Source organism: Cupressus sempervirens, chromosome 5, assembly GCF_028749045.1.
Source record: "Cupressus sempervirens isolate cs-2001-9-10 chromosome 5, ASM2874904v1, whole genome shotgun sequence".
Taxonomy (NCBI): Eukaryota; Viridiplantae; Streptophyta; class Pinopsida; order Cupressales; family Cupressaceae; genus Cupressus; species Cupressus sempervirens.
Genome location: NC_143122.1, coordinates 352,584,682 through 352,656,770, shown reverse-complemented (window position 1 = coordinate 352,656,770; position 72,089 = coordinate 352,584,682). Strand labels below are relative to the sequence as shown.

The following is a 72,089-nucleotide window of genomic DNA, read 5'->3' as shown; positions in this document are numbered from 1 at the left end:
TGAGGCAAGATTTTATCATTATTGCTTACCCTTACTGTAGTGTTGTCACAATATTCTCATCTTTTAAAACTGGATCAACATGAGATTGTAGTAAATCCATTTGGACTTCTTGGTCATTCATGACAAGGTGATTGAAGTACATGGGTGAAACTGAGATAGTCAAAACTTCATCATCATCCACCTCCAAATGTTTCTTCAATCAAGCCATTTTCTCCTCAAGCTCTTGCAAGTCTTTCAACTTGTGAAATCTTGTGCAGAGATTTTTCCATAGCTGCCAAGATAAGGCATCATCTTCAAGGTTTATATTATTCTAGGTACCACAAGAGATACTTTCTTTAAAGATGGATACAAATTCATGTAACACTTTATCATCAATTTGATAAAGTTCTAGGAGAGAAGGGTTTGGCCTTGATCTTCTCATGACTTTTGTATTCAACATAATCATTGCACTAGAGTCACCAATCTCCTACACATGGAGATAATCATAAAACTAAGGAAACAAAAATTAGACACTAAATCTTCATTTTAGGAATTTCCCCAGTAGAGTCACCAAAAATATGTTAGTGAACAAATTATCTTCCAAATAATTAAATACAAATTAACTCTAAATGCCCAGATAAGAAGATTGAATCAGCACCAATAGTTGGATAGGTTATCATTGGATTGATAACCTTCCTCTAAATTTTACTAGGTATAACTCCTCGTACATTATTTACAATGAATTAAATATGGATGCTTTTAACTAGAAAGCACAAAAGGTTTACAAACATCCACTTATAAACACAAAATAGATGAGAAAAGATTAACTCACTGAAAGGAATTGAACAACAAATAACACAAAGTTCATTTTCCAAAGTGTTGCATTACAAAATAGATGAAAATCTTGAGAAAGTGGAGAATCAAAACTTTAAAGATGTCTTGAAATCAAATATATTCAGGAAATAGTGATACTAAATGCATTTAGAGAAAACTGAAAGTTATACCAAGATAACAGTCAGTGGAAAGAAATCTACCCAAACGCGAAGTTTTGGTATACAATTTTCTCCCAAATCTCCATTCCCTAACATGTATAAAATTACATAGACCTCAATACATATTGCATCATAATCACTATCTGAAATAAAATAGAATATCCTTTAATTACACTTAAAATCAAAATTTCCTATTTTTACTAACACAAAGTTCAGAAAAGAAAATAAAGATCAGCTCTCCTACAATCCCTAAATCTGTTGTCTCTATTTTCTACTATAGCACCTTGTCTACCTCAGGGAAAGAAAGTGGAACCACTAAAATATTGCACTGAAGATTCTGACCATAACCTTGCACTTCTGATAACTATTCTTTGAACACATCTGTTATGTCACATTGAACCAACAAGTCTATAGAATCATTTGAACCTGTTCTAGGAAACTAAACCAATTCAAACCACTTCGAATTGCTTCAAACCTTAGTTCGAAGTAGTTCAAGACTCCGCACTGAAAGTTTTAAAACTATGTCCCTATGGGGTACCAACACACACTTAGGAACTCCAACTTTGATACCACTTGATGAAGGGTGCTACCCTAAATACCATAAATACATAACAAAAAAAAAGAAATAACAACAATTTGTGAGAACAAAATATGGGCTTCTTATTGTTGCCACAAATGTAGAATTATATAATTCAAAGTTACAATATTTTAACCCACATGGTTGCCTTCATTATAGTAATCTACAAGACAAAGCTGCAAACTATCACCTAGAGTTGTCCTAGACAATGTATGGGCATTTCTTAATAGGTAATTTTATGTCACCCAAGAAGATTCTAGACACCTAAACTTAATACCTGGGGCTAATAGATCCTAACAATACATATACAGTTGACCAAATACATTTTTGACATTTATTTTGGAAGTTTTGTTCAGCCCAACTTTGGAAGGCCATAACTCTTGAATTGTTGTTCTGTTTGGCTATTATAACCACTTTTTGGAATCCTTAGCTTCTGTCCATAGGCTCAGATTGATGCAAGCACCCATCCATTGAGTTTTTAGGCCTCATCTAGTTATGTTTAGTTCTTCAACAGTGATTCTAAAGTTTTTCTACCAAAATTATACACAAAAAATCAGCAATAAATCAATGAATACTCATGATATGGTACTAAGCCTCAATTGGTAGGCTAATATATCCAAGATGAATATCCACCTTTGAAATTAGGAAATTTAAAGCTCTTATGATTGACTTACTAAGTAACAAGCCTCCAGAAACAACAACTCTACATTGAGACAACCCTTATTCAAAAAAAAAAAAAAAGGAAATATTTTTGGGTGATGCAAGATTTCTCTTACACCCAAGATGTTGCTAAATTAATACCAAAATGTTATAACGACACATAGAAGAGGAAAGGTACAAATAGAAGAACATAGATGCCTTATTTGATTACTTTATTACCTTTTTCCTACTAAGAAACAACGATCATTTAAATAAATTTAGGCAAACCATATATCATAATACATGAGAAGTGCATTAAGACATGAAAACATATAAAGACCACTATTAAAGAGGATCTAGTCAAGTGTATTACTTGCCTCTTATCGTAATCTATACCATTTAGGAAAGGTGGTCAACTTGAAAGAGGAGAAACATCAAGCACACTAAAAGGAAAAATAGCTAGCTCGGAATAAGAACTATGTTGAGAAAAGAGGTCACTATGTTTGATATTTGGAGTGAATAATAAATATTGAGAAGGTATTTGTGGTAAATCATGATCAAGATAAATAGTTTTATATAAATCATCAGAATCACTAACATGCATATCAATTTTAGTATCAATATTATCATCAAGAGTATCTTCTTCATCTAGCTTTATCATAATAGAATCAAAGATACAAATTCTATCACTATTCATATCTTCCATAGCCTCAAACATAGGATGGTGAAAGGAAAGTGATACAAGAGAAGTATGAGATGATGAATAATTTTGACAAACATGAGTGTGGGTGATGGGGTCTAATATTAGTATATAGTTTTTATAGTTATTTGTAGGTTTTTATCCTTCAGTTCAGAAGACTTTTAATCATATTTTTTGTATAAGCCTATAAACTACTATGCATTGCTATGGTATCTTAAGACATATTATGGTTTCATAATTATAATACTCTAGTAGAAATTATGGTTGAAAAATGAAATCATGTGTGTGAATATTGATAAATATGTTTCTTTCTTCCTTAAAGCTTTCATGGGGTATGTTCTTGCAACCATGTGTTGTGAGCAAGGATTAGTTTGTTTATACATTTAATGCTTTATATGGATTATTTAAATGGACATATGTTTCGAAATAAGGCATTTCTACTAACCTTTTGCATGATCAAGTCAAATGACATTAAAGAAGCACTATCAAGAGAGTATTGGAAGATTAATGTGGTAACCACATCTATGCAGTTCAGAAGAAGAAAGGTCAACATAACTATAAAGTGCTCGTGCACAAATCTATATTCATAGTGTGCTACATTTGTGGAAGACTTATTCAATAGGATGAATATGTCCTATGTTGATGAAATTCATTTAAGTTTTCTGCTAAATCTTTGTTGTTGAAGGAACCTAGATTTAGGAAGTTTATTTTCCTTAGTTTTTATAAATAAGCTATTGTTCATACTTCTCTAATTAGTTTAGAAGTTGATTGTAATTCAAAACATTATTCAATATATAGCTATGTTATTCCAATTTATAAGCTTATGATAGTTTCAATATCAATAAAATGATATTATTAAATTTCAATTCTTTATCTTAAGCATTTTTCCCTTTGATCATCCAAGGGGTCCCACTTGGTGAGTGAATTCAATTAGTAGAAATAATTTTCCATTCCTCTTAGAATAGTAAGTACTTTGTTGCTCCTGCATCCATCTAATGAAAAAACCATTGGTTGTTCCTGTAGCATAGGAAAAGAGAGTAGTATCCTATTTTTATTTTTATTTATGTGCAATAGATTAACTATTATATTTTGTACTTAGATTTATCATCCTAATTTCATAGTTTAGTAATGAAAATTGGGTTGATTTAGATCATATACTTTGCAAATACCATTTCAAGTATACTTACCCAATTGATACAATAAATGGGTCAATAGGTCATTTGATCACTATCTAAGGATTTATAATCCATAAGTAATAGGTGTAAAGCTCTAATTTCTAAACAGATTATTTGGGCAAGTATTTTTGGCACCATTATTGGGGATGGTGTTAATCTAAACCTTTCCTAAGGGACATTTTTCCTATTTTCCGTAAAGTAGAAGTTTTGTTTTCATCCATTTTGCATGCATAGAAGAAGAGACCATCTTGGGATATTCCTTCCTTCGAATGACCCCCTTTGAAATAGAAGAAATTATATAACCTAAGTGAGAGATCCCTACGTTGAAAATCAACCTTTGGAAGAAGACCAATTATTAGAAAACCCATTTTTTGATTAGCAAGAAGAATTACTTTCACCACCATCTTTTGAAGGATCATTCCACTTGAATGACAATTTTGCTGAACCATAAAATCATCATAATCATCTAGCTCTTGTAATATACAAGACAAGAAAAAATGTACTACCACCACCAAGGATAGCTTAGCTTACTTTTTGTTGGAAGGTTAATTGGGAAACTAAGATATTGAGAGGGGGTAATCAAGATCTATAAACAAAATTATCCTTCAAATTTTTTTTACTGCATTCTCTTCTCATATCTAATTTGTGTAGAACATAACTTGTAAATCAAATGTTGTAATAAGTAGATATAACTATCAATCACATCCATGAAATGCAAACACATGACACAAAATATTTGGTTACCTAGAAAGCCTCCAAGGTGAAGTTAAAACTAGGGTGGGGATGACACCCACAAATCTTCACTACTATAGTAACAAAGTTAACCTATTAGGGTTATAATTTTGATCACTTATGATGGTCTACCCTATGAGGGGTTTTTCCTGCTAAAGACATTTAAAACTATTAGGTCTTACCTTGTTAAAGGATATTACAATTACAATGAAGTAAGGACTCTATTAGGATATTTACAAAGGTCTATTAAAACCACTCTATTAAGAGATTTTCCCTAATTCAATCTATTAAAACTGACTCAGTACACGATCCTTTAGTTTGCACTTTAATTTCTGATTATAGATCTCCTCCTTTCAATCTCTAATATGATCTCCAACCTGATATAGCTTTCCTTAGTCCTTCACTGCTTCATTAGATTGCTAACCTCTAATCTTCATAAATTTCACATGCAACATCCAAAATTTAACTTCTTCACTGCCTTTGCATACTTTGCAATTCCTTCTACAATAGCTCACTCTACTCTCTATTATAAAAATAGGGTTTGTGTCTTCCTATTTAAATACTTCTATGGAGTCTTCTAGACACTTCCCTTTTTGCCTCTTCATCTAATTGGTTGTTCATTCCTCGTAGGGATCAATGATCCACATCAAAACACACAACAACCTCTCTAAAAAACTCTAGGATCTTTAAATGTCATGGCCATGTCAGCTTGAAATGGTTTACCTCAAATTTTGTATCATTCTAGACTTTTATGTTCTCTTTGTGTTACTCAACACTCACTATTTTTGATGCCCAATTATAAATATTCTTTATTTTATTACTCAACCTTAATTGTAGTTGATGCCTTTTGTATAACTCGACATCTATGAGCTTTTTTTTTTTCAACATTTACTAGGCTCGACTTGTTCTGAAAACACATGGTGACCAAAGACTTGCTTGGATTCTTTAGAGCTTGACATATACATGATTATTTACAAGTCTTTAGTAGAGTAGCTTGGTCATAGTGATGACTGACTGACTCTGCCTTATATATGACTAAGCATTTGACACTACTAGACAACAAGACTTAGAGAATCAACAATCTACCCTTTGACATTAGTCGTAAAAACACTTTTTCATGATTACATCTTTACAATTTACAAAGAATAAGAGTACTCTCACTAAGCCTATGACTCAGTTCTTATAGAACTTCAAAAAAAAATTCTTAACAATATAATAATAATACTTTATATGACTCAAAATGGTCTGATTGTAAATTTTTCATACCTTGTCTACTCTTTATCCTCTAAACTCATCATTCCCTCATGATCATCTATCCCCCTTAATTCTTTCATCAATGATCATCAATCCCCCTTGTTTTTGTTACTTACGTTTGCTACTTTTGCTGCTAGGGTTGTGAGGGTAGAATCAAACCATATTTATCAATGAATAGTTTGTAAATTTGATTGATCATAGAAAGTGCATGATCCCATGTGGCTCTTTTTTATTCCAAAACATGAACTTTTAAATCCAAATTCACTATTAAGTCAATTAAGTTGTTAGCAATAATTATGATCTCTTTGCACTAGAACCTTTGCTAAAATTAGCTCTCATTGCATAATCTCCAAATGAGGCATCAACATTGACTGTATAGAGATAAATTAGGCCCTCATTCTTCTATCTTCTATATTTATTTCAGCCAACCTCCCTTGTGCAAACAATAGTTTGTTATAGTGCATTGAGCTTGATTTTGTTGGCTAAGAGATAGATTCTCCTAATTGCTTCATTTTAGCCTGAATCCTTTGTATGTTTGCCTGAAATGCATTAGTAAACCTTGGCATGTCACAAAGTATGTTGTATAGGTATTGTAATTTCTTTACAAGTTCTTCTATATTATATACAAGGGTCTACAACTCAACTTTTCTAACTACAATGCTTTCTTCAATACTTTCTTTTCAAATTTCTTCAATACTTTCTTTTCAAATTTCTTTTCAGACCAGGGTATTAGTTTCTCATATACCTCAATATCTTTAGTGTTGAAATTTTCAACAATTTGCACCAACTGAGAGATAATGGGGGCTTTCTCATCAATGGTTTGAATATCAAAAGCATTAACAAATATGTCTTTGATGTCATGCAACACTTGTTTATATTGTTGTTCTCGCCTTGTCTCTTCTTGCTTCTTCTTCTTCGCTAATATATCCTATAAGGTGACAATTTTCTCAAAATTGAGATTGGCTAGATCCCATTTTGGCATATCAATTACTTCATCTAGACTAACAGTATTATCTAGAGAACTATACTTTATCTCTTTCCCTTTACTTTTCTTGGGAGTGTTGTTTCTCGACCCTGCAGAGTAAGAGTAGGTGATGGGATGTCACCACTTGATCTTTCTTGAACTTCAGTGCTTGGAACAACAATAAAATAAAATAAGATAGAAACTTCCACCATTATGTACATTAGTTATAACACCAATCTTGGCTTAGCTACATGTAATTATCATCCTATTATGTTTTTTGATAAACTAGTTTTAAGTATGCATTGGCATGAATCATAGTGGAATGATCAACCATGTAGGTGCAATCATGAGTCAATTAAACTTAGATATGATACAATCCTCAAAAATAAAAGGAGTGGAATTGTAATTTTTTTGCAGCAAATGAATCAATAAAAAAATTTAAGTTTTGATTTAGTGTATTCTATTGTAGTAGCATGCAAGAATAATTGGTTTCAATTTATGTTTTTGGTTTTATCTCCTCTTTTTTCTAACAAAGTAGTATCAAATAATTTATTTTTTGTAAAGTCGAATTAGGTTAATTAAAGAAGGAATCTGAAGCTACAATTAGAGAATTCTATCTGCAGACATGGAAACAATCAACACGGCCTCAAATACCAATATTTAATGATAAGAATTAAAATGTGTGGTCCGTAAAAATGAAAACTTTATTTAATTCTCAAGATATTTTGGATTTAGTTGAGAAGGGTTTTTTAGAACCAAAAAATCATGCAACCTACCAGGCATTATCACATACATAGAAATATTCATTTTAAGGATAAAGAGAAAAAGGATTCAAGGCCTTATTTTTCATTCAACAAGCAATGGATGAGTCACTAGTTTCAAGAGGTTCTAGAGCAACCAAATCTAAACAAGCATGAAACACCTTAGAAATTTCTTATCAAGGTACAATGAAGGTGAAGATAGCAAGGTTATAAATATAAAGGAGAAAGTTTTAAAATTTTAATATGAATGTATTAGATAAGATATATAATTTCTTTACTAAAGTAATGAAAATTGTTAATCAATTGAGGACCCAAGGGGAAGATATTTCTGATCAAAAAGTGGTTGAAAAGGTGCTTAGAAGTTTACTTAGTATGTTTAATTCAATTTTATCTTCCATTGAAGAATAATTTTTTTTATTGCAGTTGTCTCTAGATGAACCAATGGGTTCTTTGTTATCTCACAATTCTAGAGTAAACATAAATAATAATTCACCTTCTAAGAATCGTTTTAGAGCTCAAACTTTATCAAGAGGAGTAGGAAGATCAAACTTTAGAGGAAGAGGAAGAGGCAGAGCTACACAAGTGAATACAAATTAAGGAGCAAGTACAAACTAGCCTAATCAGAGTTTTAGTAATAGAGGACATGGTAGAAACCAAAAATCATCAAGGTTTGATAAATCCAAAATCTAGTGCTATTATTGTTAGAGGTATGGTCATTTGGCTAATGAAAATAGGAAGAAACAAACAGATCTCGAAAATCCTAGAGAAAATTATTCGGTGTGTCTAATAATAACTCAACTAGTTTATTTATAACATGCACAATGTGACACAAGAGATATCTAAGAATGAATAGTTCTTAGATAGTGGTTTTAGTAACCACATTACTGGAAATAGGGAATTATTTTCTAATTTAAACAATTCAGTAAAATCTGAAGTAAAATTGGGAAATGATAATATGGTGCCTATAATGGGGAAATCCATGTATTGGCTAAGAATGAAGAAAAGATGTTTATTCTTGATGTTTACTATGTTCCTACATTAACACATAATCTAATGAGTGTTGGTAAATTAGCTGAAAAGGGGTATAAAGTTATTTTTGAGGATAATGCATGTACAATCTTGGATGAAAATTCTAGTGACAATATGATTGCTAAAGTTTAAATGAGCAAGAACATGATGTATCTTTATTCAAATGCATTGTATTCAAGCTTCAAGGAAGAAGCCCTATATCAAACATGGTTATGGAATTTGAGGTATGGACATCTTCATTTTGATGGCTTGAGTTTATTGCATAAGAAGAACATGGTAAAATGTTTGCCACCTATTACAGTCACTGCTATTTCTTGTGAAAGTTGTATAATGGAAAAACAACATAGATAAAGCTTTCTAGTAGGAAGTTCAACTAGAGAAAGTGATCTTTTGGAGTTGGTTCATACTGACATATGTGGTCCTATGAAAACTCCATCTTTGGGAGGTAGTTTATATTTTTTGACATTAATTGATGATTTAAGCAAGCACATTAATGCAAGATTTCATTTCATTAGAGAAATGGTTAGAAATGGATAAATTTACCTTGATTATTATAGATCTAAAAACCATCTTGGTGATATTTGAATCGCCATGCCTAAAGAAAGCTTTGAATATCTAAGAGAGAATTTGGGAGTGATTGGAGGTGAAACAATTTAGGAGGAATGAAAGAAAACAAATAATTTCTTCATGCATCATTTGAACTAAGAGTAAATTGCAATTACATCCATCTAATAAATCAATTCAAACTTAGGAATTTTAGATTTATTAATCATCACATGAAATAAGGAAGAGTTCATGGACGTGTAGATGTTATCATTTAGGCCATTTTGTGTTTGCCAGAATTAAGGAGAATCAAACTCCACTTCAATTTCTATAAAATAATCTTTAAAATAAAATAAAAACTTTTTTCATTATGTACGTCAGTTATAAAAACAATCTTGGTTTAATTGCATGTAATTCTCATCTTTTTATCTTATTAATAAAATAGTTTTAAGTATGTGTTGGCATGAATGATCGGCCATGTAGGTGCAATCATGAATATGTTAGACTTAGATATGATGTAGTCCTCAACAATAAAATGAGTGGAATTGTAATTTTTTTTGCAACAAAAAAAATCAATAAAAATTTATGAGTTTTGATTCAGTGTATTCTACTGTAGCAGCATGTAAGAATAATTGGTTTTAATTTATATGTTTTTGGTTTTACCTCCTCTCTTTTCTAGCAATGAGGACAATGAGATTTCTACACTACATCACAAATCATTAAGGGTGGAGAATGTATAAGGATGGAGTAGTGCAGGGGAACTTAAAAACTTTCAGTAACCTATAGAACTCCAAAGACTGGTGGCTACCTCCAAGCTCTGCCAAAATACTTCCAAATTGTGTAGATTATTGTTCTCAAATCCTCCTTCATCTATATGGAAACTAAGGGTCCATTTGTTTCTTCTGGTTCTTACTTAGGATTCTATTATATTTAGGTTCTTTTAGTTTCTTTTTGGTACATTTATAGCTCTTTAATGTATTTAAGATTATAGCAGTTATAGGTCTTTATTCACTTATCTGTAATGTCCCATTTTTTTGGAGGAGTTAATTATAAAGTTATCAATTTAAAAAAAAAATATTACAAGGTAACTTTATAAAATAAATAAATAAATAAATCTTCTAGAGGTTGCTGGAAGAAGCGAAGAAAAATTAAAAAGGAGGCCGACCTATCAAGGAAAAAAGAATAAATAGGCATTGAGGGCTCATTGCCTGTCGTCAAGTTTTATTATTGAATTTTTGCTGATGTGCATTGTGGAGCCTAGGGTTTCTACAAGTAGTCACAATTGGCCATAGAGAATGAAAACTCTCAATTGGTATGCAATTTTGAGGGTGTGAAAGATCACCTGAATTATTGCAACTGTGGGAAGGATATTTTAGTCCTTTCACTTGTGCTTAATTGCTGGTTTGGAGTTTCCAGTGGAGTTGCACTTTCACCATATCATCTTCAACATTCAGTCTCCACCATTTGATCAATCCAGGTTCTTCATTTCAATCTGTAGTTGCAACAAGTTCTCAATTGTATACAGCCAGTTAGGGTTTCTCTGTAATGTGCTATGTCATAATGTTTTGGTGCTGAAATTTGCCATATCATTTGGTTTTCATTGAATGAATACATTGGCACTATTATTTCTTTTATTTCAACAATATATTTTACCAATGTATTAAATTTAGGGTTTTGTTTAGTGGCCTATTGGTATGGGTCATTATAGTGGTATCAGAGCAGTTTCCTTCCAGCCTGATAGGGTTACCCAACCACCATTTAATTTAGTTTACAAAAGAACCAACATAACTGAGAATATGGCTGAGAGACATTCTCAAAGCCCATCCAAAAGTGTGCGAGATGATGAGACTTTACAGCAACAAGAGAGGATTCTACAATCAATAGAGGCAAGTACACAGGTAATGATGGTTATGATGCAACATTTGATTGGGAAAAATAGGAGGGATAACCATAATAATGACCAGGATGACAGGAGCATAGCAGGATCACAACATAGGACATGGTCTGGAACAGCTGACAGACCCACATGTCTTACATTCAGAGAAGAAAATCCAGCACGCACACCTAATGCTATGGTAACAGATATTGTAGATGAACTCTGACAAGAAAGGAATGAGTGGGATTCATTACCAGAATATCTATAGGATGGATGGACATTTGACATGTACCTGAACTATAGAGCTGCCAGGTTGAAGCAAGTAGATAAACACAGTGAGTTGCAACAGGTCACCAACAAGTTGGTATTACCCACATTTGATGGCAGTGGAAAAATGACTACTCGTGCTTGGATTCATAAGGTGGATACTTTCCTATCTTTGAAGACGATGACAGAATTTGAAGCACTCAAGTATGCCACTTTACACTTAGATGGGGCAACACATGATTGGTGGACACATGGCATGATCACATTGCAACACAATCAGGTAACCACTTATCAGGAGTTTGTGGATAGATTGATAGAAAGGTTTGATAAAAAAAATCCCACAATTTATTTTTGGGAGTTAGCCCAGTTGAGACAGTTAGGAGGCTTAGAACAATTTATCAATGACTTCCAGAAGCTTGCAGTGATAGTGCCTGACATTTCAGAAAGTAGGCTAGTCATTTTATTCATAGAAGGATTAACTGAACCACTCAAGGGGTGGGTAAAGGCCTTTGATCCTCCTACATTATAGGAAGCCATGAAGAAAGCCCGTAGTATGGAACTTGCAGCTCCAGCAAACCGGTTTAGTTCAAAGAGTTCATCATTTAGAGATAACAAAGGGGAATTCAGCAAGGGTAAAGAGAAGGTTAGTGACTCAAAAGAAAAGCTAACCTCACCTTGGGATAAGGAAACACTTAATGACCTACGTAGGAAGAATCTATGCTTCTTTTGCAAAGGTCCCTATGAGTTTGGTCATGATTGTCCTATGAAGCCTAAGGGGAAGGCTAACCGGGTGATGTGGGCTTATTACAAAGGTTCAGATTCAAACATCTCAGAGCACCATGATGAGGATCCTGATGAGGCAGAGGGTGAACAAGAGGTAGATAGTGCTAAGAAAAAAGAGGCTCCAGAGATACATTTATAGGAGGCATGTCTGTCTAGTATTCAAAGAGAGGGATCTTTTAGATTTCAGGGAGTCTTGGTAGGACAAAAGATTATTACGTTGTTGGATACAGGTGCCACGCATAATTTCATTGATGCACGATTTGTGGAGAGGCATGGACTCATTACTGAGGAGTTCGAGGGACTGAGAGTTAAGGTAGCTAATGGATATACTCTTCGTTGTGATAGGATGGTGCAAAATCTACCTTTGTGCCTAAACAACTATGAGTTTAAGGCGGACTATCATGTGGTCAACATGGGTGACATGGACATAGTACTTGGGATGCAATGGCTACATTCTTTGAAGGAGTTTACCTTGAGATTGAAGGATATGGAGATACGATTCATGGTGGATGGAAGGACTCATGTGCTGAAGGCTATCCGTAATGGTGATGTCAGGACTATCTCATTTAGGTGGTTGAAGAGATTAGCCAAACATAATAATATAGAGTGGGTGACAATATGCACTTTGATGCCTACCTAGGAGGGGCAACATAAGATTGAATATCATCCAAATATTCAAAAATTTGAGAATCAAGTATGGGAAGGTATTCAATGAGATTCCACCAGGCAGGCCACCAGATAGAGGTATTGAGCACATTATCGAGTTGGAGGAAGGTGCTAAGCCTGTCATGATCACACCATACCGACACCCAAAATGACTCAAAGATGAGATCGAGAGGACCATCAACGAGTTGCTAGCAATGGGACACATCAGACCAAGCTATCACCAGATTAGAGTTCGAGAGCAGGATATTGAAAAAACTACTTTTAGATGTCATTATGGGCATTTCGAGTTTGTAGTCATGCCTTTTGGTTTGACTAATGCACCTGCCACTTTTCAGTCCACTATGAACAAGGTCTTCCACCATCAGTTGAGGAAATTTGTGCTAGTGTTCTTTGATGATATTTTGACCTATAGCAGGACATGGCAGGAACATTTAGAGCACTTGGAGACAATATTAAGCATTTTAAAGAGTGAGTTCTTGTATGCCAAGGAGTCTAAATGGGATTTGGGGATGATAGAATTGTTGTATCTTGGACACATCATTAGTGCGGAAGGAGTGTGAATGGATCCTGAAAAGATCTGTACTATTGTTGATTGGCCACCAACAGAGAACGTTACATAGTTAAGAGGGTTCCTTGGTCTATGTGGATTCTATCACAGGTTTGTTAGTGGCTACTCATGACATGCAACACCCATGCCAAATTTGTTGAAGAAAGGGGCATTTGTGTGGACTCGGGAGGCACATGAGTGTTTTATGTGATTCAAGGAAATAATGACTACATGCCCAGTATTAGCATTACCTAATTTCACAAATCCATTTGAGCTTCAATGTGATGCTTTTGGAGAGGGAGTTGGTGTTATACTCATGCAGGACAAGCATCCTATAGCTTATGAGAGTAGGAAACTCAGAGGGGCTGAGAGATCATTCAGCATATATGATAAGGAGATGTTGGCCATCATGTATGCCTTGGCCAAATTCATATAGTATCTTGTGGGCAACAAATTTTGTATTAAAACTAATCATAATAGTTTGAAGCACTTTTGGGGCAGTGGGACCTGAATGATTGTCAGCAGAAGTGGGTGAGTAAGTTATAGGCATATGATTTTGATATCACATATGTTAAGGGGACACAAAATATTGTTGCAGATGCTTTATCCCATAGGCCACACCTCACTTCTATGATTCAGATATCAGAGGATTGGCGACACTTGATTATAGCCGAATATGCCAAAGACACATGGGCCTCTGCTATAGTGGAGGGGACAAAGACACTAGATACACTCTCATAGATGATTTGATCATTTACAAGAACAGGATTTACTTAGTCCCAGGATCAAAAGTGAAGCAGTTGATTTTGAGAGCATTCCATAATTCACCTACAGTAGGCCATCTTGGGTATTTCAAGACTTGCGGGTTAGTACGGGAACGGTTCACTTGGAAGGGACTTAAGGCTGATGTTTTGCAGTATGTGTGTGAGTGTCATGTTTGCCAGCAGAACAAACAAGAGCACACTTATCCAGTAGGGCTCCTACAGCCACTTCCTATTCCTGACAAGAAGTGGGAGTGCATCTCTATGGATTTTATTAAGGGCTTGCCCAAGGCCCAGGGGCACGATTGTATCTATGTGGTGGTGGATAGGCTGACAAAATATGCTCACTTCTTCCCTATCGCTACTACATACTTAGCAACTCAGGTGGCAGAGGTCTTCTTCAAGGAGATTTTTAGATTACATGGTTTGCCTCGGAGCATTGTGAGTGACAAGGACAACTGCTTCATGAGTCACTTTTGGCAGGAGATATTTCGGTTGTGTGGCACTGAGCTTACACCTAGTACCAGTTATCACCCACACACTAATGGTCAAATAGAGATTGTAAACAAATGGGTGGAAGGGTATTTGAGGAATTATGTGGTAGATCAACAACGAGCTTGGGTTAGATGGATATATCTCTATGAGTATTGTTACAATACTACATATCATATGACTATACAAATGACACCCTTCATGGCACTTTACAGTTATGAGGCACCTAGTTTCTTAGATTTGTTGTTGGGAGATAGTTGAGTACCTTGTGTAGGTGAATTATTACAGGAAAGTAAGGATATAGTTGCTAATCTTAGAGACAACATTGCTAGAGCTTAGAACTAGCAAAAATAGTATGCAAACAAGAAGAGGACTGAGCATAGTTTTGAGGTAAATGATATGGTTTACCTCATGTTGCAGCCATATAAGTAGTCCACTCTCAAGAAGAGTGGTACAAAGAAACTCAAGCCACGCTATTATGGACCATTCAAGATCATCAAACGAGTTGGTGAGGTGGCTTATGAGTTGGAGCTTCCTGCAGATAGTAGAGTGCACAATGTGTTTCATGTATCATGCCTCAAAAAGGCGTTGGGTCAAAATGTGATGCCTTCTGCAGTATTACCTCCCTTGGATGATGAGGGGAAATTGATCTTAGTGCCAGAATCCATTCTGGATAGTAGAGAGAAGCAGCTTCGCAGGAGAGTAATCAGAAAGTATCTAGTTAAGTGGAAAGATTTACCTATTGAAGATGCTACTTGGGAGGGAGAAGTAATTTTGCAGCATCCAGCATTAAGATTGCTTGAGGCCAAGCAATTTTAGGAGGGGCAGACCTGTAATGTCCCATTTTTTTGGAGGAGTTAATTATAAAGTTATCAATTAAAAAAACATATATTACAAGGTAACTTTATAAATTAAATAAATAAAAAAATCTTCTAGAGGTTGCTGGAAGAAGCGAAGAAAAATTAAAAAGGAGGCCGACCTATCAAGGAAAAAAGAATAAATAGGCATTGAGGACTCATTGCCTATCATCAAGTTTTATTATTGAATTTTTGCTTATGTGCGTTGTGGAGCCTAGGGTTTCTGCAAGTAGTCACAATTGGCCATAGAGAACGAAAACTCTCAATTGGTACGCAATTTTGAGGGTGTGAAAGATCACCTGAATTATTGCAACTGTGGGAAGGATATTTCAGTCCTTTCGCTTGTGCTTAATTGTTGGTTTGGACTTTCTAGTAGAGTTGCACTTTCACCATATCATCTTCAGCATTCAGTCTCCACCATTTGATCAATCCAGGTTCTTCATTTCAATCTGTAGTTGCAACAAGTTCTCAATTGTATACAACCAGTTAGGGTTTCTCTGTAATGTGCTATGTCATAATGTTTTGGTGCTGAAATTTGCCATATCATTTGTAAAAACATTTGGTTTTCATTGAATGAATACATTGGCACTATTATTTCTTTTATTTCAACAATATATTTTAGCAGTGTATTAAATTTAGGGTTTTGTTTAGTGGCCTATTGGTACGGGTCATTACATTATCTTCTCCCTTTTGAAATGTAAGAAGATAATACCTTAATTGAATATGTTGAAGCTCAGTTCTATTTTAGCCCTTTAATGTAGCTACTTGCATTTTTTATATATCAATAAAGGACGCTATTCCCACAACAATAACACTCACCTTAAAAAAATAAAAAATAATTCCAAAATTTGTAAAATAAATTGTATTCTAATATTCAAATATATTTTACATATAATTTTATCTTATTACATTTCAATCTTGTAATCAAACTAAATTGAATGTAAAATGTTAAAAAAATAACTTAAATTTGATTATAACTAATATAAAGCATTATAAATATTTTTTTAAATATAAAATAGTTAAATAAAACAATACTACTCTAAAATCTCTTGTAAGACCCATTAAACATTTCTTAATAAATAACAATAATTATGAGACAAGCCCATTTCAAACATCTCTCCACCCTTTAAAATGAGTAATAATGTTGCCTACCAACTTTCACTTAAAATTTAGTATTTAGTGACCAATCTTATTTAAGATTCTATAAATATATTGAGGTCTTCATAAAGACAATTATCATAAATAATGAAATGACAAGTAATTATTTTGTCTACTCACTTGTAATTTAAATTATAAACATGTACAATAAAAATTGTTTATAAATTGAATCATCATTGCTAATTGTATCAAAAGCACGAAGAGACATTCCACTTAAAAAGCTTTCAATTTTGTGCGCTTGCTAAGGTGAAAAAACAATAAAATATATAATACTTAAAATAGTTTTGGATTCCCACAAAAAAATCATGGATGTGTATTCTTCTTAAAATGAATGTACTTTATCCTTCACTTGACCATGTCATTGGAATATTACTAATCTCGTAAAAGGTTGATATTAAATGACATATATAGTGAGACAAAATTACTCAAAGAATGATTTAGATGTGATTTTATTAAATCTATGAAATTGCAAAGTGCAAAGATAATGCACGATATAATATAATATTGTACTGTCACTTTTGATTAAAACTTAAGCCACTAATATTTTTTTTTAAAGCTGAGCTCATGATGAGAAAATTTATTAGCACGTCCTATTGTTATATAATCTAATAAAAATCCATTGGCTAAAGAGAAAGGAAAAAAAAGCCTGATCTACCGGACGGGATTAATATATCTTTCATGACTAAACTTGTAAATTGACCTTTTTGGTTTGCTAATGAAATCAACTGGTTTACAGACCTATTCTTATTTGTCTTCCAAGGAGATTATGATGTACTTCAAGTTTTAGTTTGATGGTTGGTTTTGTTGATTTTTTAATGGTAATTATTTGTTTGAAATTGTCTTTTAGGTGTTAGGATATATTATTAATGAAAGTGTCTTTTATGATATGACCTGACTTACTTGAATTTGTAATTGTATTTTATTAGAAGAATGTATAAATATAATAGTCTAAATGTAATTTAAGCTATAATTATTGAAAGTCTTTATTGGTAATGTTATAACAAGTGGATTATCATAAGTTTAAATTTAAGTCATCTCAAATTTGAGCTAAAATAAGACTATGTTCATCGAGATGAATATCAAAAGTTTTTTTCAATTTAATTATATTACAAGTTAAAAATTTATTATTAAAGATAATTCTATTGATCTACTCCTAGATCCTTATTATTTGATTCATATTTGAACTCTAATGACACCTTAAGTTGTGATAAATTGATGAAACATAATATTCCAACATCCCGTCTTCATTCTACAAAATTAAATAATATATGATATACATTATGCATAAACCTTTTATTGAAATTTCAATTGTCGTGGTAGATCTATCATCTAAGCTCCCAACTTCATTGGACAACATTATGGATCAACACCCTTGCCCTCAAAAAGGTATAATGTTGAACTCTCAGATTATGGATCTCATATGAGCTATTAAACACTAATCCTCACATGTATATCTCATAACCTCAATGAGATATACTTTACCCTACCCAAAAACACCTAAAACTATTGAGCATCTATCTTATGTTATGTCCTTCCTTGTCTTCAAAGTGTCAACCTCTTAAAAATAGAACAAATGCCTCACCCTCAATGAAGCGATCAATATCTAGTGATTCTTTTGCAAACTTCATTTAACAACTTTTTCTCTTAACAAATGTTTCTCTTCTTATGGGAAAGTAAACTCGTCTACCACCATTTAGATTGAAAGACTTCAATACTATTATAAAAATAAACATTCTACTAGAGGGAAAATAAAACACAAGCAAACACAGAGAAATGAAAGATTCACACTTTATAATTCACTTTTAAAGAATAAAAATACATAAACTCATCTAATTCTAACAAGATCCTACAACATTGAATATTCTTAATAACTGATTAGAATTATTTAATTTAAATTAAATTCTAATGATACTGAAAGTTCTATCAAATTCTTAAAACTTTTTAGATTCTAATAAGACCAGCATGTTAGAATTAAATCTCTATTCTTATATATAATAAATTAATAACCTTTTTCAATCTCTTGAATAATAAAATCATAAAAATCCAATTCTATTATAATTAAGCTCACCTTATCCAACTTCCAATAACACTAATTGACTATAATAGTACTTTGATTCAATAAAAAATAACAAAATGAAAAACAACTCTAAATATTTATTCTCGTAATGAAAATCTACATTAATCCATCAAAATCAAAATATATAAACCTATTATATTGAAATTAACTTCCCCCAATTACACCCATAAATTCTATTGACAAAATTTGACCAAATCATACCTCAAAATAAGCTAATGAACTTTAAAAAAATGCTTGTAATAGACATTTGATTACTTTTCTTTTGCTATTTATCCAAAAAACAAATCTATAGGAAAATGTCGGTTGTAAAGACATTAAAAAATAGGGCCCCACAGGCCCAAATTATTTAAAGGGTGAGCTTCGCATCGATTGTACGTGCATGATGTCTTTCGCAGGGCGATCAGCTGGCACCTTCCAAAAGAAAACCTTATTTTATTGATGCATATGCAGAGCATCTAGCCAACGCATTGACTTTGTTTACACGCATTTCATCAGATCCTATTTAGCCACAATTTCCTCTCAATCATCCCTCCATCTGCAAATTTTCATGTAAGCTGTAATCTTTATCGATCCTCTTTGAAAGATTTCAAGTTCTTGCTTTGAGCTGGAAGAAATTGCAATCTGATCATCAGATTTTGAGCTACAGCAAGTGATATTTATGTTTGATCAACGGATTTTGAGTTGCAGCAAGTGATATTTATGTATTTTGTGATCTGAAACTTCTTTTTTCTAGAATTCCATCGATTATTATGCTAAAAAATCTTTCTCAGTAAATAAACTTTAGTGTAGCAAGCTCTGGATAATCCCGCAGGCATTATTCCTTAGTAAAACCTTAAAGAAAAACCTGTCATTATGTAAATTCGGCCCTGCTTTGTTTTAGCCCTCTGAGAAAAAATCCAAAAAAAAAAAGAAAAGAAATCTTGTTCAGTTGATAAGTTTTAGAGTAGTAAGCTCTGGATAATCCCGTAGACATTATTCCTTAGGAAAACCTTAAGAAAAGCCTATCATTATGTAAATTCGGTCCTTCTTCGTTTTTGCCCTCTGAAAAAAATCCAAAAAAAAAAAACTTCAAGAAAATTTAAAATCTACCATGTAGAATCAGCCTTTAGAATCTCTCAGTTTTTGTTTTAAGTTTTTATACTATAGAAACCCTTAAAAAGGAAAAAACTGTTTAGCTTAAGGAGAATTTGATGACGGACTCTGAGATTGGGACTCCAGTTCAATCTGCGCCCCCGACCCCTGGAACTCCCGGGGCTCCTTTCTTGAGCTTGAGGGTGAACGGAGAGAGTCGGCAAGGGAAATTATCAGGCCTTAATCCGTGCGAGTGCTTTGCTTTGGAGTCATGGCGCAAAGACGCATTTCCTGTTATCTCTGTTTCGCTCTGGCAAAAGGTACATTATTTATTCTCGCCTAATCTTGCAGAATTTTGTTTCAATTGAAAGCAGAGTAGGGGCAAATATCACACGAAAACTTGATATATGTTAATTCAGTCTCAATTTATCAGCAATTTACAATCTGATGCCAAATAACAACATCTTTAGATCATTTTGTGACGTAGAGTTCTTAATTGTAATCCATTTTCCATTCTACGGCGTGAAGCTAAATAAGTTCGCTTTTAAATCTTTTAGTGATGGAAATTTCTCTTGTTTGATTGAAAGTTGAGCAAAAGTAAATTGGAACAGTTTTTCAATTGCAATTTTGACAATGTGCACATTTTTAGATCCTTTTTTGATTCAAATTTCTTTTGTTTATTTAAATGATTGACCAAAAGTAAATTGGAACAGTTTTTGAATTGCAGTGTTGTCATACGAGAACATTTTTCGATGCAAATTTCTATGCTTTGTTCTAAAGATTGAGCAAAAGTAAATTGTAACAATTTTTCATTTGTAATGTAGTTAAATGAGCTCTTTTCTGGATCCTTTGTGATGCAAATTTCTCTAATTTGCTCAAAAGACTGATCAATTGTAGATTGTAACAGTTTTTGACTCGCAATGTTGTGAAATGATCACATTTTTATTTATTGTTTTGTGATACAAATTTCTAATGCTTATCGAAAAGATTCGAGTAAAAGAAAATTGGAACAGTTTCTGAATTGCAATTTGTGACGTAATGAAGGTGGGAGCAGAATTCATCGGGACATTCATGCTCATATTTGCTGCCACAGCCGCGCCCATTATTAATGAAAAGAATGGAGGAAATGAAACCCTGCTGGGTCTGGCTTTGTCATCTGGTCTGGCTGTGATGATCATTATACTCTCAACTGGACACATCTCTGGAGCGCATCTCAATCCTTCCCTCACCATTTCCTTCGCTGTTCTCCGCCATTTTCCCTGGGTTCAGGTTCCGCCCCTAACCTAACCATTAACAATTTCTTCGTACTTTATTTTTTCTATGTGAATTCTTTCCTCTCTTGCCTAGTTTTCTAGTTCTCACGCATATAATGGCTACCAGTAACAAAATTCTTCATACTTCCATTCTTTTCAGTGAATACTTTCCTGTCCAGTCTAGTTTTCTAGCTTTCACAGATTCAATGGCCATAGCTTATCTGATTTGGACAAATTCAATGCTCAATGATTCGTAACTTGCCTAAATTTGATGGACATACGTATAGTCAAATTTCTGCATTCTTTCTGTAAAATATCAAATATTTAGTAAAGACTTACTTGGATTCATGCATTTTTTCTGTAAAATACAAAAGACTGTACTTGGGTAGACCGTCAAAATATGTTTTCAACTTTACTTACAATAAGAGAGCCGTCACAGACAGGTATATTGACCGTCAAAATTAGGGCCCTTATAATTATTTTATTTACTTACATGTTAGCCGCATCCCTAGGGTTTTTTAGGAGTGAATTGGCGTGATTTCACTCTACCTCTTTAATAGTAAGTCAAACCCATGATTTAATAGTTATACACTAAAGTGGCTCCCATTTCCAAACGCATAAGGTGCAGATTCATTCCATAGAGCTTGGAGTACATTAACACCGTCCATGGCATTCAAGCCACTTTTCTACCTAATAGTACCCAAGTCGGTTGTCTACTCCCCACAAGCTCATAAAGTTCTTTTTGTTGACGGCGAAAGAATGTGTGCTTTATTAGTGCGGGACCATACATCTATTCAAAACCAGTTCTTTTGTAAAGTAAATTTCATATTTCCTCTTCATGCTTCAATTTGAGATCACTCACAATGTGGCCACCATATTATCTTTTAAACATTTGTACTTTATAAAAGTGCATAAAAGTAAGCTTGTTAACTGTTCAAAGCGGGGAGAATATGTAGCCAATGATACGTCCTTGAAGGTCTAATATTCTAGGGAGGGAGGGGATGCCATCTCTTACTTGTTAGGGTCTACTTCCCTCACTAAAGGCTAGCTTATGTATGGATTTGACCACTCAAATCTTTCATGCCGTGTTGGAAGCAAATTATGCCTAGTGGATGGGACCCTCCACTACTATTTTCTTTGTGGCATTGACTACTAAATAGTTTTCAAGGTGTAGGGTATAAATTTATACGTCCTTGACTTATATCTACCTTATTTTTATAATATGTTTTATTAATTTATTTGTTTAGATAGATTATTGTTGGAAAGAATGAAAACGAATTGTATTGAGAATAGTAAAATAAATGAATAGTTTAATCAAAATTAAGATTGAGAGAAATGATATTTAAATTGATTTTGATGATCAATATATGGGTGTCTATTAATATTTAAAATTTGGCTAGGATTAAATCTCCAAGTTCAAAATTAACTATTTTTTTAAAGAAATGGGTAATTCTTCTATAGAAATCACATTTCTCTTCTTCTTCATCGATATATTGACAACTTAATATTAATAAGTTAGTGAAAGGGAATATTTAGGCCATACACTATCATTGATTATATTAATTTCGAGGAACCATTGCTTAGTCTAACCCATTCACTATAATTGATTATATTTTACCTCTGAATCTAGGGATGGATGGTAAAGTGTGTTTTTGACAAATTGAATGTACATTTGTCTTCATTACAAAGCATTTTAAATTTTTTTATCATATGTACATGAACTTTCATAGACATAACTACAACTATGTTGTTTCACTACCATATTTACAATGTCATTTTTCTCTTCAAAACATTTTATGATTCTTATCTATCCATATACTTATGACTAGGTAAATATTCTCTTCTAAAAAAAGTGTAGCTTACAAGTTCATACTTCTATTCCCAAAGAAAAAATTTCAATGTGATAAAAGTTTGCCAATGTATGCATAATTAAACTAATTGGCATCTATAAAATAAAATAAATACATTTAGGCCCATTCTTTCCTCTTTACTATAGCATAAAGTTGCTAAAGGGACCTTGGAAACCCTATGTAAGTAATTTTATGTTAATATTTTATTTGATCTAACCAACCATATAAAAGAGTTGCACTTAGGGGTGCATGTCTATTCCAAGTCTACTTTCTAGGCCACTTTTCCAAATGAGAGATATATTTCTTAAATAAAATAAAGTATCAAAATTTGAGGGAATGAGCTCCTTCAGAATTTCTTGACCAAATCAATGAAATTATTGAAAGATCATCCAAACATTGTTTAGGAAAATATTATTTGATCCCTCGTACCAGGCACAAGAAAAATACTCGTTTATCTTCTACATAACGATCCACAATTTACGAATTCTTTCGAATAGTCCATAACATTAATACCCTAGTGCCCTCAAATGGTCCTTAGATCCTAGATCATTGAAGTAAGAAAGAGTATAATGGTCTAATATGTCCCACAAAATAACACATGCTTTATAGCCCCTAGGTTCTAACATATATGATTACTTATCATATCTTTATCTGATTGGCTAAGAAAATTCGAACTAGAAAACCCTTTACAACATTGAGGAATCTACAAAAAAAGACGAACATTTTTTGAAGATGGGTTGTATATTCTTATAGGTTCACACCATGAAAGATGATATTTAACATCCCCATACCATTTTAGCTCATAAAGTTGTATTATTTTCCATTTCCTCCATCCTTATTCTAACACGCTTTTTCCTTTTTTACTAGGAAAAAAATCACTCATATATACTTCCTACCATGAAGAAGGAATCTACAAATTTTATTTTTGTATTTAGCACTTGAAACTAATGTTCATAATTGAGAAACATTAAAATTAGGCTAAAGCATTAAAATGTAAATTAAGACTAACCTACCTCCCAAGATCAACCATTAACAAATTTATTGCTCATTCTAACCAATAGATCCTTTTATATAGAATCGATCTTTGATTTAATATAGATTTTAATGTTATACCAAGATAAATTTAGTTGGAAGTATTGTCTCTTGGAAAAATGAAGGCCACTTATTAAGAAAAGAAAACCATTGACTTAATAGTAATGGTCTAGCCTAACCTAAAACTACTCTATATGCAAAACTAACAACTTAGTGAATTTCTCTTAATTTAGCATGGAACAAAAATGGATTTTGAAATAGGGGACTCAAATCATGATTTAAGTAATCAACACACAAATAATATGTGACAACATGTGTTTGTGACCTGGCTATCTAACTTCATTACAAGAAAAAATTAACCAACTATAAGATAAATATCAACTAGTTAAACCCTAAAACTACCAACTTCTCATTAATAAGAACTAGTTCTTTATTATTCCTCTTACAATGAAATAAGTACTACTTATATATCTTGCACTATTATTATTTGTTATAGATTGAATCCTACTCCACACTTAGTGTCTAGTAATGCCTTAGGAATATTTCTCCCAGTATATTATGCCCCTAACGTATATTCTAATTCATATATATGACAATGAATTATACATACCCAAAACAACATTCAAGTTGGCCCTCTGCATGATCCTCAAAGATGTATATGTATTTAATCATCTATTAAATAATTTAATTACAATGGTAGAGTACTTTACAAGTAGAATGCTTAGTGAATCCAAGAAGAAAAGGGAAAGTGGGAGTTAGCTCTATTATAGATAATGAAAGATGCATTGTCATAATAAAGCATAATAGCACTATGAGTGAGTATGGTAAGGAAAGGGATTCAAAATGTTTCCATGGTAATAATATAGAATAGGAGGGTATGAATCAAATAGAACAAGCTTTGAAATTCCAAAATATAACAAAAATAGAATAATTAAGAACAAGGAAAGGTGGATCCAAATCTAATAAATCTAAATTGAAAGGGTATATGATTAAGAAAGAAATTGAATATTAACCCTAATATAGATAGAAGGGTAAATCCTAAGAACAAAGTCTTAAGGGGTGTAGGAATTTCAAGTTCGTCAAAATGAAAAAGAATAATATATCTTTTTAAGAAATTAGTTTCTATGAATGTGAGAAGCAATACAATCCACTTACCCAATTCAAAGCTATGATAAAAATGAGGCATAATTTATAAATGAGGAATTTAAAGATGGAAGTACATTGGTAAATTTAAAGGCATTGATAAATAGTTTTTGTTGTTTTTATCATGATCTTTGAATTGTAACTCAAAATAGTTTAAAATTTGAAGAGCAATGAAATTTAAATTGGTCTATTCTTAAAATAAAACACAAATAGTAATAAGACAAGATATGAAATTGGAAACAATAATTACCTTTTTATTACAAAGATTATATAATAAAAATATATTTTTCAATAGTAAAAACATTATTAACTAGGGGAAGATAGCTTGGAGTGGCTATAACTTTGCATATTCAACAGTGGTACCAAACAGTGTCAAAATTATTGGGAATTTTTGTTGTTGTTCTCGTATGCAACTTAATTGCTTAAATATAAGGTTTCATCCTCTCGCCAATAACATTCCACTCTGTAGAAGCTGTTACGTGTGTGTAGGTCAAAAAGTGGCAAAAAAAAGGTGTCACTGAATAATAGACACTAGGGACCCCAATAATGGTTCAACTTATACCTAGTAATAAGTAATGACTTCTACATAGTGAATTGTTATTGGTGAGAAGCTAAAATCTTAGCTTTAAGCATCTAAGTCACATATGAGAACAATAAAAACAATCAGATGATTTTGATATCATTCAGTATCTCAATTGAAAAAGCAAAGTTAGCTATAGTCGAGTATCTTCCCCTATGCAATATTGAACATATACTGTGTGTTTAATGATATTTTTTGGATTAATTTTATGTATGTATTGTTATGCAGGGTTATTTATTATTGGAAAGTCATTATAGTGAAAAGTGAACTATTATTAGACCTCGATTTACTATTAGATATCTTCCCCTATATCACATACAATATAAAATATATTCAAATGTGGTTAAATTTTTAAAAATAACAATCACAATTTTAAGTTTTTTTTAATAATAGAAGTGAAATTTATAAACATCTAATTATATATAAACTAGATACATTTTTAGTTAACTTTTAAATATATAAAACGTATATTATTATTAAAATTAAATTTGATTGATGATATGATTATATTTAAATATTGTTCAGGGAATTGTGGTAAATGTTTTAATAAACCAACAAAGAGTTCATTTATAATTTTTAGAGACAAAATATGTCTTTATGCTTAAAAAAGAAAAGAACCGTCAAATTTAAGCGCATTTCTTCGTTAACAAAACGAAAATCCATTTACAGTACACTTTCCTAACTCCCAAGTCCCGACACCCATCTACAGTAGTCTGATTCTATCTTGTCGAACTGACCCACCACGTTCTTTTTAAGAGATAAAAAATAATATGATTTTTTATTCAGATATTTAAAGTAAGTGATTTGATTGATTATTTTATTGCTTAAAATAGAAGAGTGAGAAGCGTGATTCGGTTGATTCCTTTCCTTGGCCCATAGAGCATTCAAAGTCAACATCATTAAATTGGTAGTTTTTGTCACACTGTCAACCTTAACCGGCTGTTTACTCATCACTTATTACAATTAATATGCCCATTCTTGTCCTTTACCATATGCTCATGGAACCTCCACCTTATGTTCCTTGGCTACATATTTGGCACTTTTTGTCCCCTTTATAAAGAGATAGAACCTTGTAAGATATATAAGATACGTTAATAATGTATGTTTGTAGTATTTATTATGTTTAGATGAAGTTTATATCGATAAGTTTTAGGTACTCTATTTTTGTAATGTTATAATTCAAATTATACAATTTATTATCGATTTTTTTACTTAATTTATTATTGTATTTGTTTATGTTTTAATCTATATTATTATAGATTATTAATTTATTTATTATCAAAGAAATTATACATATTTTTTTTTAAAAAAAAATTTAATTTTTTTTTAAAATTTATAATTGTCAAAAGTTCTAATATTTTATTGATTCTTTCTATTATCTCTTCACCTTAACATTCTTATTTATTAAAAATCAATTCAATATTTGTTAGAGCTTCAACTATATTATAATCCTTTATTTTTATTAGTGTTGTCTTTTTCTTTTCTTTATATCTTTAAAGATATATATCTATTCTTTGTAGTTGCATGTCATACACACATACTCATGTGTGAACATTTATTAACTAGATTTTTCATATTTCTCTCTTGATTTTTTCTTAATTTTATAAGTCTATAATATTAATGTTCTTACATGAATTTTAATGCTTTTGTTTGTTGTTTTTATATAGATACACATACTTTCTCTTCACGTGGATTGCTTTATTTTATCATTATTACACATATCATTTAGTTTTTCTTATAAATTTTAATCATTAAGATTTCTATATTTACATTTTTTAATATACTTTAAATCCTCTTTATCAAAGCTTCTATTTTTTTTTTTAAAATTACATTCACTTTTGTTCAATTTATTGTGTTATTTCCATGTTTTACTTTTATAATTACTCTATTATTAATTCATTTGGCTCTATTCTCTACTCTTTTTGATATATTTTAAAGTCATAAAAATTGGAAATTGGTTGACCAAGTTCTTTTTCTCTTGTCTCTCTCATCTTGCATGGTTCTTTATGGTTTACTTGTCTATAATTCATCTTACAAAATAAAATAATAAAAAGCTTATACTAAAGTTGGTCCAAATAGTACCACAATTAAAACAACATATCCTCCCTCACAATTTCCTCCAAAGCTGGAACATAATCCTATGAGAGTCGTTCACTTGTCAACCATCTAGTCTCTTAGAAATCTACTTAGTCAAACAATCAACAACTCTATTCCATTCACATGAATATAATGAAGTCTGATGTACTGCCCACCAAAGATAATATAATTTGATTCAAAAATCAAATAAAAAAAATCCAAAATATATTTAATATAATCAAAGCACAATTTTTTCATAACCCATGATAATTTGTACAGATGGCTTAAACATCACACACTAAGCTTCATTCCAAAACCAAAAGTGTTAAATAACCAAAGTTGATTTATTTTTTCCAAGCTTAATTTTCTCCTTAATGTGTGATGTGTTTAAGGGTGGCCTAATTTGTAGAGAGTGAAACGACTTTTCATTAGATTTCAAATCTTTTCTTTTATACATATTTATCCTCACCATAGAACATAAAAATGATCCAAATTTTGATTGGACATTGTTTACACAACTTTTATATATATATATATATATATATATATTCTAAGTTGAATCTAACCATGTAACTCTGCAATACACAGGTGCCCTTATACATAACGGCCCAAGTGGTTGCATCAATTTGTGCATCATTTGCACTGAAGGGAATATTCCATCCATTCATGCACGGCGGCGTGACGGTTCCATCGGGATCTTATGGCCAGGCCTTCGCGCTGGAGTTCATAATCTCCTTCAATCTCATGTTCGTCGTCACAGCAGTCGCAACTGACACACGTGCAGTTAAATCCTTTAACTTTGACTATTTAATGCTTTTAGTCTAAAAATCAAACCTTAATATATGATATAACTTTTCTTTATATTTCCCTCCTCATTATCAGTACACACTTCAATAAAGATTCATCCTAATCACGGTGCAACAATAACAATAATGATAATACATAGGTGGGTGAGCTGGCAGGCATCGCAGTGGGTGCAACCGTCACACTCAACATACTGATTGCAGGGTAAGTGAACAAAACAACGAGTCACAATTAGCTGGTTTGGAAGCTGAAATAATTGAGTTGAATAGAATTGAATAAGTTTTGTTCTTGTATCGAATATAATAGATACCGTTGTTGTATGTGTGTGTAGTACAAACAGTGGGGCATCGATGAACCTAGTGAGGACATTGGGGCCGGCAATAGCAGCGAATAATTTCAAAGCGATATGGGTGTATGTGACCGCGCCTATCACGGGAGCACTGGTGGGTGCGCTTTGTTATACTCTCGTTCGTATTGAAGGTGATGGCCCTCGACCTGTTGCCAGTTTCAGGAGATCCCAATCAAGCATTTGATTATCAACCTACTTCTACTTTATTAGTATCACATAATTCTATCCTGTGCTTTGTTTGGAATGAAGCATAAACTTTGAATTTATCTATTTATATATTTGTGCCGATATGTTATGTGAAGAAAAATATTATATATATTGTGAGAGTGATATATTATATTTATATTCTCCAAAACATATTATGTAAGTATGATGCTTGTGAGGGAATGCTCTCCCAAGTGCGTTATACTTTGTGTTTGTGTGAGTTAAACTCAAAAAATTTAAAAATAATAATAAAGACTTACAGTATTATAGTAAATCGCGTCTTCTGTGGTAATTTGAATTTGAAGGCTGAGAGTGCTGGTATGTTTGTTTTTATTTTTAATTAAAATTCTCATTGAGTGATATCAGATTGACACAATTCAAGCCAAAAACAAGAATTCATTAAAATTCTCATATTTAGTTTCAGTATAAAGAATTGACTGATTATTGATTATTTATTATTGATTGTATGTAAATGTATGCAACTGTTATGTTAGTTTCTATTGTTCAGTGATTGAAATTTTTCATAGAATATTTTAATATAATGATTGAAGTTGATTGGTTATTTATTATAGAGGTTATGTAAATGAATGGTATTCGTTTGGGTTTCTATTATTTAATGATTCAGATTTGAAGATTTAGTTTCAGTATAAGTACTAAAGTTGCTTATACTAAAGTTGTTTGATTGTTTATTATTGAATGTATGGGAATGGATAAGATTGTTGTTCCAGTTCTTATTTTTTATTGATTGAAATTCTTATTATTTGATTATTTATTATGATTGTAAGTTAATGAACAAGATTGTTATGTTAGTTTCTATTTTTTAGTGATAGAATTTTACATTTTTTGTTCAAGCTGGTTGATTATTTATTATTGATCGCTATGTGAATGAGTGAGATTGTCATGTTACTTTCTATTTTTCTATGATTGAAATTCTTATTAAGTTTTGATATAAGAGCTAATATTGATTGATTATTTATGTTTGATTCTATGTCAATGTATAGGATTGTTATGTTAGTTTCAATCTTTAAGTGATTGAATTTCTCATATTTACTTTCAATACAACCACTATAGCAACCACTAAAGTTGATAGATTATTAATTATTGATTTTATGTGAATAAATGAATGAGATTGTTATGTTAGTTTCTATCTTTTAGTGATTGAAATTCTCATTGGTAGATTATTTATTATTGATTGTAAGTGAATGAGCAAGATTGCTATGCTAGTTTCTATCTTTTAGCAATTGAATTTCTCAAATTTGTTTCCATATAAGAATGAAGTTGGTTGATTATTTATTATTGATTCTTATGTGAATGAATGAGATTGTTATGCAAATTTCTATTTTTTAGTGATTGAGATTCTCATACTTAGTCTCAATACAAGGATTGAAGTTGGCCAATTAATTATTATATTAATTTTTATCTTTTAGTGATTGAAATTCTCATATTTAATTTTAATATAAAAAATAATGTTGATTGATGATTTATTGTTGGTTGTATGTCAATAGATAAGATTGTTATTTGAGTATCTCTTTTAATAGTCTAAACTCCTATTTGTTCTCAATAATTTTTTTTTGTCTTTTGGAGATCTTTTCTTTTACACTTCTTTTTTGTCCTTCTAATCATTTTTTTAATATTATATATCTTATTTAAATTTATTTATGATCTTGTTCACTATTTTTTCTTATGATTAATAGTCAAACAACTTTAAATCTAAAAGCTAATAAATATATAAATATTGATTGTCCAATACTCATCTTCATTAATTTTAAAAAATAATTTTTAACATTTATAAATTAAAAAATAAAAATAAAATTACTACTTTTTTCTTGTGAAAGAATGAGATGGTTAGTAGAATAAATAACCTTTTTTTCCCAAAACAATAGACTATAAATTTAAAAATTATTTTAATAAATAGAAACTAAGAATGGCAATTTTCCCTTTTATTACCCTACTCTTTTTTGTTGTATGTAATGCTAAGAATTTTTTTTTAAAATGTTTAATTTTTAAAAATTTATATTATGCTTTATTCTTTCAATTCAAATTGTTTTTTTTAATATGTTTGTAATCTTATTCACTTATGAACAACATATCACATTTCAATCTAAAAATTTATAAACAACTTAAAGGATTATGAAATGCTAATGTTTAACAATCAATTTATCAATACTATTTATTATTATAAAATAATAAGTTGTTTTATCTTTAAAATAAACCAATCTTTATGTACATATTATATAAAATAGGCCTAAAGATATCCTTGTTGAGGCATCTATTGTATCTTGTAATTTGATGAAAATAGACACTTGGAGAAGGATATCTCTTGACATATTTTATATATAATAGATATTTATATGCTAGTAGTAGTCACATCACAACATGGAAGACATTATATGAATTTTATATGCAATTACATCAAGGATAGGGTTAGGGTTAGTATTAAGGTTAAGGTTAGCATTATGACTAGGGGCAATGATCTAATTAGGGTTAGAGTTTAGGTTTATGATTATAGTTATAATTATAGTTTTGATTCAATGTTAGGATCAGTTTATGGTTAGGGATAGAATGTGGTGTAATGGTCAAGATTGTGTATATAATTCATATCAAAGTTCAAGATTAGTATTAGCATTTATTTTATTATAATAATGCTTATGATATATTTTAGGATAGCATTAATGTTATTCAAATAATGGTTAGGCTTAGGATTTATACAATGATTAGGATTTATGATGTAGGGTTTAGAGTTAGAATTAGTATCATAGCTTGTGTTTTGTTTAGGGTTAGGATTAGGGCCAGGGATTAGGGTTAGCATTAGGGTCAAGATTAGAGTATGATTATGACCATCATTAGCAATAGGATGTATAATTTAGAGTTAGGATTAGTATCATGCTTAAAATTATAGTTAGGTTTAGTGTGAAGGATTAGTAGTTAGGGTAGAATTGGAGTTTACATAATGTTAGGGGAATGATTAAGGGTGGCATTTAGGGTTACTTAATATTTAGGGTTACAATATGATTAAGTTCAAATTTAGTATTAGCATCAATACTATTCAAATAATAGTAGGGTTTAGGGGTTATACTATGGTTAAGATTGCACTTACAATAGGATTTGGGTTAGATACACATAATCTAGTGTTTCATATATTTGTGAAATGCCTTTTTATAACTAATATTTCACATATATTTGTGAGATTTATTCAAAGAATTCTTTTAGTGCCACATATTTTACAAAGCCATGCATTGTAAAAAGATATATCAGAATAAAATATTTTGCATATAGTTAAAATATACTACCATACATCACTTTGGTATTTTAAAATAACTCTTTTTTCTCTCTTGTTCATCAAACTTACATAAGTGAAAGAGAAAATATATGTTTCACTACAACCATTTTAAATTACTTAGAAATATTATAGGTAAAATAAGAACTAACTATATGCAAAACACTTCACAAAGCATTCTTTAATGATGAGTTGGGTACTTTTATTTTCATAATGAGCACAATATACTTCTTTCATCATTGATTGAAAAGCAACTGGTTTTAAAGATGTCTTGAGAACTACTTTTGCAACATTTTCCATTTATAATATTTCAAGTTTTCAACATGGTCAATCATTAACATTGTGTGCTCAATAACTTTGATGGTTTTTTATTAAAGAATCTAAAACTAATCCTACAAATTCATTCACACAATTTCAAAAGCATCATTTGACTTTACATAAGTAGTTGGGCTTGCAACAATGATTTTTGACTCAATCTTTGAATCATCCACAACTTGTATTCTATGCTAGAAATAAAAAAATGGAAAAATATTAGTATTTATAAATTACGAGAATAAAAATATCCATAATTTATGATTAAAAAAAGTTAAAATGAATAATCTTTTCTATTACATACTATGAAAATAATAACTAAGACATTTAGAATAAGATATTAGCTAGCTTACTATAATGAAATCTCACCAAAATCATGTAAAATATCCTGGCAGGGTGGACCCACAATAATGGGTTACATATTTTTGCCTAAGCTGACATTGAACTGTGAATTTTCAAGAGAATTTTCACTTTCAAATGCAAATTTCCTTTTGATGCGTAGGATTTTGAAGAGGAAGTTAATTAGTCTTTTAGGATTTTCTATCTAGATTCTAAATAATTTTTTAATAAAAAAATTGAATTGATCTTTTTTCCCACAAAAATTGGTATGTTATCAAAAACCTTATTTTTAAAGAGTAACACTAATTTTGACATGTACATAACTTTATTTCTACAATAGATATCATTGTGATTCTTTAAAATTTAGTTTGTTAACATCCATATTGAAACTATGGAGGTGGTTTGATGTCTTTATCCTTCGTATTTCATATTTTATCAGAGTTTGAAGTTGACATAACACTAATTCAAACATATGTGGCTTTTGACACATGTAACTTAGTATATATTTACCCGATTTCAAAATCTCTCTCTTTTTTTTTTTTTTTTTTATTAAAAGAGGACTCAAATACGAAGACTCTAGCTATTTTTCAAAAATAATATTCTCAAGTACTAGTTACTATTTTTCCAGGAACATTCAATATAGAGGTTCATTTTTTTATAACGAACCTCTATTCAATTCACGTAAAAAAATCTATACCTAAAAAATTCAAAATGTATCAGATTCATAATCATTAGAAAGCTTGTTCAAAGTACTTCTATCATGCAAAATGACATGTCTTCACTATATTATCTAAGAAGTGGAAAAAGTCAATCAATATTAGGTCAAAGAGAAGAAGATTGTTTGAAAAGTTTTTACAAGGATGAAAGGATGTTATTATGATTGTTGAATCTAGGTTTAGGGTTTGTGATATACTTAAGGAAAAAGAAAAAGACAAGGAGAAGGTATCATGACTAGAGAAAGTGATTGGAAATGGAAGAAAAGAAAAGAGATAGTTATTGGAGCACAGAAGTAGTCAGTTGGTTGCGATCATAGAAGAGAGAACAATTATGGCATGTTAGTGTATTGAAGAGCTTTATGGGATATGATAAACAAAGGAAATTCTTTAATCACATATCATTTTTATTTTTATTAACTTCTTACCATTGTAACAGTTGAAATCCCTTAAAAGGGTGACTTAATCAATCTATTGTAAAACCTTTGACATGGTAGAATTCTCAGATTAGAGTGTTGAAATCCTTTATCAAGGTTACTCGTAGAAGAGAAAAGATCTTAACAAATCTATAGGAAAATCCTTTAATAGGGAACACTTGACAATTTTTTGTAATCCTTAATCGGGAAAGCTCCTAACATAGCATTTTCCAGAGGAGTACAACATTTGTGAGAACCATTCTCACACCATGGTTTTCACCCAAATTGGGTTTCCATGAGATAAATATTCATGCTATTATTGTGTGAACACTTTTACTATTTTGTGTGATTATTTATGCACTTAACTGATAACAATGTTATGGGCAAAACTGAATCTTATCGTTAAAGATTTTAGAAAGGTGTTAAAAGTTTGAAAGTTGTTGATTACAAATTCACCCCACAACCCCCCCAGTAATCAATCCTATACCTACAATTGGTATCAAATCTATTTTAAAATGTTTGGAAGTAAGTGTTATATTAAGAAAGATGAAAGAAATGGAAAGCTTGACATTGAGAGTGAAGAAGTAATATTTCTGGGACGCTCAACTAGAAGAAAAACATACAAGTGTCTAAAATTGAAGACAAATAAAATTGTTGAAAGTTCCAATGTGAAGATAGACAAGTTCTTTGAACATAATGAAGAAAATAGCAATAGGAAACCAGAGGAATACAAAAAGCCAATATACTTTGAACCTAAGAAGATCAAAATACAATGTGTAATTGTAAGAATCGATAATGCTAAACTAACAACACCATAGTGAGAGAAAATTAAGGAGAAAAATTAAAACATAGAACCTATGAAGCCAAGGCACATGAGGATCAACCACAACTTGTGAGACATAATTGGAGACAAAAATGAAGGAGTATAAGCCAAAAGACAACTAGGAGAAAGGAATACACCATGTTTAATATCAGAAATGAAGCCTAAATTGGTGAAAGATGTATTAAAGGATGAAGAATAGAAATAAGCTTTGAAGGAAGAACTAGATCAAATTGAGAAGAATAATACTTTCTCACTAGTTCCTGGGCTTAAGGACAAAAATGTTTTAGGAACAAAGTGGGTGTTTATAAATAAGCTAAATAAATGTGGATAATTAATAAGAAATAAGGAAATATTAGTTTGTAAAGGTTATGCACAGGAGGAAAGGTTATATTATGGAGAGACATTTTTATCAATTGCTAGATTAGAAGCTGTAAGAATAATGCTACCATATGCAGCTTATAAATGATTTAAAGTTTATCAAATGGATGTGAATCAACATTTTTGAATGGAGTACTAGAAGAGGGAGTATTCAAAGAAGTATTTTTGAACGGAGTATTGGAAGAGGAAGTATACATTGAACAACTTGAAGTATTTGTCACAATACAAGGCAAAGATTTGTTATATAAGCTACATAAGGCACTATATGGACTAAAATAAGTACTGGGAGAAAGGAATGAAAGGTTACATTCTTATTTGATCGAAATAGGATTTTTAAGAACAAGTGATAATGGTCATCTATAACTTAAGATTGAAAGTAAAATTAAAGTCTTAATTGCTTAAATTTCTATGGATGATATAATATTTGGAGGATATAAAGCATTAAGTAAGTCATTTGTTGAGGAGATGACTCAGAATGAGTTTGATATGTCTATCATTGGAGAAATAAAATTCTTTTTTAGACTTCAAGTAGAGTAGATGAAGAATGGGATCTATATCACTCAATCAAAATACATAAAAGAAATAAATTGAAGAATTTTGGGATGGAAGTGTTGGTAGTGGGCCAATGTCCCTTACATGATTTTCAAGATGGCTTAACCACCTCCTATGGTTCTATAAGACTATTGGTTGTATCAAGCATTGACAGGTTGATCTTTTGGTGCAACGAAAACCTTGGCCTTTGACAATTGGTATCATAGTTTGGTTATAGGTTCAAATATCTCAGGCCATAATGAGTGACGCTAGGAGGGGGATTGTTGGCAATGAGTCAGTATCCCTAACAGGATTCCTGACATGGCTTAACCACCTATTGTGGTTCTATAAGACTATGGTGCAACAAAAACCCCATTCTTTCTAATAGGAATAATTTAAACCAGTAATTACATTGACTATTACCAATTAAAAGATATCAAAACAAGATGAATCCAAGAAAGTGAATGAAACTCTCTACAAATCAATGATTGGGAAGTTATAATATGTTGTTCACAATAGAATTGATATAGCTCAAGCCATAGGAATTGTTGCAATTTTCTCATCACAACCAAATTAGTCACATCTCACAATAGTTAAAAAGATATTGCGATATCTAAAAGGTACTCAAAATTATGGTGTATGGTATGAAAAGTGAGGAGACTTTGATCTTAAATTTTATACAGATGCAAAATGGTAAGACAATATTGATGACAGGAAGAGCACAAGAAGTTGAGAATATTTCTTAGGAGAAAGGTTACTTTTATGGATATGTAAGAAGAAGAATCATATTTCATAGTCAATTGTGTAAGCTGAATATGTGGTAGCTACAATCAATTGTCAACAAGTTGCATGGATAAAGTAGATTCTAGAAGGAAAACAAGAAATAGTTGAAGAACCAACTATTATACATTGTAAAAACACTATTGCTATTGAAATATATCCAAGAATCCAGTAATGCACTAGAACCAAACACATAGAAATCAAATATAATTTTATGAGAGAGAAAGTGCAAGATAAAGAAGTCAGTGTGGAGTATATTCCCACCTCAATGTATTTACAAAACCATGACCAAGGGAAAGGTTTGAGTACTTGTGAAACAAGTTAGGGGTCCTACCCCTATCAAAAATCAAATAGGAATATGCAATATGCATCAGTTCATGAATAACCTAATGTTACTCCCATAAATACTTATGTTTCCAATTATTGTAAAAAAGATGGTGACTGAGAATGCGTTAGTCAATGAACACTAGCATCGAGTATCATTATATTGCCTAAGAAATGAAGGGGGAGATGAATGATTTTTTAGTTAATACTCGAGTTTAGTACTTATTGAATACTTCTATATTAGCCGAGAAGAGATATTACTAAGAAAGTTAGTTATACCTGAGTAGAGACATCACCAAGAGATAATATTTATACTAACCAGAGATAGTATATTAACCGAGTTCAATAGAGGTCTCTCAAATGTTTGAATTAGTACAAATTACAATGTAAGATGATCATAATAAGTGGGAAACAAAATTCCCACTCATAGAGGCAAATATTTGAAAAGATTTATTGGTAAGAGAGAATTGATTGTTGTATGATTTCAAGGTAGAAAAGAGCTAATAAAAATGCAAAAAGGAAAAGTATGGAACATGAATTATTGTAGATTGTTGATTTTGATCAATGATACATTGTAGTGAGTTCCTAAACCCTAATTCAATTAGAGATCGAAGAGGGAAAAGAAAACTATAAAAGGACCTATAAGGAAAGATTTAAAGTTTTTTGTTGAAGTGAGAAAGAGGGGCATTTCTACTACTGTTGAGAAGAGATTTTACTATAGAAGAGTAAAGAGAGGGGTATATCATAGACTCAATAAAAGTTGAGAGGTGTTGAAGATTAGTCACAACAAGGTGATATACAGTTGTGCAGAAGAGAGATCTTATTGGCAAAGTAAGTTGTGTTATTCAAATAAGTTTACTGCCATTTTCTAATCATTGTAGCAGACAAAATCCTTTGACAAGGTCAACCTAATAATCTTATGTGAAATCTCTTAATTGAGTACACACTTAGCATAGTGTTGTAAAATCCTTGAAGAAGGTAGATCTTAGGAGATATGATTGTACACTCTTAACAAAGTAAGTTGCTAGAAGTGACAGAGACAATATAGCCCTAATAAGGCACTTCTTACTATAGTACTGATGGATTTGTGGGTACCATCCCCACCATAATTTTACCTCTAACCAAGGGTTTCAACATGACCAAATATTTGTGTTATATGTTGTGAGTTTATGTTTATGATTTTATGGTTTATGGAATTTAGAATAGATAAAGTTATTTTATTTTACAAGCATAATGGTTAGTGATAAGTGCTTACCAAGTTGTTAAAAGGATAAGATCACTGTTGAATTTTTTTAAAGTCAAAGTTTTGGAGGATATTGATTCAACACCCCCCCAACCCCCTCACTCCAAATTAGTATCCTACTATTAGAAACACAATTGAAACAATTGTGATGTTGTCATTTATGTCAAATATTATTAGTGAGACAGTTGCTACCTGAGTAGAATTCTATATCAATATGATTAATGAAGAGGATTTGAGAAGAAGAAATATCACGAGGATCTAGTGGAACAATTGAGTTATGTGGAATTACATTGGACACTTGATCAGTTAGACTTTGTCAAAATAATTTGTTGTTTAATCATAACGCTAAGTGGAGAAGAAAGTTGTGTTAAAGCATAAAAGAGATGATCAATAAAGAATAAATGTGTAGGCTTCAAACTGAGCTTCAATAAAAAAGATTAAGGAACTTATAGTTGAAGCCAAGGAATGCTAGTATCGACCACACCAATAATAGAAGCTAAGAAAATTTAGTGTTGATCGAGCACCAGTAAAAGATAGAGAATTTCAACTGAGTGCCAATAAATAGATGAAATGAAAATAACGTAAGACGGTTAAGTCAGTATAGTGATGATTGAGGCTGAGGAACACAATGTCAGCCGAGTGTAAGCATTTGATAGTTTGTGAAGGAATCTCATTTCCTAGTTGACATATAGTTGAATTCTTGGAATATGTAAATAAGGTTGAAGATAAGAATTGATGAGATGGAATATTTAATTCAAAGGAAAACTTTGTTTGAGAATTTTAATGCATGGATTCAAATAAAATCTTCAAGAAGTTTTGAAAAGAGGAAGGAGGAAACAAAAAGATGAAAGGATTCGATGAATATGACCTAACCCTAAAATCTATGGTGGTGTTTAAGTGGAAAAAGATCAAGCTACATCTTTGAGGTATAAGGACTAAACTAGTAGAGGTTAGTAGAGCTGGTGAAGGCCTTAACAAGGTAGAGGTGTCTATTGATTATAAAACTTGAGCAGGAGGCTTAGAAGAGTTGTGAAGAAGGGAAGTGTGATTGCTTGAAGAGTTGCCAAGTAGATCATAGACATAGATGATAATGGAGACCAGTTAGTGGATTATCATATGAGCTAAATTATGATTTGTATTTGTAAAGTGAGTTTTATATATTCATATCAACCTATTGTTACTTTCTAACCTGTTGAGTTGTCATTTTGCATGATGCTTAACAACAAGAATCCTTTCAAACTCCTCTTTTGAAAAGTCAATCTTGGGAATCAACTCCAAGGGTTTGGGAAATCTTCTGACCTATTGGAATCCTCTTAGTTGAATTTAAATGTGAGTGTTCATGAGGATGCCTTTGCTAGTTTAGATGACTTTAGGTAAGCTGTAGAATTTGTTTGCTACTTCAAAAGAATAAACACAAAAAAAGAACTATATTTTTCTATTTTTCTATTTTTAAATGAATGCAATCTAACAATGCAACTAATATGAATTCCTAATCTAACAAGGGGTTAGTAAAGAAAATAAAAAATATAAGGTAACAAGAAGTTTAAGAAAATAACATGAAAAGTAAAATCCTTATGGACATAAGCTACATAAACAATGCATTTGTGAGTTAAGCCTTTGAAGAAATCAGTGGGTAACTAATGAAAATAGGAGCAATTCTTATTTAATTCCACTGACACAATCATTGATGGGAATTGAACAACTATAAGATGTTTCATTTTTCATCAAATCTCAAGGCCACAAAAAGTGCACTAATGCGAAACAAAAAGCTATGTAGGAACAATATGGTGATCTCTTCTCAAACTAGATACATCAACAGAATTTGTAAAATTGTAGCAAATACTAGAATTAAAAGATTGCACAACCAAACATAACGCAGTAAACTTTTGGCTCAACTACATTCCATGAACATACATCCACAAAATATAACACACTTAGGCAAGAATCACTACACTCTAAATGCGAGCACCAAACTATCTATCTAAGTGGTGCTAAGTAGGACTCCATCCATTTTATATCATTGACTCCATCCATTTTATATCGTTAATTAGATGCATGAGCCTTTACATGTCATAAAACAAAGAAAGCATGAGAAAATAAGAAAGAGAAAGCCTTCAGTCAATGTAAGAGTGTCTAGAAGTGCCAAAAATAGAAGCTATATCTTCACTAGGCATCCATAGGAGTTGAACTGTTGTTAGAATGCATTTCTGATGCATGGAAAGCTCTAATTTTGGAATTGGCTATTAACTATTGATGCACCTATGACTTCTTCAAAATATTACAAAACACTATTGCAAAAAGTGCACTAGTGCACCAGCGCAATAGTGCACCTCAAAAAACAAGCTCCAAAAATGCAAAATTTCACTAAGGGTGAAAATTGAAATTTTGGCATCTGGGTTTTGTTCCCCTTTATACCAGCGCTATGTTTGGGTATTTACCCTTGAATTTCTCAATTATCTATATGACTTGAGTCGTGTCCAATAAATCTAAGGCATTATATTTATCCTTTACTTTTTGTCTATAGTTATCCACTTCTATATGGGTTTCTGCAAAATCCCCAAGTTTTGTATCAAACTCTAACAAAGCTTCTTCCATTCTAAGTGCCTACTAGATATCCTTATCATTAGAAACTTCATCAATTTTTTTTTGAAATCTTTGAACTACTACCTCTACCACTATTAGCTTTTCCTATGCATCATCCTCAAAAATGTCTAGACATGCATTACTATAATGTCTCTCAACTTCCAAAATTTGCTCTCAAGCTTGGTCCTTGAGTCTATGAATCTCCATGTATAATTTTTCCATTATTTTATTACTATATATGTAATCTTCTCTATCCAATCATTTATCTTATCTAATTCCTCAACCGTATATACATCCATTAGCATTCGATACCTTTGGCCTTTTATTGCTTGTAATGCCTACAAGTCTTTCTCCTAGGTATGCACTTCATCCATTAAACCAAAATCTTGATTCAAAATTGCTACCAACTTATCTGCATTCTCCTACATAACATGTAATAATTTAAGATTCGCTTGAATAATCACTATGCCCTTTTCCTCAAAACTTTCTTGCCATTGTTGACAAGCATTCAAAAATGGGTCCAATTGTACTACTCCCCTATCTCTTCTCTAAATTGTTGCATTTAAAGTCTCCTCAAGGTTAGTGGGTTACAAGGGGCCAACAACTTCACTCAAATATCCCTTTAGGATTTTGTTTTGCCACCGAAGTGTTATCAATTCTACCCCATCCTGCTCTAAGCTTTTGAATACCTCCTTCATCCTCGTGGTAACCATCAACTTCACAGTCTCCAAGGTTGTCTTCTCAAGCATAACTTCCTAGATCTGATAATCCCTTGGAGTCAATTCTTCAACATTTGATTTTGGAGGAGGGATAGCTATGTGAGAAAAAAGGTCTTGATTCTAGTCACTCATAACAAAGGCTAATGCTCACACATCCTTTGGAGGCAAATCAAGTTTCCTTAGAACTTCTATTAATTCCATTCTATCCTCCTCTTCAGTAGTGAACTATCCTCCTCCATTCTATCCTCCTCTTATCACTTCTTTTCTTTGCCATCTTGGAATATGTTGTATTGGGGATTTATCTTTAGAGGATGAAGGAGTTTTCTCATAAATACTCTTCCCCTTATTGCTCCTTTCTAGAGTCTTCTCCCTCTGTGAGATATCAACACTTGGAGTTTCTATATCAGTGGAGCCAATAGTTCTCACCTTGATGTCTTGGGAAGTTTGTTGTGGTTGTTCACTTACTCGTCCTTCTTCTAACACTTCATCTGTGGATACTTGTTGTGACTCTTCTTCATGCTTCATTTGAATATGTTTGGCTTCTGTTCTTGGAGAAAGAGGGGTAGTTGATCCCTTATCTATACATAATGTGACTTGTACTTGGGATGCCAGAGCTTTCTTGGGTCCTTGTGATTTAGAGGGCATCTGACTCTAATCCTCCTATTGAGGTTGATTGGTTGGTGTGTCTTTGATAGTATCCCCAACCAACTCAGTACCCATGGGAATAAATTCAAAATCTAAGATCTAGAAGACATCAATGCCCATCACATCTTGCTAATCTATCCACTTTTGCACTTCATCTTCTGATGTAGTGGTCTGCATGGGTTCATCAAGGATAGATAGTGGTGTGATCGTAGAACTTCTCCTCCATTCCTCCTCTATGGTTCTAGCTAACCAAGTCCTCTGACTCAAAGACAAATTATCCCCCTCATCCTCATCATCATGCTCTTTTTCCTCTTCTAGGATAGGTTCAGGGATTGATGGGAAAGGAATCAATTTCTTAATCACCTTCTGTCTCCTCATCACTAGAGTCTTAGTCTTCCTTCTTTTTGGTGTAGAGGGGGAGGCTTGCTCTATCTATCTAGGTGGGGAAACCTCTTGTATCTCAATTTTTACTTCTATTTGGCCTTGTGCAACTAGAGGCATTTGATGATCACCTTGGGGTTGTGTGGCTTATACATTCTTTGGCCCTTGTATATTTTCCTCTCCTTGCTGTGGAGGTGCCTAAATTTCTCCCTCTTTAGGTTTGGCTCATTGAGGAGAGTTCCTCTTCCTCTTGCCCTTACCTTTACCCTTTTGAGCTTGATAATAACCGATTGGCCTATCAAGTTGGTGCACCATTTCTGGCCTTACTGGTGACTGAGCTATAAACATAGGGACAATGACCTTTTTCCCTATACCTCTAGCAAGACGAGCTTGCGCATGGAAGATCACTATCTTAGGAATTAGATCAAGTTTAAATGGTTTCTTGATCCAATCCTACGTTAATTTAATGATGTGCCTCACCCTATGGTTAATATCTCAATTTTATTCTTTGTCAACCTCAACATTCATAATAGGTCATTCACCAATTTTATCCCTATTGAACAAAGGATCAAGAAAATCCTCCATGACCTGTTGCACTATCTTCAACGGAATCTTTATCTACAAGGCCTTCTCTGCCAAATAAAAAGTCATCCTACAATAATCCTTGATACAAATATCGTAGTAATTTGTCGCATTCATCTAATGATCTTCAATGTCTTCTTCATATTGAAATGTTTTGCCCACTAAGTATATTTGAACTCTCTTGATATTGTTAGAATATGGCCGAGGAGAATTATACTCTTCCAAGGGATACTAATCCCATTCACATTCAAAAGAGGGGATATCTTGCCTCTAATCTGCTTGAAAAGGTCCTATAGCCATAGGCCATACACAACATGTTTTATGCTACTTTCTAACTTTGTCATATGCAAAGAAGAGTTGTTAGGAAATCTCCAGGAGGATAAGCCAGTCGCTGGGATATCTAGGGTGCTTCTTAGGGTTAATAGTTGTACTCGCTACCCTAAAATATGTAAATGTTCAAAAATGGATATGGTAAGCCTTGACCAATGATATTTGTGTGGCTACCTCCTCTAATATTCTCTTTGCATAATTTCCTTCTATGAACTGAATTATGGAAAATATGATAGCATCATTTATAATTTTGTGTTCTTTTCTTTGCTTTGAAAACCTCTTTTTTACCAACTCAGGGTATACAATATATGGCCATGCATTAGCATCTTGTATGCTACCTCTCTTGTAAAGCCCTTGATAATCAGTTTCCATTGCAGCTAACGAGTACACCAAGTATGATGTCATGTAGAATTTTCTATAATTCTTTTCTGCCACCAACTGCTCACCCAAATTCTAACTGAGAGTAGTCACCCAATCTAGTGGCATTTTTGCTTTATTTATCATCTCAATAAAATGCACCATGAAAATGTTCAGGTGTTCGGCTGTCGACAAACCCATAACTCTACTCAAGAGTATGATCGAGTATCTAATATCCTCCTTCATGTATCCTCTTGTCATGTCTATTTTGCCAGTTTTTGTTCCTAGAGGAGTCTTCTCTATAAGGTAAAATGATTGGATGATCTTAGAATCCTTGTTTATGTGTTCTTGATACCATCTCTTTGCTTGCTCATAGGTTAGTCTAATGAATCGATCCACCTAAGGGAGATGGAACACTTTCTAATTGTTCTTGGGTTAGAGGTTGAGAATGATCTCTCTTGTTATGCTCTTGACTACCCTCTCTTCACGAACAAAATGATTAGCAAGTGTCATGATCATCTCTAAAGACTGAACCAACACTGGGTGTGGTGTTGCATTAACTAGCCCTGATCGGATTGGTGTGGAGGTCATCTGAGACCTCTCAGTTGGTTTGTTGCATATCTTTAAGAATTCTCCCAAATCCGTGTGACCCAAATCTATGTCTCAAATCTTTGAGTAGTCAACTTGAAGCCATGATTTTGTATGAATGCCTTGAACTTGAACGCTACTAGTTTTTGTGACATTTTCTTGCCATGGGAGGTTGATGAAGACACCATTGTATCTGCAAAAGAAGTACATCCATTAGTCTGAAATTGAAGAAAAATGAATCAACAATTCCCTATAACTGACTCACAAAAAATGCAAAAACCTAGATCGCTCTAAAAAAACCTAAAAAGCCTAATTTAACACCTTAACATAAAAAAAATGGCCACACTAGGTGCACCTGACAAGTGCAACTGATGCAGCTTTCTTTTTACAAAGATCTTTATGTATTATGCATCAGCACATCTCATGGGGTGCGTTGATGCACAACCCATTTAACTTTGTGTTTAAAGGTTTTTTTAAAGAATTTAGGTGCACTGATGTGCACCTAAATTTAGTGTTTTTATGTTTTTTTTCCTTATTTTAAAGTTTTTTTAATGTTTTGAGAGTGTTGATGCAAAAAGGTGCGCATCAACGCACCTCTTGAGTTACACTAATGCACACCTTTTTGAGTTAACATTTCCTTTTATGTGTTCTGAAAGGTGTTAAAGCAGAGCAAGGAGGGAGGTGGACCTCATGAAGTGTGGGGGTGCATTTTGATGCCCTCACAAATGTAAATGAAAAGAAGGTGAATAGGAAAAAGGGGGTGGAGGTTATATAGACCCCCACCTCCTTTGTATTGTGTAGGTGTGCAACTGCTCATCTATGCAAAGCTAAAATGCCTTTTCTTTTTCATTAAGGGTTTTGGCACACTAGTGCACCTATTGAGGTGTGGTGGTGCACTTTTAATTTGCAAAAAAGGCCCTCTTGATCAAAATTCTTGATTTTTAACAACTGAGTTTTCTCAATTGGGACCTAGATGTGAACTAAGACACTAGGTCAAACCTAAAAATGATACCTACCCCAGACCAAGGCTTTGAAAATATTAAAAAATAAAGTAGGTCACATTTATGATCGAAATGGGGTGTGTGTTGTGGAACCACAACAAATAGCCCTAACAAAAGGAAGAAATGAAAAAGGCATTTCTTCATCAACAAAAAATCATTTGACATGTGTCAAATACCAACTGCATCTTGAATATTCCAAGCATATTTCATGTCTCTTTGTAGTCAAAACCTTATAATCTTGAGCTCAAATTTCAGTGTGTGCTCCCTATATTCATTCCCTTCATCATCTCAAAATGTAGTCTATCAAATTTTTTCGACGACTTGGAAACAATCGTCCACCCCATCTAGCTCATTTTTCAGGAATATTCATCAAATTTGTTTGTCAATCCTTTGTCTGACTAGATGAGAGAATCAATTTTGAGGGCTTTTTGAGGGTTGTCACTTTTTATTTGAATTCCTTGGCAATCCTTTGAATACTTTCTCCATGTAGTTCATAATGTCGCCATTTGATTCTTCGATGAAGCAATGTTTTGGTATTGGATAGCTTATTTTGAGTGCATATCCATTTATTGAATTACCCCCTTTTTAGACCTTTTAGAATCCTTCATTCTTAACACCATTCCTTTTCTTTTATTTTCTTTCTGTATCCTGACCATGCTTAGTCTATGTGCCCAAGACATTGGTGTCATTTCTTGGATTCAATCTTTTGTGAACATCCCTTGCATTCCTCTTTTAAGAACCTTTTAGAAACTCTCACACAAAACAACAATCCTAGCAATTCCTTTGAGAAGACCCTTCTATTTGAACCCACGGGGTTTGGATCATCCCTTTTTGTCTTCAACCTTAGTTCAACAACACCTGAGATGATTGATCTTTAAATCTGTAAAGCGTTGAGAACTTGCTAATCTGTAATTCTAAATTCATCACTAAAAGTCCCCTATTATTGCACGAAACATCCATTCCTCAATTGGTATAAGATACAAAATCATCAAAATGTTTTGACAAAGAAGTACCTCTTCTTGAAATTAGAACTAAAAGAGTAGTTTGTAAGATTTGTCAAGATAAAAATCTCGAGTGCACCTACCCCCTAGATTGACGCAACTTTGAAAACAAACACACAACTGAAAGAAAACACGCAACTGAAAAGAAACACTTGTAGAAATAAACACACTTTTAGGAATGAAATCTTTTTTTTTTTTTGGGTCCTCTACACTTCAAAGTAATGTTTCAAAAATTTTCCATTGAGTGGCAACAGAACCAATTCCCCTTGTAAGGAACTCATCCTAAAAGCGTTTTCTCTAAGAATTTCTATGATCTAATAGGGGCTAATCCACAAGCATTGAAACTCAATGTGGCTACCCAACTTTTCTTTCGCCTTATCCTAAAGTAGAACAAGGTCAGATATTCTGAAGGATTTTATCATGGCCCTCTTGTCGAACCACCTCTTGATGATAGCTTGATGTTTAGCCATGTGCATCAAAGCAGTTATCCATTTTTCATCCATCTCTAAAAGATTCATTAACTTGATTTGTACTCTGTCAGCATCTTAGACATACCCACACATGAATTTCAAAATAGGGATCTTGAGATTAAGCGAGAATACTGGGTCTTGTCTGTAAACAAGCAAATACGGAGATGTCCCCAAAATGTTCTTGACCCTTACTTGATCTATCCATAGAGCATATTTCAGTTACATTTGCCAATCTTTAGGATTCTCCTTCAACAAATGTCTTATTACCGTGATCAAGTTTTTGTTTGTGGATTCAACTACCCCATTTCCTTGTGGGTAATAATTTGAAGAGAACTTGATAATAACTTGATTTTCCAATGCTGATTAAGTTAGGAATATTGATGCAAAAGCTGATCCATTATCACATACTAAGGAGAATGACATCCCAAATCTAGTAACAATGTGTTCTTCCAAGAAGTTTGTTACCACCTTGGTTGTGTAGTTTCTAAATGTTTCTAATTCTGTCCAGCAAGTATTGTAATTAATTGTTGTGAGAATAAAAGTGTGTCCAATTGATGATGGTGGATCAAATGGACCAATAAAATCCAACCCCCACTTTGTGAAGGGGCATATCTCAAACACCAGTTGTAATGGCATTGCCAGATGTCTTAATTCTTTGTTAGCACTAGTCTGACAAATATGATAGCTATGCACATCCTCAAAAGTGTCTTTGAATGTGGTAGGCTAGAAATAACCCGATCTTAAAATCATATGAGTAGTTGCTTCTGCCAAACCATGCCCCATACTGTACTTATCATGAAATTGTTCTAGAACTTCTTTTACTTCCTCACATCCCAAGCATTTTAGGTAGATCCCTTCATAGTTCCTTTTGTATAATTTTCTATCATGTAGCATTTAGGATTTGCACTTCATTTTAAGTCCCCTATGTTGTGAACTATTCATCCAATTGGGATACTAATTTTATAACAGATAGTAAACAATATCCTGGCTCTAGACATCTGTTATTACACCCTGATCAACATCAACTTAAGATACTACCATCTTCTGATCTTCCATAACTATTTCACTATCAAACCTAAATTTCTCTTCATCCTCAATTTGGTTATATGCTATCATTTCTAATTCAAATTCTTGAAGGATCGCCATCCATTTTCCTCATCTATCACAAAGTTCATTTTCCATTAGCAATGTCTTAACCACTAGATCGAGCACAATTATATTTACCTTACTTCTCAATATGTAATGACAAAACTTGTTTACTACTTTAATTAGAGCAAAAGACTATTTATCAAGGTTGGAATAATTCAAATTGGCATTTTTTAGAGGGCAACTCATAAAAGCAATAGGTCTTTCATCTTCCTTTTCCTTCTTTTGTGTTAGAATCCTAGCACACGAATGTTTTGAAGCAAAATAATATATTTTAAAAGGTAACTCATAGTCAGGACTTACTAGTTCTAGGGTCATAGAAATGGCCACTTTGATATCCTCAAATGATATCTTAATCTTCGGGACCCATTCTATTTTAGCTCCCTTTTTGAGTAAATCATTAAGGGGATGAACTACCTCTGGAAATTCGCTTATGAATTTTGTCACAAAATTTATCTTCCTGAAGAAAGACTTAAGTTCTTTTTGACTGTGAGGAGGTGATAACTTTAGAATAGCCTCTATTCTATCAGGATCAATGGAGATTCCTTCTTTAGAGATGATATAGCCTAGGAGCTTTCCTTTAGTAACCCCAAATGAACATTTCTTGGGATTAAGAGATATGCCATATTTACAACATCTATTGAATACCTGTCTTAAATCAGAAATATGAGTGCTTTGATCCTTTGAAAATATAGTTAAGTCATCCATGTAGATAACTAGACACTTGTTTATTAATCCCTTAAAATCTTCATCCATGGCTCGTTGAAATGTAGCCCCTGCATTAATCAGCCCAAAAGGCATTCTTCTAGAGGCAAAATTCCCCCATTTAGTCGTGAAGGCTATCTTTAATCTATTTTCTTCATCAACCATTACCTGATTATATCCTGAATATCCATCCAAGAAGGACATCATCTTTGAACCATTTACAATTTGCAAAACCTCATCTAGTGAAGACAACAAATAGTTGTCCTTTTGAGATGCTAGGTTCATGTTACAAAAATCCACACAAAGACGAATCTCTCTGGTCTTTATCTATACTGGAACCAAATTAGCCACTCATGTAGAATAACAAATAGGGAAGATGATCTTGGCATCAAAAAAACTTTTTAACTTCTTTCATTAACAGTTGTTCAATGATATGATTAATCGGTCTTTTCCTTTGATGGAAAGGCTTGGCATCTAGTTTCAATAGAATGTCATGCATGATAATCTCAGGATCATATGTCTTTAGCTCTTCGTAGCTCCAAGAAATAACATCCTTATACTTTGTAATTAATTTAAGCATGTCTTCCCTTTCTTGTGCATTGCACGCCTTTCCTATCCTTACCATTCTAGGATCTTCATTGGTACCCAAGTTGTATGAGTCACATTCCTTGATTTCCTTTTCTTGGATCATTCTTCTATTAAGCATTGAATCATCACAATAAAAAATGTGCTCCAACTCAACCATTCCCTTACAAATAGTGTTGGTTTTCAAATTTAGGATCCCATCTTCATCTTCAAGTTCATCATCCTCAGGCTTGTCATCTAGAATGTCATCAATCTCTTGCCCTTTAAAGTGGTCATTGCACATGATAAATTTGAGTATATGTTGATCATCCTAAAAAAATTGGAAGTTTGTGATATTGTTTGGAATAGATGGAGAAACAACCAATTCAACTAAAAATCTTTTTAATTTCGTTCTTTCGACTGGTTGTAATGCACTAGCTAAAATAGAGAGAGCATCTGCTACCATGGTTTTCCTTCTTGGAATGGGCTTTATGTTCAAAGCTTCAAAATCATACATTAGATCCCATACTCTTTTCCTGTAAGCAAGAAACCTCTTATCATTGCAAGAGTATAATGATTTCACTTGTCATATAACCAATTGAGAATCCCCCTCAATTATGAGAGCCATGATTCCTTTCTTAAGTGCAAAAAGAAGTCATTGGATCAATGCTTCATATTCTGCAACATTATTAGTACATCTAAATTGTGATCAACATGCTACATAGAAAGACATACCTTTTGGGTTGATCAACTCAATACCTGCATTGACTCCTAATTTTCATTTGGAACCATCAAAGAGAAGTGTCAAAATTGGATCTTTCTTAGGTTTTCTAACCTTATGCTTATTCGTCCTTAGCTTCTCTTTCATGTGGACCTAAAAGGATCTTTTCTTGAGAACCCATTGTAATTTCTTGCAAGGTGGACTTGATGATTTTTCATTGTTACTTGTTGATAGAAGGAGTGTATGTTTTTCTTGTTTGTCCTAAATTTCCCCTATCAACTCTTTAATTTCATGCACTTTGGGTTTAGTATGGATGATTACTGAAGTCCATCCTTAACCTTTCACGTATTGTCTTCTTCTATGAACTTTGATCACCCCTAGGGGAGGAGGAGATGGAACTCCACCATCTAAAAAAGTATCACTATATGATAGATTTAAATCTTCAATTTCCTATCCAACCTTTTCAATAGATTCATATATGTTTAGGGAACTCTAATTTGATACGAGTTTATCATTTGGGGTGTTACCTCCTTTTATTTTCCATCATTTTCATTAATACCTTAGCAACTGCTTCTTGACACAATGAGCATTCAAACTCTGAATGACTAACTTTATGTAATCAACAAAATCTTGGGAGAAGTAGGATACTAAGGTCAACTTCTTCTCCTAAATATTTTAAATTAGCCACCATGTTATCTATGAGTTGTGTCATGATTTTGTCCCTTGGGATTAGAACCTTAGATTTTTCATCTTGATCATCTAATGTTTTGGTTGAAGTTGTATCAAATGTCATCACTTTGTAAGAACCCAAATCCAATTTTAAGAATGCCACCTCATTCAGAGCATTATATTATGTAATCATTATTTTTAACTTTGGCTCTACATCTATCTTGATTTGATTGTTCAACCCTTTCCATGGTAACCATAATTGAGTGAAATCTGTAGAAAGCCATCCTCTTAGGAATTTCATTTATTCTTTTCTTAGAAGTAATCCATATGTTTCCAGAATATCAACCACATGTTTATTGATGACATCTTGAACTCGAGGGTTGATTATCAACTGTATCCAAACATCTTTCAACACACCAATGACTTTCACCTCTGTTTTATCCAACTGTATCACTATTTGATTAGAGGGCTAAGGAGTGATTCCCAACCTTTGTGCTATTGATAATGGCATGACATTACATGAGGCTCCTAAATCAATTAGGCAATTGTGAAGATTCTTCCCATATATCCTGCTAAGTAGAAATGGGAGCACCTCAACCTTGTCTTTAAACATAGTTGGCATTTCCTCCGAAGCATTGACTTGTTGAGATATTGTCTTTTGAAGGACAATATTTGTATTATGGGGTACCTTTGTATGATCTAGAGTTTTCATCAATGCTTCTTGTTGATGTGGGCAGTTTTGCAACGTGTCAAACATGGACATGTTGGCCTTTGTTCATTTCAAATCTTCTACCGCACTATACTTTTCAGTAAACCAAGCAAGATTTTCAAGATTGTTGGTATATTTCCTTGGTTCTAATTTTGTTGTCCTCCATATGGTGGCCTAGTTGGTACTAGATTGTTACTCACTCTAGGATCAGGAGGAGTTAGTTGTAGTGCTAGAGGAATTTTGTTTGTCATAGGTTCTTTCCTACTTCTCAGATTGTATGTATTTTGATTGTCATTGCGAAAAGAAAACATCTCTTTAGGCTAAAGGTCTAATTCTTGGCTAAATGGAAATGAGAGTTCTTCATTGGCTGGTTGTTCTACTTGTATGTTATGTGTAGAATCATAGGATTTTAGTAGCATAGCATTAAACTATGTAGGAGGGACATTGTCATGTACTTGTGAATTTTGATTCATCTCTTGATTCCCATTATAATATGAACCATCATTGTTAGATACATTTTGACCATCATCATACTAATTGATATCCATATACTGAACATTGTTGTTTATCTATAGAAATGCTTCTATTATTCGGACAAGTGTTCCATTGTCGATTCTATCTTTGGAATCCAAATTTATGATCAGGAGGACTAAAGTTATTTCCTACATTGTTGTTTTCCACATTGGTGTTCCCAAAATTGTTGTTCCCACTGTAATTTCTATTATAATTTTGGCCATAATTGTTGTTGTAAAGACCAGTGTTATTTCTTTGAAAGTTGTTATTCTGTCCTTGTGACAACCTTAAACGAGTCAATTCATTATTCATTTGTGACATGGTCTTTTTCATTTGGCCAAATTCAGAGGCAAAATTTTTGTCTGCCTCACCAAAAATTGCTACCTTTTGTTCAAAGAAAGCAACTTTTGGAGGTTCATACCTCGAAAAATGCTAAAGCAAGGTTTTGTAGAGTAGGTGCCTATTGTAATGGAATTGTATTCATAGGTATGAATTGGCTAGGAATCTTGGGTGCTCTGATAGGGCATGTTGGCATTGTAGTGATAGCTTGAGATGGAAACATCAATCCTCCTCCATTAAGATTGGCTTGCTTAGTGAAGGTAATCACTTCTACAAAGACTTTGTCTAATGTGTTGATATTTTTTGCCGAAAGTCTTCTTAGAAAAATAGCAGGAAGATGGTCCACACGATTTAAATAAATTTGAATAGCAGCTTGAACTAGTATAGTGTATGGTGTCTCCAATTTGTGGTATTCCATGTGAAAGCAATGGTTGAAGCATCACACTGTCTCAGCTAGATCCTTTTTGATTGATATGAATTGTTGATGTATTACAGCTGGATTGATGAAAGTCTTAAATTGTTCTAAGAACAATTTTTTGAAAGTAGCCCAGTCTCCAATACATCCAGGTGGCAAATTAACATACCAATTAAAGACAAGTTCCCCTAAAGAGTAAGGAAATAAATGAAGAACCACATTCTCATTGGCCATTTTCTTTTGGTTGCAAATTTCTTTGAATATTTGGATATGATCTTTAGTAGTTTGTGTCTCCATAGATGGAACCTTGGGGAAAACTTCTTAGGATTCTTAGGAAGGTCATTGAGTACACCTACCAAGTTGATTGGTGATTCCACAACATTTGCAAAAAAGGTCATTGGAGGATTTGGTGGAATAACAGGTGGTTGTGACAGAGGTGGAAGTATTGGAATATTTGGTGGTCCACCAAGTGGTTATTGTGGAGGCAGAGCTGAAAAAAAATGATGAAATGTTAAATGGAAGTGGTTGAATTCGAGGTATTCCTTTGTCACTGCGGGGCTTGTGAAAATGGCTAAGCTCGAGGAACTCATGTGCACTTGGTAAAGATCTTAAAGCTCACTGAAATGGGGATTTTGGATCAAAATCCTCTAGTTTTCATCAATTTTGGAAAAAGTACACCTCTAACAAAGTACACTTTCTCACAAAATGAGGCACACTTCAAAATTTAGTGCACTAGCGTAGCAAGCACAACAACGCACCTAGCACACCTCAAAATCTTAGAAACTCAAAAAAAATTTAGAAATTGTAAAAAGTGCAGAATTTTGAATTTTTTGGCAAGCTTTTCTTCTATTCTGAATGTTAAGAGGCTGAGCTGTCATTTTGCACGATGCTTAACGACAGAAATGCTTTTGAACTCCTCTCTTAAAAAGTCAATCTTGGAGATCAACTCCAAGGTTTTGGGTGATCTTGTGACCTATTGGAATATACTTAGTTGAAGATAAATGTAAGTGTTCATGAGGAGGCCTTTGCTAGTTCGAATGACTTTGGATAAGATGTAGAATCTATTTGCTGCTTCAAAAGAATAAACACAAAAAAGAACTATATTTTTCTATTTTTCTATTTTTCAATGAATGCAATCTAACAATGCAAATAATATGAATTCCTAATCTAACAAGAGGTTAGTAAAGAAAATATCAAAGATAAGGTAACAACAAAATTTAAGCAAATAATATGGAAAGTAAAATCTTAATGGACATAAGCTACGAAACCAATGTGTCTATGAGTTAAGCCTTCAAAGAAATCAATGGGTGACCAATGAAAATAGGAGCAGTTCTTCCTTAATTCTACTAATGCAATTATCGATGGGAATTTAACAATAGTAAGATGTTTCACTTTTCATCAAATTGCAAGGCCATGGAAAATGCGCTCATGCGAGACAAAAAGCTATGTAGGAACAATATGGTGATCTCTTCTCGAACTAGGCACATCAATAGAATTCATAAAACTATAGCAAATACTAGAGTTAAAAGATTGCACAATCAAAAATAATGCAATAAACTTTTGGCTCAACTACATTCTATGAACATACATCCACAAAATATAACACACTTAGGCAAGAATCACTACACTCTAAATACAAGCACCAAAAGCATATATTATTGAAAAATAACGGTGGCCCTAATTACATATTAAAATCTAGAATTTAGAAGAAATATTCTCCTCTTGATTTGTGTTGAGAGTGAGAGATATCTTTATACAATCATATGATTTTAAACTAATAAAACAAATCTATTTATGTACAAACTATCTGTCTAACTGGTGCTAAGTAGGACTCCATCCATTTTATATCATTAATTGGATGCATGAGCCTTTACATGTCATAAAACAAAGAAATCATGAGAAAATAAGAAAGAGAAAGTCTTCAGTCAATGTAATAGTGTTTGGAAGTGCCAAAAATAGAAGCTATATCTTCACTAGGTGTCAATAGGAGTTGAACTACTATCAGAATGCATTTCCAATGCATGGAAAGCTCTAATTTTGGAACTGTTATCGGGGCACCTGTGACTTCTTCAAAATCTTCCGAAACACTGTTTCAACAAGCACACTAGTGCAATAGTGCAACAACACACCTAGCACACTTGGTGCACAACAGTGCACCTTAGAAAGCAAGATCTAAAAATCCAAAATTTCACTAAGTGTCAAAATTGAAATTCTGGAATCTGGATTTTATTTCCCTTTATACGAGAGCTATGCCTAGGTATTTTCCCTTTAATTTCTCAATTATCTCAGTGACTTGAGCCACATCCAATAAATCTAAGGCTTTATATTTATTCTTCACTTTCTGCCTGTAGTTATCCACTTCTATACAGGTTTTTGCAAAATCCCCAAGTTTTGTATCAAGCTCTAACAAAGATTCTTCCATTCTAAATGCTTCCTAGATATCCTCATCATTAGAAACTTCAAAAAATTTCCAAAATCTATGAACTACTACCTCTATTGGTATTAGCTTTTCTTGTGCATCATCCTCAAATATGTCTAGATATGCCTCACTATAATGTCTCTTAGCTTCCAAAATTTTCTCTCGGGCTTCATCCTTGAGCCTGTGAATCTCCACATGTAATGTTTCTATTACTTCATTACTATCTACAATCTTCTCTATCCAATCATCTATCTTATCTAATTCCTCAGTTGTATATACATCCATTAACATCTAGTACCTTTGGCCTTTTATTGCCTATAATGCCTACAAGTCTTTCCCCCAGGTATGCACTTCATCCATTAAACAAAAATATTGATTTAAATTTGCTACTAACTTATCTACATTCTCTTGCATAACATCTAATAATTTAAGATTTGCTTGAATAATCAATATGACCTTTTCCTTAAAACTTTCTCGCCATTGTTGACAAGCATTCAAAAATGAGTCCAACTATACTTGATGCGGAGCCTCTTGAATATCAAAATTCCAACTTTCATTATTTATCAGTTTTCATAACCAAATTCTCTTCTTTTGCAACTATATTAAAACTTAGACAACCATGGAAAGATAATAAGAATCAATAGAATATAACTCAATAAAATTAAGATGCCATTAAATATGAACATATATACTTCCATTAAGATAATATCTGCAAATTACAATAGTATGTGGCTCTCTGGCTGAGCCCAAAGAGCCATTTGGAGTATTAATCACACTAAATTATCTTCCTCAAAACTTCCTATCGATCTCCTCCTCTCCATCGATTACAATGATGCCTATTTAAAGCACAAGTTTCTTGGGTAGTTGTCAAACTTCCCATCCAACTGATTACATTTTAATATGTAATACAAATGAATATTATGTTTAAGATGTAATATAATGTTTTTTGATTTTCTCAAGAATAGACGAATAATCCACCATTACAATTTTCATGATTTTAATGGGATTATAAGGTGACTTAAAAATATTAAATTTGAGAGTGTAGGTGGTGCTCCTGCACCATACTCCCAAGCTTCAAAATTTTCCATGTCCTCATGGAAAGACATTGGTGAGAATCTAGTATCTTCTTCTCTTCATCATCACTGGATCAATGCCTTCTCCGCTTTCTATACATCTTTCAATTGTGACTCATATCCATGGAGTTATTTTGGTCACCTTTAATGGTGCTTCTGTCATTGCCCAGCCCACTCGTCCATGCTGCTACACAAATTTTGGCCTTCACTTGGGAGTCCCTTCATGCCTCTCTCCCTAAGACTATTGGTGACACACATGACCATCTCATATGGTCTTCAGTAGAACTTCATGTCCACCTATTGTAGCTAAATGACCTAACACCAATCTACAACCAAAAACTTACATAACAAGAATCAAAATAAACCCAACAACTGCCTGGTGTAGATCTCGTTCTATCTACACACTTAGAATCTTCTAAGCTCTAATACCAATTTGATGTGGAGCCTCTTGAATATCAAAATTCCAACTTTCATTCTTTATCAATTTTCATAACCAAATTCTCTTCTTTTGCAACTATATTAAAACTCAGACAACCATGGAAAAGATAATAAGAATTGATAGAATATAACTTAGTAAAACTGAGATGCCATTAAATATGAACATATATACGTCCATTAAGATAATATCTGTAGATTACAATAGTATGTGGCTCTCTGGTTGAGGCCAAAGATCCATTTGGAGTATTACTCACACTAAATTATCTTCCTCAAAACTTCCAATTGATCTTCTCCTCTCCATCGATTACAATGGTGCCTATTTAAAGCACAAGTTTCTTGGGTAGTTATCAAACTTCCCATCCAACCGATTACATTTTAATATCTAATACAAATGACTATTACATTTAACATGTAATATAATGTTTTTTGACTTTCCCAAGAATAGATGAATAATTCACCATTACAATTTTAAGGATTTTAATGGGATTATAAGGTGACTTAAAAATATTAAATATGGAGACTTTAAATGTGACAATTCTGACTCAAAGGAAAATTATCCTTCTCATCCTCATCACCTTGCTCTTCTACCTCTTCTAGGATAGGTTCAGGGATTGATGGGAATGGAATCACTTTCTTGATCACTATTTGTCTCCTCTTCATTGGAGTCTTAATCTTCCTTTTGGTGCGGAGGGAGAGGCTTGCTCTATCTATCAAGGCAGGGAAACCTCTTGTATCCCAATTTTTGCTTCTATTTGGCCTTATGCAATTGGAGGAACTTGAGGGTCACCTTGGGCTTGTGTGGCTTCTACATTCTCCAACCCTTGTATATTTTCCTCTCCTTGTTGTGGAGGTGCCTAAATTTCTCCCTCTTCGGGTTCAGCTTGTTGAGGAGAGTTCCTCTTCCTCTTTCCCTTACCTTTACCCTATTGAGCTCGATAATAACCAACTAGCCTATCAAGTTGGTGCACCATTTCTGGCCTTACTAGTGAATGAGCTATAAATGTAGGGACGATGACGTTTTTCCCTCTAACTTTAGCTGGACAAGCTTGCACATGGAAGATTACTATCTTAGGAATTGGATCAAGTTTGAATGGTTTCTTGATCCAATCTTGCATCAATTTAATGGCCTGCCTCACCCTATGGTTGATATCCAAATTTTCTTCTTTGTCAACCTTGGTATTCATAATAGGCCATTCACCAATTTTATCCCAGTTCAACAAAGGATCAAGAAACTCCTCTGTGTCCTATTGCACTATCTTTAATGGAATCTTTATCTTCAAGGTCTTCTCTACCAAATACAAAGTAATCCTAAAAGAATCCCTAATATCGACATCGTAGTCATTTGTTGCATTCATCCAATGTTCTTCAATGGCTTCTTCATGTTGAAATGTTTTGGCCACTAAGTACTGAACTCTCCCAATATTGCCAAAATATGGTTGAGGAGAATTATACTCTTCCAAGGGATACTGATCCCATTCACATTCAAAATACAGGATATCTTGCCTTTGATATACCTGAAAAGGTCCTATAGTCATAGGCCATGCCCAACATGTTTTATGTTGATTTCTAACTCTGTCATATGCAGACAAGAGTTGATAGGAAATTTCCAAGAGGATAAGCCTGTCACTAGGATATCTAGGGAGCTTCTTAGGGTTAATAGTTGTACCCACTACCCTCAAATATGTAAATGTTCAAAACTGGATATAGTAAGCCCTAACAAATAATATTTGTGCAGCTACCTTCTCTAACATTCTCTTCACATAATATCCTTCTATGAACCAATTTATGGCGAATATGAAAGCATCATTTACAATTCTATATTCTTTGCTTTTATCTAAAATTCTCTTCTTCACAAGCTAAGGGTATACAATATATGGCCATGCATTGGCATCCTACATGCTACCCCTCTTGTAGAGCCCTAGATAATCTATCGTCCTTGTGGCTAACAAGTACACCAAGTATGATGTCATGTAGAATTTTTTGTTTTTCTTTGCTGCAACCAACTGTTCACCCAAATTCTGACTGAGAATAGTCACCCAACCAAGTGGCATCTCTACTTTCTTTATCATCTCAATAAAATGCACCATGAAAATGTTCAGGTGTCTGGCTATTGACAAACCCATAACTCTACTCAAGAGTATGATCGAGTATCTGATATCCTCCTTCATGTATCCTCTTGTCATGTCTACTTTTTTGATCTTTTTTCCTAGAGGAGTCTTCTCTATAAGGTATGATGATTGGATGATCTTAGAAGCCTTGTCTATGTGTTCCCAATACCATCTCTCTGCTTGCTCATAGGTTAGTCTAATGAATTGATCTACCCTGGGGAGATGGAACACTTCCTTGATGTTCTTGGGTCAAAAGTCAAAAATGATCTCTCCCATTATGCTCTGGACTACCCTCTCTTGAGGAACCAAATGTTCTATGAGTGTCATGATCATCTCTAAAGACTGTACTAACATTGGTTGTGATGCTGCATTAATGAGCCCTGATTAGATTAATGTGGAGATCATCTGGGACCTCTTAGTTGGCTTGTTACATATCTTTAAGAATTCTCCCAAATTCGTGTGACCCAAATCTATTTCTTGAGTCTCTAAGTAGTCATCTTGAAATTGTGATTTTGTAAGAATGCCTTAGAACTTGAACACTACTGGTTTTGGTGTCATTTTAATGCCAAGGGGGGTTGATGAAGATGCCATTGTATCTACAAAAGAAGTAAATCCATTAGTCCAAAATTGAAGAAAAATGAATCAAACAATGCCCTATAATTGACTCGCACAAAATCCAAAAACCTAGATCGCTTTGAAAAAACCTAAAAAACCTAATTTAACACCTTAACATAAAAAAAATTGTCGCACCAGGTGCACCTAATAGGTACAGTTGATGCAACTTTCTTTTTACAAATATCTTTATGTATTGTGCATTGACTCACCTCATGGGGTGTGCTGATGTGCAACCCATTTAACTTTGTGTTTAAGGGTTTTTTAAAGAATTTTGGTGCACATCAGTGCACCTAGTTAGATGCACTGATGCACACCTAAACTTGGTGTTTTTATGTTTTGTTTCTTTTTTAAATTTTTAAAAAAAATGTTTTGAGAGTTTTAATGCAAAAAGGTGTGCATCAATGCAGCTCTTGAGGTGCACTGATGCACATTTTTTTAGTTAATTTTTCCTTTTGTGTGTTTTTTAGGGTGTTAAGCAGAGCAAGGAGGGAGGTAGACCTCATGAAGTGTGGGGGTGTGGTCAAGTGCTCTCACAAATGTAAATGAAAAGAAGGTGAGTAGGAAAAAGGGGTGGAGGTTATATAGAACCCCACCTCCTTTGTGTTGCACAAGTGTCTAGCTATGGATCTATGCAAGCTAAAATGCCTTTTCTTTTTTCATTAAAAGTTTTGGCACACTAGCGCACCTATTGAGGTGCACTAGTGCACTTTTAATTTGCAAAAAAGGCCCTCTTCATCAAAATTCCTAATTTTTGACAATTGAGTTTTCTCAGTCAAGACCTAGACTTGAATTAAGATACTAGGTCAAACCTAAAAAGGACTCAGGCCCCAGACTAGGGCTCTAAAAAGTCTAAAATATAAAGTAGGGGGTCCCCATTTCTGATTGAAATGGGGCATGTGTTGTGGAACCACAACATAACCATTGTATCAATTTAAAATGCTTTAGTCAAGGTTGACCTAACAATCATTTGTAAATACTTTAATCAAGGTGACAGTCTATTGGAATGTTCTTAAGTCCTCTAACAAGGCCACTCCTAACAAAGTTATTAAATCCTTTAATAGGGTCACACCTAAAAGTGTGCATTGTTACCTTTAACAGAGTTGAGTTTTCATAGAGCTCACTTCAATAGGGTGATAATATGGTGACATGTTGCTGGTGGTTTTTTCCCAAATTGGGTTTCCCTGCTAAATCCTAGTGTCATACTTGTGTGAATATTATTTGAGATGTTTAAATGTTAATTTTTTACATACTACAAGTTTTTTATTATTGGGATAGTGGACTATAAGTTTTATGTTACTAATATATTTCTATAGAAACCATTTAGATCTAAATTGGTCGAAGTGTCTAAAAGTTTAATTGGTACATCTAGACCTGAGGATAACTGATTCAACCCCCCTCCCCCTCTTGGTTATTCTAAATCATTATATAAAAATTGGTATAAGAGCATTGGTTCTTGTATAAAGAAAAGTTTTAAGGGAATTAAAGCTAAAGATCAAGATGTATAGAAAGGAGATACCCAAGGTGAACAAGGAAGACTTTCCTGCATGGAAAAGTCTGATGAAGCTACACATTACTAGAATTCGAGATTCAATAGTATTATACCTAGAGAATGAATATGTGGTCATACCTATACCTATGATAGCTCACTAGATAAAGGAGAAACAAGAGAATAATCAAGCAATGTTGGAAATTGCATCTTCCCTAAGCTACTCAGAGTTTGATGACATAAAGGAATGTGATTCTACAAAGAAGATGTGAGACAATCTAGCAAAGATCCATGGAGGAGATAAGAATTTATTTAGAGCCAAATTAAAAAGTAGAAGGTGAGAACATTTCCCAATATGTTGGAAGAATCAAAGAAATTGTGAATGCTATCAGAGGATCTGATGGAAATATTAGTGAGGAGACCATGATCAAAAAAGTACTGAGAACCTTATTTCCTATCTATGCTATTAGAGTGTCTATAATAAAAGAACTAAGATGTACTCTTGGCAATGACCTTACTCTAGAAAGTCTAGTTGGTAGACTCACTACTTTTGAATAGTCAAATTTTGATAAGTTTAATGCCCTTGCTATTGAATCTTCCTTTAAGTCACAATTGGTTTTGCATGAGTCTAAGAAAAAGAAAGGAAAGCATGAGACTAGTAATAGTAAATCTTCTGATGATGATCTCGAGGATCTTAAAGTATTCATGGCTAGGAGACTTCCAAGAAGTAGAGGCAAGTACAAAGATAAAATCCCTATAATCTATTTTTCATGCAATAAAGTGATAGAAATACTTTAGAATAACTGAGAGGGGGGGCAAATCAGTTATTCAAGGTCCAAATGTCCTATTCAAACTTTTACTAAGTGTAGTGTGCCCATAAAACTATTCATTCATCTAAACTTTAACTTTCCTATTCAACAAGTTACTTTAAATCAAAATGTAAGCATAACACATGAAAAGATTCAACACATAACACAGTGATTTACATGGAAACCCAATTTGGGAAAAATCACCAATAACATGCTACTCCATTCTCACTCTTCTAAAGTGATGCCCTATGAAAGGCTTGCCTTGTTAAAAGCTACAACACACTGTTAAATATGACTTGGTTAAAAGATTTAACCACCCTGTTAGAAGTGGGCCTAGTTAGAGGACTTTAAAACATTCACTTGGAATGCCACCCTATTAGAGGATTTACAAATGGTTGTTAGACCAACCTAATTCCATAGGATTTTATCTTTACCCTAACTAATACAATTGCTAGAGAGTAACAATAAGGGGTTTGACCTGATTACAGACTACAACCCAACTTGTAGATTTCATATCACTTCTTAGCTCATAACATTTCCTGGCTTTCATTCGTTGTAACTCTTGACAGCTTTCCCTCCTTTCAAGCTTAGTCTCCTTGAGTCTCCATGCTCAATGTACCAGTGCAATCATCTCTCTCTGACCATTTATCGAAGTAGAGTCTCTGTGTTCTGTTCTTCCTTCTCCTAGATTCCTTCTCCTTGACACCCTTCAACCACTTCAAAATTTGACACTCTAGCAGCTCTTGCTTCTTGGTCTATGACTCCTTAAATAGAAATCTGGAACTTCCTTTCCCACTTGATTCTTCCCTCTTTTAATTTCAATTCATATGGATTAGGTAGGATTTATTGAATCTAACCCATATTTTGTTTCTTCTAGAAACATCATGAAGAATCCTCTGGAATTCACTTTAAAATGTTTACATAGAATTTTGTGCCACTACCTCATCATCCTTATCCTCCAACTGATTCACCAAATTCAAGGTAACAACTTTGTCAGCTCAGATTTGGCGAATCTTCAACTTTTCAAATAATGCAATAGCTTGGCAGTATTGAAATTTTGGTTCTCGGCACATACTGTATCGCTCGACATCAACTGTGTTTTACTGATGCTTGGCACCTAAAGTTCACTCGGCACCTACAAAAATTTTCTATTTGCTTGGCTCCTTTATCACTCAACACTTGAACTTCACTCGACACCTAAACTGCACTCAACACCTGAAGTTCACTTAGCACTTGAACTTCACTCAGTACACACTAGATTTTGTATTTGCTCGGCTCCAACTAAAAATTTGCTTAGCTTAAACTAGCTTGCTCGACACCCACTAATGAACTTAGTTTAAGCTTTGCAGTCAACCTTATTACAACTTATTCCTTCAATGTTTCTAAGTGTGTCTAGCCTCTATATCTTCAAGTATGTTATCAATACATCATTTAACCATTATCTTAACTTATCCTTGCACTTCGTTACAAAAGCATAACTCAACCTTTCCCTTAGGTGCTCTTGTTACATTTTGTTGATCAAATCCTCTTCATCAATCAACTAAGTGATAGTACTTGGATCTTATAAGAAAATTCCATTCCTACAAATAGTAGGTTTGACATCAATGACAAAACAATGATTGAAAATATTCTGTTAACAACAATCTCCCTCTTTAATCAATCTTCTCACAATGATCTTTTCAATCAAATCTCCAACATAAAGTTGGTCATATTGTTGCAAGGTGTCCTAACAGGGATGACAAGGATGAAAGGAAAGACAACAAAGGATACAAGGATTACAAAGGAAATGGTAATAAGTCTTGTTACATTGATGAAGAAGAAAGTTATACTGAATCCGATAGTAATGATGAAGAAGTTTTTTATGTTTTTATGAAAGATGATTCTGATGAGGATGAGAAAATTGCACTTATCTCATATGTGAGTAAAGGTGATAGATGGATAATTGATTGTGGTTATTCACATAACATGAATGGTGATAAAAATAAGTTTGAAAACCTGGAACATTATAAAGGAGGTAGTGTTAAGTTTGGTAATGATGCACCATATTTCATGAAAGGTAAAGGACCAATAAAATTAACTAATAAGATTAGGTGTGAAAATTCTTATTGGGTTGAAGGACTTAACTACAATTTGTTCAGTGTGACACAATTGAACAATTCAGGCTACAAAGTTGGATTTGAGAACAAGAAGGCCAAGATCTACAATGGTTCAAGAAAATTGATTGGAAGTGGAGACTGAGCTAGAGGTAATTTGTTTATCTAGACCTATATTTTTATGGCATAAGAGGCTATGTCATGTGAACTTTGACAATTTGGTAAGCATTAGTAAGATGAAAAAAATAAGAGGGTTGCCAAAATTGAAGAAACCCTATAATGTGATGTGTAAACAATGTCAGTTTGGGAATATGACAAAGTCTAGTTTGAAGAGAAAGACCTATACTTCTGATGTTAATTTAGAATTGGTTCATGCTAACCTTTGTTGACCTATTAGTGTATAAAGCTAATGTGTTGACAAATACTTTATTCTATTTGTTGACTACTATAGAATGATGACTGGGATGTTTCTTATAGAAAATTTTGATGTATTTCAAATGTTTAAGTGGTATTTGGCTAGAGTTGAGAAAGAAACAAATAAAAAATTGAAGTGTCTGAGATCTGACAAAGGAGGTAAAATTATATCTAGATAATTCAAGACATTATGCAATGATAGAGGAATTAAAAGACAAATGTTTGCACCTAAGACCCCTCCATAGATGGTATAGTTGAAAGGAGGAATAGATCAATCATGGACTGTGCTAGGACATTGATGATGGAAAAGAATGTTGCACCTAAATACTGGAGATAAGATGTAAGTATAACTATTTATACCTTGAATAGAGTACAAGTCAAGAAAGGTACATACCTGCCACCTTTTGAACTATGATATGGACATGCACCTAATGTGAAGTATATCAAAGTTTTTGGAACAAAATTTTATATATTGAAAGACAATAGAATTGAAAAAATTGATGCAAAAAGTGATGAAGACATATTCTTAGGTTATTCCACCAAGAGAAAAGCATATAAGTCTTTGAACTCTAACACTTACAAAGTTGTGGAAAATGCAAACGTGAAAGTTAATGAATATGTAGAAAAGAATAAAGTTGAATGTAAAAAGGAGCTTGAAGATTAAAAAAGCTTTATATACATTGATGAAGGTGAGTCCAATACCTTATCCAAAGCTAGGAATATTTTTTTTGGGCAGCAATAGCTAGTACATACCAAGCTACACCAACAACATGTTGAGCATTAGGCAGTTGGTGCTAAGCATCAAGAAGTGCATGCTGAACGACATGCTGAGCATGTCAAGAAACAACAAGTGGTTTCAAAACAACCAGAAGAGCAAGCGAAAATACATGAATTGCTACCCGAAGTCAATCTACAAGATGAACCTTAAGTAGAAGAAAGAAGAAGATAACCTACATTAGCAAAGCATGTAAGAAGACATCACACACATGATTAAATCATTGGATAAAAATACTCTAGAGTTATGATAGGGAAAAGACTAAGGACTGATGCATGTTTACTATGTGAATTTGAGTGTTAATCAGTGAAACATGCTTTGGATAATGAGCACTAGATCCAAGAAATGAGTGAAGAGACTAAAAAAATAGAGAAAAATAAAACCTGGTCACTAGTACCTAGACTGAAAGACAAAAATGTTATTGGAACAAAGTGGGTATTTAGAAACAAGCTTAATGAGAAAGGAGAAGTAACAAGAAACAAATTACTAAAAATTGTTGTACAATACTAATAAAGTATCGCACAATAATTTTGTCTGTAGAGAAAAAAAGCATGAAAGAAAAATTAAAAATGCAAATAGAGAGGCAAAACAAAAATGTCCTGCCCCACAATGGGCACAAAAATATACATTAGAAATGTGCACTTCTCTAAACAATTCTATCCGAGATATCTCATAGCTTGGAAAGCTTGGATGGCGGCCTAGAGCTCCCTAGTCATGGAGTGCAAAGGGATACACTGAACAATGACATGGTTCTCAGATAAGCCTTAATAATGCATCCCTTTGCAATTTAACCTTGAAATGGGAGGATCTAAGAAAAAATTAAGAGTGGTAGTGTCAAATAATTTCTATAAAATGCAATTCAAAATGCAACTATGCTAAATGGAATGCAAAGGATGCAACTACACTAGAAATATGAGCATGTTACAAAACCATTCAAATTAAGAAATGTGAGGTATTATATTGCATAAGGGAACTAAGATAATGTAAATGAAACTAAACTAACATGAGGATGTAAGAATGAAAGAGAGAGAAGATAGAAATTCTCCAAAAATGCTCTAAGAAAACCTACAGGATAACAATAATTCAAATTCAGGATCCTTAGATGAGGAGAGAGATCTCCCCTTAAAGATGTATGGACACTTGAGATTAAGATCAAGAGATGAATGATCAAGGGTGAGGGTCAACTTTTAGCATGATCCATTTGCAATATCATTTTCACCAATGAGAAAGAGTCGAATTTTGCATCTTCGTGTAAGACAAAAAGTTTTTTCTTTTATTTTTAAATTGGGGAAAATGTTTTATGTGTGCAACTTAGGATAAAGGGGTGAAAGGGGTCTTTTATTTAATTAAAGAGGGGATATGTTCCTTTTAATTAAATATGAACTTAGGATATAGTGTTCAAACTATAGGATAAAACCAAATAAATTAATTTTTAAAGATTTGGTATAGGCAAATAATTAAATAATTTAGCCAGAATGCTAGAAGGGGGCTAATGGTCTAGATGACCATTTTTGGGTGATTAAAAAAAGGTCCCAATAGATATGGAAGGTTTCAAGGCTTTATCTTTGATGGGTAAGGACCAAGGATAGATTCATATGATACGAATTGATAAGGGGCATGGATATCAACATCTTTAGAGTGAGAAACATGGCCAACACTACGAATAGACTCATGCATAGATTTGATAGGAGAAATATCTAAATGAGAACTTTAAGCTTTAGGATATGTATTCTTATGCAAAGGCTTCATATGATTTGAGGGATTATGAGATGGATATGAAGAAGTAGAACAAGTGAATGAAGGGATACTTTTATCTTTAAAAATATCTTTAGATAGCATAGGAAGAGTACACTTCTCTTGAGTTTAGATGGGCTCATTAGAAGCATTGGAAGTGGTATGTTGATATTTCTCAGGAGATGGACAAGGAATGCAACATGGAGGGATATTTTGTTCTTGAGATGGGGGAATGACATCTTGAAAGGGTATGGATGGTTCTTGGTCTTGATATTTCTTGATACTCTTTTCTTCATCTTTTTGATAGTCATCTTGACACGGAGCCACTTCTAAGGATGGGGGATACTACTGCAATTGAATGATGGATTATAGGAGAGGTAATAGAGGACTTATTGGAGTATGTGTGATAGGAATGTAAAGAATGAAGGTTTAGGTTCTTTGATCTTAGAAGCATTAAAAAGGTTTGCAACTAAATAAATATTAGCCTTATTTTCTTTTAGAGGCAGCCCTTGAGGGTATGCATAGTCAGTACAAAAAACATAAGATTCTTTGTTTGATGGAGTCATGTCAAAAACCTTTGATATTTTAATAGGTTCACGAGTTTTGGAAGGATGAGAGGATTCACGAGTTTTGGAAGGATGAGAGGATGAAAAAGGACCATTACTTGACATAGGTTCATCAATATGATCTTGCTCAAGAGTAGTATCCTCATCACGAGTATTTAGAGGTTGAAATGACAAATATCCCATCATCAATAAGATCTTCAATTTTATGTTTCAATATAATGAAATTTGAAGTGCTATGCTCATTATGTCAATGATAAGAACAATAGATTTTCAAGAATGGGTTTCTATATACGGTTGATTTAGACAATGTGATGATCTTATTATCAAGAAGTGTTGGCAAGGTGATATCATAAGAATATCACAAGGGAGTAAAAGTCTTCTCAAAGGTATTCTATATACTCCTTGTTGTTCATCAAGTGAATAGGGTGCATCCATGTCTTGATTATCTTGATCAAATATGGGTCCATCATAGTATTATGGCATAAACTCTTGATAAAAGGGTGGACCTCTCTCTCTCTCTCTCTCTCTCTCTCTCTCTCTCTCTCTCTCTCTCTCTCTCTCTCTCTCTCTCTCTCTCTCTCTCTCTCTCTCTCTCTCTCTCTCTCTCTCTCTCTCTATGGTGTGTTGAATTGATTAGAGATGTAGATCATTTAGACATATAAGAAGAAGATGAATGTGACCCTCAAAAAGATAACTCATGTGCATATAGAGGACTTGCAAGAAGTCCATGTATTGATGTCATTATTCCCTATATCATTTTTTCAAAGTTAGAGTAATTTTCTATTATGTTCTTAGTGAGTCAATGATAAGAAAGATCATCCATCCTATCTAGTTTTTTGTATTTAGCATATAGATCTTGAAACTTCTTAATGACACAGAGGAGTTCATGATCATCTAGACACGGTTGAGGTTTGGAACAAAAATATTTGAAGCCCATCGTGGTAGATAGAAATTGAATGATGAAGGAGAGTAGAATAAATCAATAGGAAAACTAGAGTGTCCTTAATTTCTAGTCAAGGTAAGAAAAGTGTCTTCTTAGCCACAGCAAAAAAGAATAAAAATAGATAAAAAAGATAGCCTATCACAAGACATGCCCAAATTATGGGTAAATACCCTATGTATGATACTTGTGAATAAGAAAAGATAAAATATCAATAAAATAGATAATAATCCAAGATGGACAAGTAAAGCATTCACTAACCAAGTATGTAGCCAAGTAGTTGAAGCTAACTTTTTAGAAAAAGGAAGTCCTAGCATGTTGTGATAGATCAAAATGTAGAAAAATATTGAAAATGGGAAGACCAAGAGATATGTTGATAAAATTCAAGAAATCAAGATTCAAATAGTAATTGTATGATGTTTTGGAATAAGTCAGGTGACATAAGGACATAAGGGAAACATTTCACAGAAAACTAAGATGATTTTTTAGCACCAGACAATACTTTAAAGTATGGGAAGATGATGTTTCATAGTATGACAAGACGGTGTTCCTATAACTGCTAGATGATAGTCTAAAATTTTGTACGATATTTCTTAAAGAAGTGGGCTGTAGTAAATCAACAAGTACAAACATGACCAAGTTTTTACTCAAAAATCCTAGTTTGAATGATTGTATTGATAGATTTGACAATGTGTATGCTCATTTTTCAACAACAAGTTGAAGTTTAAAAGACAAATTTTCAAAGAAAATGTAACATATAGAATAGTCTTCAAACAATAAAGTAAGGGACAAAGAAACATTACATAATACAAACACTGGAGAGGTCTCAAAGAAAAACCCTATGAATACTACCATCATTTGTATGTTTAAATGATTTCCACATGGGTCTTATAAAAAATAAAGATACATCAAGCACATTCTACCTAAATGAAACAACTCATTACTCAATACATTGGACCATAACTTGATGCTCCCTTGTCTCACACAAAGTGGTTCTCCACAATAGATATTGACATTGTCATGAAGTTTTTTTAACACACCTAAAGGAACACAGATGGTGAGTCAAATCTTGGGGTGATCTGGGTAGTCTACTAGGATCAATCTTTGCACCAAGATATTGAGTGGGTAACTAAGGTGGCCTATAATCCTAGGTTTCTAGCAAGGATCTTCATTCATAGAATCCCTCTTGCATCTGATATAGAAAATAGGCCTCACAACCACACGAGAATTCAAATTAGAAATTTCACATTGTCCCAATCCCGTGAGAATCTTTAGTAGAGTGAATGAAGATACTATGACCTCTAAGGATTTGGACTTTATCAAGGGATTTTTATTATTATAGTGGATTTGAGAAAATGAGTTCTCTTGTTCCCGCTTGGGTCATTCCTATTGAGATTTGTTCCCCAATAGCAATCCCTCTAAAGGTAAGAATCTCACAAGGAGATTGAGCACAAAGTAGATCCATAGAAGATGGTTAAGATTTTTTATTCATCTCATGAGGAAAATAACATACTTTCCTACTCCAAACACACCAAGAAATTTTAACTAAAACCACTAAAGAGTGACATCTCTAGTCACTTTATTGATTAACATAGCTAATGGGTCAAGCTTTTTGATTGCCTCAAAGAGATAAGAGTATACTCTCATACCATCAATGAGAACCCTTAATCATGAGTTATTAACTGCCTAATAAAAATGAAACCTAATGAAAGCAATCACAATAATATAAAGAATAAGAAAATGATATAAAATAAGTACAATGAAATATTTTCTTTTTCTTTTTCTTTCAAAGGAGCCCTATGAAACCACAAGTTAGTATGCCTTATCAATGTAATCTCCTTTTGGCAAGAAATCCCTACAAAACCACAAGTTAGTGCACAAAATATACAAATGAAATAAAGAATCCTGCAAATTGACTTGTTAGGAACTGGTAGGAAACTAGAAAGTCCCAAATACAAGCAAACTAGTCTAAAGGACTCAGACTATTCAAGTAATCAAATCTAGATGACACTTCATTTTCTATCAGAAAACTGTATGATATAACTCTAGAATCCAAAAGATATTTTAGGTTTTGATGATAGAGTGTAATATACCAAGATGATATTCTTTCAAGACGATGCTTTACGGAGAGAAGAGGTGATATTCCAAAAAATAGTAAATATCATATGGTAGTTATAGGAAGTATCATCCCACTATTCTATAAACTCTCATACAATTATCTTGGCCTACAAAATGTAGAGATGCACCTGTGACACAAAAATGAGAAAAATGCAAGAAATGGAGCTAAACCTTTGAGGCTAGCCCCACGATGGGTACAAAAAAAGTATGCCAAAAATGTGACACACTTCTACAAACAATTATACTTGAGGGAACCAATGAATAGGGAGTCTTAAGAGGTGGCTTATAGATTCCTATCTATGATATGCAAGAATCTAAAAGAGTCTGAATGTGGCTCTCAAATGAACCTCAAAAGGAGAACCTTGCAAGGTGTGCCATAAAATGGAAGATCCAAATATAAGAACAAGAATGCTAGTATTGAAGAACTTCAAGTTCAAGTAAGCAAGTGCAAGATAGAATGAGAGTAAACTAGTATGAGAATGCAAAATTAGTCTAAATGGGATACAACTACAAGGAAATTAAATCTAATCTACGTACAAGGAGATTAAATCTACTAGAAGTAAAAGGAAAATAAATGCTAAGCTAAGAACAAGAAAGTAAAGCTAAGCTATCAATACAAGAGTAAGCTATAGTGAAGACTAAACTAATATGGATGCAAGAGTATTCAATTAGAATGCAAGAGTTGAAAAGTTCTCAAGTGCTCAAGAGACAATTTGGCAACATAAAAATACCATGAACATAAGATATGTGAGAGTGAGGAGAGTGCCTCATTATAAAGAGCAACTAAGGATGATAGATAAGGAGGAAAATTTCATGGTTGAGAATAAGAGCCAAAAGAGATTCCTCTCACTTTGGGAAGTGCATAATCAATGTGTAGACAAAAAGCCCTTGTTCTTTTTTAAGAAATTCCTTCTATGTGTAGACATAGGATAAAGGGAATTTATTTAATTAAAAGGGATTGTGTTCTTTTGATTAAATAAAGACTTAGGATAAGATGGTCAAACCATAGGTTATAATAGAATAAGTAATAAATTGATTCAATTTAATCAAAGATAAATAATAAATTAAATATGCATAATTGATTGAGAATAAGATGTAGTGTATCATAGAGATTAAAAATGTCGAAAAAGGGGCTTACAGTTTACTAGACCATTTTTGGGTGATTACATTGTCAAGTCATAAGATGCTACAAGACTATATTAATAAGGCCTATGATTACCTCTCTCCATTGAGGGATATTAAAATTCATTTAAATTTGGTAGGGAATTTTTGCTCTATGCCAAAACTTGCAATAATGTTTAGTTGAATTTTGTAGTATCACTACATATCTTTCAAAATTTATTCATCCTACAACCAAAACATCTACTCTATTATATTTGGTTGTTCAGGTGAACCCCATTAACAAACCTTGTTTTACCCATGGTAAGTTGAAGCCAATTAACAAATCATGACATAATCTATCATACATCCTATTGTTGAAACAATTGATTAATTGTATATTGTCTTTGATGTTACATATAATGTCATATCATTATCAGTTAGTGTATGTCGAGCTCACTCGAGCATTGAAGACAATTTTCTATGTTCACCAAGCATTCCAGAGTTTTCTTAATTTAGAAGGCAATGTCTACTGAGTTCACTCGAGTGCTAAAGGAAAGTTTTTGGAAGATGAGTGTTAACCGAGCTCACTCGGTTACCAAAGGATCTGTGCAAGTATGTATTGTTAACTGAGTTCA

The 72,089-nt window shown here is 33.0% G+C and overlaps 1 protein-coding gene across 1 annotated transcript; it reads left to right on the top strand.

The window, feature by feature from the left end:
• The first annotated feature begins 19,128 nt into the window (after positions 1-19,128).
• LOC149556177 (putative aquaporin NIP5-1) lies at positions 19,129-29,465 on the top strand. The gene is made up of 5 exons (XM_089830306.1): positions 19,129-20,220; positions 20,945-21,169; positions 28,423-28,617; positions 28,781-28,842; positions 28,970-29,465. The coding sequence occupies exons 1-5, from the start codon at positions 20,020-20,022 to the stop codon at positions 29,169-29,171; spliced, it is 885 nt and encodes a 294-aa protein (XP_089686432.1). The 5' UTR covers positions 19,129-20,019; the 3' UTR covers positions 29,172-29,465.
• The last annotated feature ends 42,624 nt before the right edge of the window (positions 29,466-72,089 follow it).

Excerpts from the sequence above, each read along its gene's own strand:
- LOC149556177 (XM_089830306.1), top strand. The coding sequence starts at position 20,020 with ATGACGGACTCTGAGATTGGGACTCCAGTTCAATCTGCGCCCCCGACC. Across the intron at positions 21,170-28,422 it reads GCCATTTTCCCTGGGTTCAG|GTGCCCTTATACATAACGGC; the intron begins GTTCCGCCCCTA and ends TGCAATACACAG. Across the intron at positions 28,843-28,969 it reads CTCAACATACTGATTGCAGG|TACAAACAGTGGGGCATCGA; the intron begins GTAAGTGAACAA and ends ATGTGTGTGTAG.